Source organism: Gigantopelta aegis, chromosome 15 (genome assembly GCF_016097555.1).
Source record: "Gigantopelta aegis isolate Gae_Host chromosome 15, Gae_host_genome, whole genome shotgun sequence".
Classification (NCBI taxonomy): Eukaryota; Metazoa; Mollusca; class Gastropoda; order Neomphalida; family Peltospiridae; genus Gigantopelta; species Gigantopelta aegis.
In genome coordinates this window covers 39693094-39765182 of record NC_054713.1, presented here as the reverse complement: position 1 = coordinate 39765182, position 72089 = coordinate 39693094, and the positions used below count along the sequence as shown (strand labels likewise).

The following is a 72089-nucleotide window of genomic DNA, read 5'->3' as shown; positions in this document are numbered from 1 at the left end:
CACGTACTCTAACAAGAATCTTGGCAAAAGAAAACCGGCTCCGAGTACACAATTGCAATGCACCTAGGGGAAGCTGGACAAAAGAATACCGGCCTCCCCTAACCCAATCCCAAATACTTGCTGCTGGTGGACTACTACTTGGGCACTGGGTGACACCGAAGAGGAGGACACCTTCAAGACGACAAGACCAACAAAACCCCCGGGACAACATCACGGCGCCTTACCTACAGGTGTATATACACAAACTGCACGAGTCTCCCCTGGGTTGTCATGTCACGACCAGAAGCGGTCAGGCCCTCTGGCCAACCTAGGGAGACATTCCGGCATCAAATAGGTATAATTAACGAGCCACTCCCGACTCACTAAAATCAAAACCTATGTTAGCTCTTGATCTTTCTTTTTTGACCGACCACTCAAAATTGCGCCAAAATTCCTTAATCAAAATTGCGCACCTTTTCTCTTTGGCATTTTTTGCTTCTTCAAAATTCCATAGCACCACTACCCACCCACCCGCCTGTTACCGACCACGGTCGGGCTGCTGGTGCTCCCTTGCACCTGCCAGTGCAGGCGGTCCCTCCTCCTTCCCATCCCCACTTTTCCAATCCTGGACAGAGGAGCCGGCCAAGGCCGGCTCTTGTGCCCAGGATAGGCGTGCGCTTGCTCTGAATGTGTACGTAAAGCCCTATGACCTGACCTGACCTGACCTTCGACAAGCTGTTTTCAGTTGTTTTGGTTACAAAATGTTAACTTTATCTCAAATGGAAAATGTTTTTGCGTACGGCAACCTACTGCAATTTACCTATCAGAAACCAGCCATGTCGATTACAGCGTTTAACTATAGTATTCCATAAAAAAAAACCCTCCAATCTTGTTCTAAACATCACTTTAGTCTATCACACACGCAACTGGCTTAACAGAAGCGATGGTTATTCGAGTCAGCGTTACGGTATCGTGTCTAGCAATTGACAGGGTATAGAATGCATAATCCCTCCCCCGGCAGGGTATAGAATGCACAATCCCGCCCCCGGCAGGGTATAGAATGCATAATCCCGCCCCCGGCAGGGTATAGAATGCACAATCCCGCCCCCGGCAGGGTATAGAATGCACAATCCCGCCCCCGGCTGGGTATAGAATGCACAATCCTGCCCCCGGCAGGGTATAGAATGTACAATCCCGCACCCGGCAGGGTATAGAATGTACAATCCCGCACCCGGCAGGGTATAGAATGCACAATCCCGCACCCGGCAGGGTATAGAATGTACAATCCCGCACCCGGCAGGGTATAGAATGCACAATCCCTCCCCCGGCAGGGTATAGAATGTACAATCCCGCACCCGGCAGGGTATAGAATGCACAATCCCTCCCCCGGCAGGATATAGAATGCACAATCACAAACTTTTAGCGATCTGTACACTTTTCAGCTTCACAGTTATATAGGCATTTGATCCTCTTGAAAATAGATTTTTCTTGTTTAACGACACTACTAGAGCATATTTATTTATTAATTTATGATCGACTATTGGATGTCAAACATTTGGTCATTTTGACATATAGTCTTAGAGAGGAAACCCGCTAAATGTGTTTTCATTATTACTAATGGATCTAGTAGTATGCACTATCCCACAGACAGGATAGCACATACCACGGCCTTTGATATACCAGTTGTGGTGCACTGGTTGGAACGAGACATAGCCCAATGAGTCCACCGACAGGGATCGACCCTAGACCGACCGTGCATCAGGCGGGCACTTTAGCACTGGGCTACATCCCGCCTAGGGAAGGGTATAGAAAGAAATGTTTTATTTAACGACGCACTCAACACATTTTATTTACGGTTATATGGCGTCAGACATATGGTTAAGGACCACACAGATTTTGAGAGGAAACCCGCTGTAGCCACTACATGATTAGCAGCAAGGGATCTTTTATTTGCGCTTCCCACAGGCAGGATGGCACAAACCATGGCCTTTGTTGAACGAGTTATGGATCACTGGTCGGTGCAAGTGGTTTACACCTACCCATTGAGCCTTGCGAAGCACTCACTCAGGGGTTGGGGCAGGGTATAGAATGCACAATCACAAACTTTTACCGATCTTAACACTTTTCAGCCTCACAGTTATATAGGCATTTGGTCCTCTTTAAAATAGTTTTTTGTTTTTGTTTACCGACACTACTAGAGCACATTTATTTATTAATTTATGATCGGCTATTGGATGTCAAACATTTGGTAATTTTAACATATAGTCTCAGAGAGAAAACCCGCTACATTTTTGTATTAGTAGTAATGGATCTAGTAGTATGCACTATCCCATATACAGGATAGCACATACCACAGCCTTTGATATAACAGTTGTATTGCACTGACTTGGACGATAAATAGCCCATATGGGCCCACCGACGGGGATCGATCCCAGACCGACCTTGCATCAGTCTAGCGCTTTACCACAAGGCTACGTCCCGCCCTGTTTGTCCAAGTGAGCGAGTTATCGTATCTCGCAATTAGCAGATTATAGAAGGAAATGTTTTATTTATTTAACGACACATTTTATTTACGGCTATATGGCGTCGGACACATAGTTAAGGACCACATATATACTGAGAGAGGAAACCCGCTGTCGCCACTTCATGGGCAGCTCTTTTCGATTAGCAGCAAGGGATCTTTTATATGTACCATCCCACAGACAATATAGTACATACCACGGCCTTTGTTACACCAGTTGTGGAGCACTGGCTGGAACAAGTAATAGTCCAATGGGCCCACCGACGGGAATCGATCCTAGATCGATCGCGCATCAGGCGAGCGCTTTATCACTGAGCTACATGCCGCCTCAGGCCAAATTTGGAAGACAAATTTAGGGGGATGGGCAACGAAAATAACTATAACTGTGTAACAAAAGTCATAGCACAGTACACGACCCCCCAAATTGTTTGTATTAGATCACTCGGTGTAATGAAAAATGAAATAAGCATTGTGTAAATATGTTATTTAATTAGGTCAGCTGAGGTTAAATGGTCATGATAACTGAACAAATTTGAAAAGTTTCTTTTTACACAAATTTAGTTCAATTTCAGACAAGTAAATGCTTAATAGATAATTGTATTGCCATAGTTCTGTAAAAACTGAGTGGTAGAATACACTTATATGTTAAAAAAGGTTAAAGTTTGTTTTGTTTAACGACACCTCTAGAGTACATTGATTTATTAATCAGCGGCCATTTGGTATTTGTCAACCATTTGGTAATTTCTATGTGTTAAAATACGTCTTCAGAATTTTTGCAAATTAAAATAATGAAAGTGAAACATTAACATTGTTTGTAATAACATTATCAACACACCAAAATCATTAATTATATGCAAATTAATTCAAAGTGTGTAACAGTCTCACAGTATGACTATCAACCACCACGGTTTAAATAGAATGCAAACAGTTCTTACAAATAGAATCCACTTGGTGCAGTTACACTGTAGTGCATACCCTTTCTGGTATTTGTTGTAATGCAGTATACAACAGAGATTGGAACTAGTGCAGGATACCCCCCAGAAATGGAACTGCGATTTAATAAAAACATTAATTAGATCTCTTAAATGATATGTGACCACCATTTTCTTGAAGGTGGAATAAATGTGAGGTGTCACACCTTTTTGTATTGGTGTACTGCCTGGGTATGTTGATACGCTACTTATATCAGTTTTATTAGTAAACGTTAACGTTATCGGCAATAGGAATTGATTTGGTCTATTGGAAACTCAAAAGTATCGATACGATTTTCTGATAGTACTAAACCAAATAACATTCGGTGCAGCGAACCATTGATAGAGCAGTTAATACCACAAGTCCTGCCGTTGGTGATAAATATAACAGTGTTTGTTGTTTCCTCTGGGCAAATATTGTATACAATTTTATTTCGTCTAGTAGGCTTACCACTGTGTCAAGTAGCATTGTGCTTTAAACATGTATGAGGTACCTGTAAAAAGTAAAAAAAGAAGTACTACCATTTTTTTTAACCTAAGGGTTTTGTATTGAAAATGAGCCATGAAAGGTACCATTTTCGTTAGGTAATTCTTTGAAAGAGAGAGGTTGTGTTACTGATATTTATGGGTCATAGTTTGGTTGATATATTGCATATAGCAATTTCAGCCACAAACGTTAACATTGTCGCCTAAGCCAGTTTATTTGGTATAGTACAACCTCTTGGGACGGTGCGACCTTCTTCGCAATTCAGGTGACTGGGTGCCCTGTGTTTGTGACGTTAGCGTAATAGTTTATGTCTTGGACGTTTTTATATCCTGATATCGGCATTGTTTCAGTGGCTGCAATGTTATAAATGCTTTATTAACCTAGTTTTAAAACGAATATTTCTCATTACGGCATGTCAGAAATAGAAGATGATCAGCTTACATTTTAAAAATAAAAATTGATGAATGACGAAACTAGTCCACGTGTTATGTCAACCAGTCAACCAGAAATAGATGCACTCATATGACAGCTAGGCGTTTTCAAAATTGTTGTGTCATTTGACGTCACAATACAGATGAAAACATGACTAAAATATACTGTCGTGTGCACTAAGAACGTTGGAGCTTGCTTTATCTTCTTTGAAATTTAATGAATGCACGGAACACCATCTTATGCATTGACATCACTAATTATGTACAGGTTTCTAAAGCAAACTAGTTAATCGATGCTCATAAAGTATACACGCACTTGCTGAATGTCAATAAAGCTGTGGTGCTCATTCGTAAAAAAAAACCATAAGTGCACCAGCACAGCTAACATGTAATTTTAACACCATTGTGTTTATTTTATCACAACTTGCACGTGTCCCTGCCTGTGTGATATTGTATGATACACATGATCTCGTGTTTCTGTATCTCAGTTGTAATAAAATGGTGCATTATGTATTGTTGCAAGGGTAGAAACTTTTCTTGATACATACAGACAGATATACAGACATAGGGACAAACAGAAAGACATATATACAGACAGACAAACAAACAGACAGACAGACAACCAGAGACAGACAGAAGTTAATGGAGAAACCTCTGTCTCAACATGACCAACTCCTATAGATTTAAAGAAGTAACACTTACAATTTGTTTTCATTAGTAGCAAGTGATCTTTTACATGCACAATTCCACATACAGGATAGTACAACCTCTTGGGACGGTGCGACCTTCTTCGCAATTCAGGTGACTGGGTGCCCTGTGTTTGTGACGTTAGCGTAATAGTTTATGTCTTGGACGTTTTTATATCCTGATATCGGCATTGTTTCAGTGGCTGCAATGTTATAAATGCTTTATTAACCTAGTTTTAAAACGAATATTTCTCATTACGGTATGTCAGAAATAGCAGATGATCAGATTACATTTTAGAAATGAAAATTGATGAAAGAAGAAACTAGTCCATGTGTTATGCCCTATCAGTCAACCAGAAAGAGATGTACTCTGATGACAGTCAGTCGTTAAACGATAATGTCAAACGGATATACGATTTAATTGTGACATACGAGGGAATCATACGATAAACATGAACTCGTTTTGCTGCATCTCGTTTGTAATAAAATGGTACATTATGTATTGTTGCAGTGGTAGATAATTTTCTTGATACATACAGACAGAAATACAGACAAAGGGACAGACAGAGAGCCAGACATACAGACAGACAGACAGGCAGACGGGCAGACAGGCAGAAAGTGAGACAGTCAGACAGACAGATAGAGAAAGACAGAGGGTAGTGTAGTAACATCTGCCTCAACATGACCGACTCCTATAGATTTAAAGACGTAACACATTTTTTCATTAGTGTTTCTTTGACATGCACAATCCGGCAGACAGGATAGCACATACCACGGCATTTGATATACCAGTATTGGTGCACAGGTTGGAATGAGAAATAACCCAAATATAGAGAATAACTAGTTAAAGACGTAGGATAACGGCTTTATCCTGTGATGGTAACAATGGGAAATTACCTAATTATGGTCACTAATGGCCATCGTACAAGGTACCTGAAAACAGGTTTGTTTGTTTGATTTGTTTAATGACACCACTAGAGCACAGTGATTAATTAATCATCGGCTATTGGATGTCAGTTATGGTAATTATGACTCGTAGTAAATATTTAGGGCGGCAAGTAGTCAAAATAATCAAGTTAGAACCAAATGAATGAATGAAATTCTATTGGTTCATATATATAATTACACGCATCTTACAAACCACAGTATAGGTAAGTCTGTGGTCAAACATGTTATTCTTTTATTTTTGAGTCGATAAAAAATGTCAATTACATGAAGTATGTTTTCGTCATAAAATGTCGGACAAGATTATTTTCACCACGTATTGTGTTGTCCTGGAAATGGTACATATGTAATTTATAGTGACCGAGTTTATCATTCTGCATTCTCCATTTCATCCTGAACTCGGTATTATCTACAATTTTGTGCTATTACTAAGACGTTTTTCTATTGGCTGTATTTGCCAACAGCCGACCAATGAAAATGTTTTTAACAATCGAGTAAACTGAAGCCATGTATGAAACTTGTTATGTAGTTTATGTGTTCATTTTAAAGATATTCAAATATCAAATAGTAATTACTATGGGGCAGACATCGGTTCTATGGCGATGCATGCAACTTTGCGATCGTACGAAAACAAAAGAAATGGATTTACAATTATCTTCTTTCCATTTGCTTTCACATGCAACATTTTACTAAATAATATTTGGCTACCAGTAATCTATGATCCACCCATGACATTAATATATTTCTACCGATGTTGTTTTATTCAAGTAAGTTAAACTATAAACAATGTAAAATTTTACAAACCACACATTGTTGGATTTTGCTGCGATATTTTTCTTTACACCGGCACCCCAAAAGTGCTATTCTAATTGTAATATAAGCGTAATGCAGAACGATAGCCAGTCTTAATGTGGGTACCAGACGTTTCGTCCCCGATTCAGTTAACCACAAATTAGTTCGACCCCACTGATGGAATCTGTAGGTGGGCGTGAAACTGTACTGATTTTTGTTATGTTTGCTCTCTCTCTCTCTCTCTCTCTCTCTCTCTCTCTCTCTCTCTCTCTCTCTCTCTCTCTCTCTCTCTCTCTCTCTCAAGACCCTCTTATGCATTGGCATCACCAATTATGTAGAGGTTTCTAAAGCAAACTAGTTAATCGATGCACGTAGAGGTTCCATGCACTTAATGAAAGTCAGTACAACTTTGTTGCTCATTCGTAAAAAAAAACCCGTAAGTGCACCAGCACAGGTAAAATGTAAGTTTAACACCATTGTCTTTATTTGATCACAACTTGGGGGGGGGGGGGGGGGGGGGGGGGAAGGGGGGTGCTAATTGTGTATGTTTTATTTATTTAGTTAGTTTAGTTGTTTCCTTGCCTCATGTGATCTTCTTTGAGTTTATTACATATACAAGGGTAAGGAAAGCAATTTCTTATGTCGTCTACATTACATAGATGGCTTTTTCATAGTTTTATTCCACTTGATCAACGGTAACCATGTATCACGCCCTCCAAATCAACTCAGTGCGTTTTGATAATTGTTGTGTCATTCGTTTTGAAATCTTTTTATGATAGCTAATGACACCCATAATTTGTCTTCTCAATACAGATGGAAAAAGAGACTAAAAATATACCGTCGTGTGAATTAGGAACGTTGGACCGTTCTTTCTCTATCTTCTATAAAGCTTAATGAATGCATGAATGATCCTCTTATGCATCGACAGCACCTGTTTATTTGTTAATGATATCTAATAACACCCATAATTTGTAGTCACAATACAGATGAAAAACAAGACTAAAAATATACTCTTGTGTGAACTAGGAACGTTGGACCTTTCTTTCTCTTTCTACTTTAAAAATTAATAAATGCATGAATGACCCTCTTATGCATCGACAGCACTAATTATGTAGAGGTTTCTAAAGCAAACTAGTTAATCGATGCTCGTAAAGGTTGCATGCACTTACTGAAAGTCAATAAAACTGTGGTGCTCATTCGTGAAAAACACCACTGTATTTATTTTATTACAACTTTCTCTGTCTGCTTGCCTGTCTGTCTATCCGTCTGTCTGTCTCTTTCTGTATTCTCTAATTCTCAGTATGAGTTATCTGCCTGGCTGTCTCTTTCTGTATACTCTAATTCTCAGTATGAGTTATCTGTCTGTCTGTCTCTTTCTGTATTCTCTAATTCTCTATTTAATTTATCTGTCTATTTGTATGTCTGTCTGTCAGTCTGAATCTCTCTTTCTGTATTCTCTAATTCTATATATGAGTTATCTCTCTATTTGCTTGTCTGTATGTCTGTCCCTTTCTGTATTGTCTATTCTCTACATAAGTTATCTGTCTATCTTTTTGTATTCTCTAATTCTCTATTTGATTTATCTGTATGTGTGTGCCTGTCTGTCTGTCTGTCTGTATTCTCTAATTCACTATATGAGTTGTCTACCTGTCTGTCCTTCTCTTTCTGTATTCTCTAATTCTGTATAGGAGTTATCTGTCTGTGTGTCTGTCTCATTCTGAATTTTCTAATTATGTATGTGAGTTATCTCTCTTTTTGGTCTGTCTGTCCGTCTGTCTGTCTGTCTATTTGACCCTTTCTGTATTATCTGTATAATTTATCTGACTCTCTTTTTGTATTCGCTAATTCTCTATATGAGTTATGTGCCTGTTTGTCTGTCTGTCTCTTCTGTATTCTCTAATTCTCTATTTTAGTTATCTTTGTGTTTGTCTGTGTCTTTCTGTATTCTCTAATTCTGTATAGGAAGTATCTGTCTGTGTGTCTGTCTGTCTCAATCTGAATATTCTAATTATGTATATGAGTTATCTCTCTTTTGGTCTGTCTGTCTGTCTGTCTGTCTGTCTATTTGACCCTTTCTGTATTATCTATTATCTGTATAATTTATCTGACTCTCTTTTTGTATTCTCTAATTCTCTATATGAGTTATGTGACTGTGTGTCTGTCTGTCCCTTCTGTATTCTGAATTTTCTAATTCTGTATATGAGTTATCTCTCGTTTGGTCTGTATGTCTGTCTGTGTGTCTGTCTGTCTGTCCCTTTCTGTATTATCTATTCTCTGTTTACGTTATCTGACTCTCGTTCTGTATTCTCTAATTCTGTATATGAGTTATCTCTCTTTTGGTCTGTCTGTCTGTCTATTTGACCCTTTCTGTATTATCTATTCTCTATATAAGTTATCTGACTCTCTTTCTGTATTCTCTAATTCTGTATATGAGTTATCTCTCTTTTGGTCTGTCTGTCTGTCCGTCTGTCCCTTTCTATATTATCTATTCTCTGTATAATTTATCTGACTCTTTTTGTATTCTCTAATTCTCTATATGAGTAATCTGTCTGTGTGCCTGTCTGTCTCTTCTGTATTCTCTAATTCTCTTTACTACTCGTTACTGTTTTTAAAAAAAAACGTATTTCAGTTGAATGAAAATTATGCTACTAATGGAAAAATGTAGCGGGTTTTCTCTCTAAGATTATATGTCAAAATTACCAAATTTTTCACATCCAATAAATTAATGTGCTCTAGTGATGTCGTTAAACTAACCAAACTTTAGTTTTAACCTTGCTACGCAAAACTGTGGTAAAAGCATGTAACCTTCTTGGATACGTTTCGTATCTGTAATAATTAGCAATACATGCTTCTGCACTTCAGCAAGATAAGGACTCTTGAAGATGAAACTTTAAACAAGTCACTTGACGAATTTCGATCTGCAAAAAAACCCACCCAAAACAAAACATAACAAAACAAAACAAAAAATTATCTTCGCAGTGCAGGTGAATAACAAGAACAAAAAGATAGTGCGTGTGAACTAGGAACGACAGACCTTTGTTTCTTTATCTTGTTGAACACAATAAAATGTAATGAATGCGTGAATGAACCTCTTATGTAGTTAGTCGATGATTCTAAGGTTGACATGCATTTACTGAAAGGTAATAAAACTGTGTTGTACATTCGTGAGAAACAGAAGTGCACCAGCACAGGTAAAATCTAAAGCCTCCATCACACTGCATCGTACGTTTTATGGATCCTGCGATTGGTGGCAATTTGTTCGAGGTATGACCAATCGGGAATGTTTGCTACAATATCCATTTGCGATCGCATACTGCGATTGCTCTTAAAGGCCCAGTCACACCGGGCTTGCAACCAGGTTACGACCTAGCTGCGACCGAAAAATGTTGCAATCGTGGGCAAATCGTACAAAGAGCGTGCAACTGGTCGCAGAGGTCGTGGGTGATCGCCACAGCAAAATCAGTCGCAGCAAGGTCGATGGTTATGTTCAAAACTTCTGACCTGTGATTCCAAACCGTAAGAGGTTGCAGACAGGTCTTACATGGTCGTACCACCAGTCGTGCATGCTCGCACCACCAGTCGTGGATGATCGCGGGTCCACACAGTCGCACGATTGGTCGTGCAATTGTTCGTGCCACCTGACAATTGGTGGTGCCACCTGTGGTACGACCTCACGATCGGTAGTGCGACCAGTCACGACCTGTCCCAACTGGTTGCACGACCTTATGATTGGTGGTACCACCTGTCTTTAGCTGCCCGAGACCAGTATATATGGAGCACTTCTGGGGATTCAGGTCACTCTCCACTACGACGCCCGAAGAGGGAATATCGTTATGCCACCAGGAAGACTTGAACTTATGTCGGTCCGGCTCCAGATGGAACAGCAACAACAGCTGGGTGCTGTAGCCGCAGCTGTACCTCTCCGACGAAGAAACCAGCGCATAGAGAGACGTCGGCGCCAGTACTGGGTGCGTCCCTGGATCAGGAGGCGGTTATTGTACGGCAACTATGCCAACCTGATGAAGGAACTGGAGAGGGAATCACAAGGCGATTTCACTAACTATATGTGCATGGAACCGCGCATGTTCCACGAACTGCTTCACCGATTGTCGCCCCGTCTGACGAAGCAGGACACCAACTACCGACGTGCTCATGAACCAGGACTCAAGCTGGCCATCACCTTACGGTATATGGCCACTGGGGACAGTTACCACAGCTTGTCATACTCTTTCAGGGTGCCCCACAACACCATCACTGGCATTGTGAAGGAAGTGTCTGCTGCCATCGTGGCAGAATACGAAGACGAGGTATTTGACTTCCCAACTACTCCACAGAGGTGGCGTCAGGTAACTGATATTCTCTTGTGATTATATTTTGTTTCGAGCATTTAATTTAATTTTATTGTATTATAATATACAACTTTACTTGCATTTCTGTATCATGTTTTGCAGATCGCCGAGGGATTTGGGCAGTAATGGAAGTTCCATCATGCATGTGGGGCCCTGGACGGTAAACACATCGCGATCAAAGCCCCCAAAAACTCCGGCACCTTGTTCTACAACTACACGGGATTCTTCTCCATTATACTGTTAGGCCTGGTAGACTCACAGTACAAGTTCCTGTGGGCTGACATCGGCAGTAATGGCTCCTCTTCGGACAGTGTAATCTTCAACGCTTCCGCTCTCAAGGCATCCCTTGAAACTGGTGACATCGGATTCCCGCCAGTTGAACCACTACCTAACGATGACCGCCACATGCCATACATCTTCATCGGGGATGACGCATTTGCCCTACGGACCTGGATGATGAAGCCTTTTGGACATAGGAACATGACCGTCGAAGAGCGTATCTTGAACTACCGACTCTCCCGTGGCCGCAGGTTAGTGGAGAACGCTTTTGGAATACTCGCCCACCGCTGGAGGTGCCTCCTCACGACCATGCAACAGGAACAGGAGACTGTCAAGATTATCTCGAGTGCGTGCCTCTGTCTGCATAGCATGATGCGGATGCGGTACCCTGGACTGCAGAACCAGGGCATTGACCGTGAGGGGGATGACCACCAAATCATCCCTGGCGCTTGGAGGAATGGTGTAGTGCTTCAGGATATGCAGAACGTGCAAGGCGGGAATCGTGCTACACGGGAAGCCAAGGCTGTGCGCGTTTACCTTAAGCACTACTACAACAACGTCGGCAGCGTCCCATGGCAGAATAATATGATCTAGGAACTATTGAGTGAAAATGATGTGTGAATGATGGATTTTTGTTATATTTTGATATATGTGTATTAAAAAATCTAGTAAATAAATCTTAATTTTCAATGCATCTTCATTTTATTAACAAAACATGTAATGAAACATCTCATTCATCTGAAACATACACAACTATCAAAGAAATTACATTTGAAGACAGCAGAAAACACAAAAAAGTTCAGTAGTCCATCACTCGTCCAAGTGGTCATCTCCCTGTACGATCCGATTAATCTGAACTACCTGGGCTCCAGTGTTGGAGATATCCGACTGAGTGGTTGTCACATTCACAATACCGGTACCGTCACTTGGCACATGGCATATATATATATATAGAGAGAGAGAGAGAGAGAGAGAGAGAGAGAGAGAGAGAGAGAGAGAGATATATATATATATATATATATGTGTGTGTGTGTGTGTGTGTGTGTGTGTGTGTGTGTGTGTATGTATATGTATATGTATATGTATATGTATATGTATATGTGTATATATGTATATATATATATATATATATATATATATATATATATATATATATATATATATATATATATGTTTTTATAATAAAACACCTGCGTTCCTCTGAATGTATATACAGCGTTATCTGGGGTCTGAATTCAACTAAGAAACGCTTGACAATATCTCGTTTTGTCACAGGTGTGAAAGTCCACACACTTTCTTTTCTTTTGTTAGTGGTTACGACTGCAGACAGGCAGCCAGCCAATCGTATCAAGCTTCATTCCATGGGCAGTCATCCTCACTCTGTCGCAGATACAACCACAAATAACGTAACTAATTAAGGAAACAGCCAGTTGAAAGAAGTCTATCACGATAAACCTTGGTTATTTTCCTTTAAAATATCTTAAAATATTAATACGTCTCATAAAAATTCCTGAAAGCTGATTTTAATAGATGTTCTACGAAACGCGGCGCTTCTAATGATACCAAAATAAACACACCCAGACCAAGATACTTGTAATTTTCAACGATACAATTGGATCCTTATAATATGGCACAAAGCAAGCATGATTGCAAATCGATTCATTAATAATAGTCATTTTTAGAATGTCAACAATTAAATGCAATGAGCAACTTGAGCACATGTATATTTATGCAGATATCAATTTAATTATTTATTTACTTGTTTGTTCTTTTCTTTCGTTCTTTCGTTCTTCATTTATAGATTTAAAAAAAGATATATTTTATTTTATTTGTGGATGGTATTAAATGATATACGTTCTACAAACAATAAAAAAAAACCCAAGTAATAGTGATCAGACAGTTTGCATTGATACAATAATTATACCTATGGTTATGGGTACCTTTTCGTCAATAATCCAAATTTAAGAATAATAAATCTGGTTTTGGAAATTGATTCCCTCCCTGCAGTATACATACGTTTATAAATGTTTGAAATAATTTAATAAATATCCAGAATTATTCATTATGTCTTTCAATGAATGAAATCAGTATGGCTGTAAAATAAAGTGCATAACTTCATGGTGGTAACATCATTTCATTATTTGTGTAGATTTGTGGAAATGTAATCATGATTGTAATCATGATTGCTAGACAATGTATTCGCAAAATGTAGGGGTGCGGTCTTCTTGGCCACATTAGATCCGCCACTAAGATTTGTAAGTATTATTACACGTGAGAAAGACAAATCTCTTTTGTACCAGTAACCGATTTTTAATTTATTGTTACAGATACCAATGGTAAACCCCCGTGTACCAGTGTTACTGATTCGTGTGGCTCCGATGGCGGACTCTGCTATAACAATGGAGGAGATAAGGCCTGTCACTGTCCACCTGCCTCGTTCGGAACTCACTGTGAACACAAGCGATGTGAGTTTACACTTATCTCCCTTAAACTACACAGGCCGGTACTGGTCGTGAAGCCGGCCTCAGAGGTATCGTGGTTACGCCACTGGACATACGGTTGGTAGGTACAGGGTTCGCAGCCGGGTACCATCACCCACTCAGGGTGAGTTTTAACGACTCAGTGGGTAGGTGTAAGACCACTACACCCTTTTCTCTCTCACTAACAACTAACCCACAAACCAGATAGATTAGGTGTGAGGGTGATTGAACCTTAATTGGATATAAGCACAAACATAAGTTGAAATGAAATGGCTGTGAATTTAAGCAGCTCAGTGGCGAGTTCTGAGACAGGTTCACCGAAGTTTGCATATTTAAATACACATTTAAAAATAAAATTTAAGTCTATCTTCTCCGATAGGTTTGATTGGATAGTTCTGAAACTCTCTATAAATATTTTCAAGGGAGTCTTTACAATTTAACAGATATATTTTGGAAACTTTGAATGTGTGTGTTACCAAACTGACAGAGAGATATTTTTTGGAACTTTTAAATATAAATTTTACAATGAAAATTTAAAAGTCTATCTTCTCCTATATGTTTGACTGGATACTTCCGGCAATCTGTATAATTATTTTCAGGGGATTCTTTAAAAACTAACTAAGATATTGTTTGGAAATTTTGAATCAGTGAATTTTTATTATTGAATTTAAATGTTTTACTTGAAATTTAAAAGTATATCATCACGTATAGGTTTGATTGGATAGTTCTGAAAATCTATATAAATATTTTCAGGTGATTTTTCCCAAATTAATAGAGAGATATTTTGGAAACTTCGAATTTTAGAATTTTTGGATTCATTAAATTCAAGTTATAAATACAAATTTAAAAAAGAAAATTTGAAAGTCTGTCTTCTCCTACAGGTTTGATTGGATGGTTCTGAAACTCTCTATAAATAAAAAAATATTTAAAAAATAAAATATAAAAGAATATCTTCTCCTGTAGGTTTGATTGGATGGTTCTGAAACTCTCTACAAATAAACGTTTATTTAAAAAATAAAATATAAAAGTCTATCTTCTCTTGTAAGTTAGATTGGATGGTTCTGAAACTCTGTGTAATTACTTTTAGGGGAGTGTTCACAAACTAATAGAGAGATATTTAGGAATATTTTTATTATTAAATTTAAAAGTTTTAAATAACAATTTAAACCATTTAAATAAAAATCTAAAAATTTAAATTTAAAAGTCTATCTTCTATGTATTTGACTGACTAGTACTACAACTCTGTACACTTATTTTCAGTGGAGTCTTTACAAACTAAGATATATTTTGGAAATTTTGAATTTGTTAATTCTTCTTTTTTTTTTCTTTTTTTTTTTTATCCCACTGCCCCCTTTCCTTTCTCTCCTTTGAATTCCATCTCATTTCTTCCCGATCTGGCAACTCCTCCTATCTTCCAACTTCTTTCACTGTCCACCTCCACATCCCAGTCCTTGTCTCTCCAACCGCGACAGGTGTTTGTCTCTTGTGGCTATCTGTGCCACACACCTGCCATTCCCCATCAGCTTTTAGCTGTGGGCTTAGTCTGAGAATTTGTTAATTCTTTATATATATATTTTTTGTTAGAAATTTTAAAATGAAAACTTAAAGGTCTATCTTCTCCTAGAGATTTGATTGGATAAATTTGAAACTGTATAATTATGTTCACCCTTCACACATTATAGGGAAATATTTTGGAACTTTTGAATTTGTGAGATTTTTTTAAAATTAAAAATAAAAGTTTTAAATAGAAATTTAAAGATCAAAATTTAAAAGTCTACCTTCACCTATAGGTTTGAATGGTTGTAATACTGAGTATTGCTATTTTCATGGGCAAAGTAAATAGAAATATTTAGGATATTTTGAATATTTCTTATTATTTAATAAATTTAAATTAAATATTTGAAAGCCTCCTAGGATTTTGATTTGATAGTTCTAAAACTTGATATTATTATTTACTTCACCAGTATCCTTCAACTAATCGTGTGGTATTTCGAAGTTTAGAATTTAGTTTATTTTTAATTACATTTTCAATAATAAATTAAAAATTCAGCATTGAAAAATTGAACGTTTCTATGAATTTCTATCTACTAGTAACAAAATTGAAATATGAAAAACGGACCTTTTGTACGTCAATAGGATGTTAAGATCATACCTCGGATTTCATGCCCACAAGAAAATTACATCCAAATAATTTCATTTACTACTATTTCATTTTTTTAAAACTCCAATAAGAGTTACCGACCGGTTAACATGTGACGTCATAATCTGAATTTCCATATTGGCAGCACATTACAATTTTGATATTCTTCAGTTAATTGTGCAATATTGTGTGTTGAATTATATATTTTGTAAAATATAAATTAAATAGAAATCCCCAAACTAAATTGTGTGTTGCTTTTATAAGACCAATCTTAGAATATGGTAATATAATTTGAGATAATTGTACAGCAGAATAATCCAATACAATTGAGTCAGTGCAATTTGAGGCTGCCCGTATCATTACAGGACTTAGGAAAAGAACATCTCCTGACAAACTATATCATGAACTTGGTTGGGAACCATTATATAAATATCGCAAAAATAGTAAATTAATTCTAATGCATAAAATACTTAAAGGCGAAACACCTCAATATCTACTGGATGAAACATTACAATATGTTAATCCCAATAATCGTTTCACACTCAGAAATCAACGTTCATTTACTCCACCAACATGCCATACTAATTCATATAAAGCCAGCTTTATTCCTAATACCCCTGCGCGTGCTGTAACCTTACCGTGGTGCAGGGGTGTAACATTCTCTTTGAGAATGGCCAATACAGCACAAATTGAAGTTTAGAGTAAAATTCTATCCGTAAAATTCTGTGATATTTGTATTTGTATTTTTGCACAGTTCTTTACACTGTTTTTGTTTAAACCTTGAATTTTTATATTGATGTTGATCATCACTTTATTTATTTGTATTACCATAGTTTGACACCCAATAGCCGATGTATTTTTCGTGCTGGGGTGTCGTTAAACATTCATTGATTCATTGATTGATTCATTTATTCCTAATACTTTGAAGTCATGGAATGACCTTGAACCATGTCTGCGTACCTATGAAACATTAATAAAAAAGGGAAATCCCAATCCTTTATCTACTCTCTATCTTTATGGAAATCGTAAATGTAGCATGCTTCGTAACTGGGGGCGAGACGTAGCCCAGAGGTAAAGCGCTCGCTTGATGCGCGGTTGGTTTGGGATCGATCCCCGTCGGTGGGTCCATTGTGCTATTGCTCGTTCCAGCCAGTGCACCACGACTGGTATATCAAAGGCCGTGTTATGTACTACCCTGTCTGTGGGATGGTGCATATAAAAGATCCCTTGCTGTTAATCGAAAAGAGTAGCCCTTGGCGACAGCGGGTTTCCTCTCTCATGGTGGTCCTTCACCATATGTTTGACGCCATATAACCGTAAATAAAATGCGTTGAGTGCGTCGTTAAATAAAACATCTCTTTCTTTCTTTTGCTTCATAAACGCTATCAACCTAAGCTGTCATTTATGTATGTATGTATATCCACAAAAAACTGTCAAGTCAAATGTCGGAAATTAACGTGCTTATATCAAATGAATGTTCAAGCACGCTTGTTGTGGACACAATGTCGCTATCATTTATTTTCAAGCCATCTTCCTGGTCTCCCAGGCTGTGCATGTGGAGATAACTGTGAATATAATTTTCATTATTTTTATGTCTGCCCTCTGTTCATTCGACAAAGATATGATTTATTTGCATCTTTAAGGAATTACCTTGATATCTTAGACATTGATCTACTATTATACGGCTCAATAAACCTACCAACTGAAGAAAACTATTTAATTTTAAAGCAGTACATAAATATATAACTGAAAGTAAGAGATTCGAATTGAACTAACTTATTATTCTGATCTTTACTGTCCCATATAAGGTTTATCTCCAACAATAGGATCCTCACTATCCCATATCTACTCTCTACCTTTTGCTGCTATATATTAATAAATATTAATTGTGTTAAATGCTTTATGCCATTGGACATTATGTTATTATGTTGTATATATGATTATGAATATTAGAAGGGAAGAGAACTCTATTTACGTGCCCATATCCACAAGGGTTCAGCCACGCCCACCCCAGCGTTGGTCTCTGACATAGACAGTGGTCAACTCCGGGGCGGGAAGGGGGAGGGAAGGGGAGGTAATAGGTTGAAGGGGAAATTTTAGAAATTTTGAACAGTGGTCTAAATTCCGGGGGGGGGGGGGGGGGGGAATAACAAAATAATAAAGGGACTTAACATTACTTTGAGGCGCCAATTCAGTAAATTGAGAAATGGTATGGAATTAATACTAACTATATTTAGTAGGCGCATAGCTTTCGAGCGGGCTGATCTAAATAAAATATTTATTGATTAAACAAACATTTTAAAAATATATAATTTAAACTTAATGTTAAGCCCTGCAGTAAAAGGGTTCACAAAGGGTGGGGGTGGGAGCTTTGCGTTCAATCCGGTAAACGCAACAACCACCCAGTCTACACCCAAAAAAAGCTGGGCCGGATTTTCATGGCACAGACGCGCCGGGAGAAAGAGGCCTCCTACGCAAGCTCCTTACCATCCAATCACCTACGTCTATTGCAGCCAAAACTGCACCTATCGCGGCATTCCCATCCCATCCCGCACACCCCAAATTTATCCATATAGCAATACTTGTCGAGTTATTTAGGATGATGGTGAGGAGGTTGGTAAGGGTATGAATATTGATTATTATCTGATGTTCATCTTGTTTATGAGAGCACTTACATAGGCTCTGCCTGTTGTGCAATCCTTTTGACTTTTTTTCTGATCAATAAAATACAAAAATAATTTTGTAGTTATTTATTATAATTGCATATAAATATAGCAAACTATAGAACATAGCACTTTGACAATACACGTTTGAATGTTGTTGGGTTTTTTTGTCGTTTAGATATACCCATCGATAGATAGTTTTGAGGTGAGCGGGTCAACTCGCCGCCCCAAGACCAAGTCGCCCTCTACTAACTCGCCCCAGCGGTTGGTCAACTCGCCGCACACTGTTTAGTCAACTCATATCATTACCGTTTTATTAATTAAATATACCAATATTTTAAGCAATAATATGCATTAAATATTGTTGAATATGCACGCCAGTCGGAGTCCAAAAGCCTTCCCTGATCATTCTTATGAGGATATAACGGAGAAACTCACAAATGTATTTTAACAGTTCATTGTAAGTAATTATTGGATCTCCCCAGTATAAACCTATTTTAATAAATTGTCATAATAGCGGCGTTTTACTGTGATATTACATAAAATGACATAAACGTTGCAGACGTCCATTTTTAATTTCGTCACATTTATTTACGGACAGTATAGTTTGGGACGAGTTTTCCAAACACCGGATCGAGATGGTTTTTTGGCGAGTTGACCAGCATTCGTTTTGAGTTCCATTGTTTTATGTACCACTATATAATCGTGTGCCTTGATCACGTATTACGTTTTTTTCATTCAGATTTATGTATCACTATAAAATTACGTATTGATTGTAAATAAAATGGGTTGAGTGCATCGTTAAATAAAAACATCTCTTTCTTTCAGCTAATGTGTTTTAGGTAGAACTATAGGAATCTGTATTAATAGTACTAAGATAGTTTTCAGTTCACATGTTTTACGTAGCACTATAAAATTCTGTATATAATACATAGATAGTTTTCAGTTAATGTGTTTTATGTAGAACTATACAGGTCTGTATTAATAGTACTGAGGTAGTTTTCAGTTCACGTGTTTTATGTAGCACAATGATATACTGTATTAATAGTACACAAATAGTGTTGAGATCGCGTGTTTTGGGGGTAGCACTATGAGATACTGGATTAATTGTACAGAAATAGTTTTGAGATAGTGTGTTTAGGTAGCACTATGAGATACTTTATATGCTGTATTAATAGTACAGAAATAGTTTTGAGGCCGTGTGTTTCAGGTAGCACTATGAGATACTGTATTAATAGTACATAAATACTTTTGAGACCGTGTGTTTTATGTAGCAGTATGCAGGACTGTATTAGTAGTACAGAAATAGTTTTGAGATCGCTTGTTTTGGGTATCACTATAACATACTGTATTAATAGTACAGCAATACTTTTGGGTATCACTATAAGATACTGCAACACGGTGTGGTGAGAATCATATCTAACCATTTCCATACAATGCGATTAATTAATTTTCTTTCGTCATGTTCCTTGATAACAGAATGCACTTCGCCATGAAAATAATTTGAGCAATATATCTGTAAAATATGTCCAGTACCGTGTTTGAGATATCATTATATGAACACCCGTGTGCATATCCAATAATCCCAATAGCTGTGTTCACACTTAGACAAGTTAAACTGGTTTAACGTTACTGGTTTAGCTAAAACAATTTTGTTGTTGGAAATGAACATGTGATAGCTATACCAGTATAAGGCGGGCGGTGTTTTGATATCCGCCCTTTTGCAAGAGATCATACCAACAATAGACTACGAGCCTGTTTGGTCGCTGCTAGCTCGAGTCACCTCCATCTCTCCCCTTATTGATATTGATATGTAGGGGAAGACTAGAGGAAACTCTATTCAATGTTTTGGCAATCGTCAATAACCAAATGGTCGCAGGCTACTGTCTAAAATATACATAGTGTCCCAAATCTGATGTCACAGAGAATTAGTTTAATTACTCTGAAGTCCAGTCATGACAATAAACTTACTTGTTGTCAGCAAGTACCAACGCTACATGAAGAAATCTGATGTCCTTATACGTCACAACAAGAAAGTACAGCGCAGGTTCGTTTTGTATAGGGGCGTCGGGTTTCTGCGTGTAGCATTGGTACTGGTTAACAACATGTACGTTTAATGGCATGGCTGGATTCGTGAATAATCAAACTAAAGCTCTGTGGCATGATATTTGTGACATAATTGTATTTTAGACAATTTGGTTGCCGACGATTGCCAAAGCCTACATATCAATATCAATAAGGGGGGGGGGGGGGGGGGGGGGGGCTTGAGGTGACTCGAGCTAGGTCGTTACTAACGCACTTACTGCTTATTCTGACTGTGATGTCACTGTCACATCCGACTTATACTAGTTTAATTAGAACAGTTTGCGTTCACACTTACATATCAACTGGTTTAGTTATATTAGATTAACTAAACCACATACCGAAGTATAACAATTCACAAATTCAAAAGATCTGTTTCTTAGTTTGTGAAGATTTCTCCGATAATCGTTATACTTAGTGTTATTACAGTCGAATCAAAACTCTAGAAGAAATATTTTTAAATTAAAAAAAAAAAATCACAAATTGAAAATGGGCAATTCAACGGTAACACACGTGAAATTCAAACATGTCTATCAGCCTCTACTGAATAACTGTGTAACGTCAAGATATTCTTGTGTGCTGGCTGCTACACGTGTTACATATGCCCAACATATTAGTCATTGGTGAAGGGTTGGACAGAAAAGTTCCAAAAGGGTCGATAACACACGTGAAGTGAAATCGGACAAGGAGTTTTGAGAAGAAAAAAACGTTTTTCAAATAAGTTAAAGTTTGTTTTGTTTAACGACACCACTGAAGCACATTGATTAATTAATCATCGGCTATTGGATGTCAAACAGTTGGTAATTCTGACCCGTAGTCATCAGAGGAAACCCGCTACATTTTTACTAATGCAGCAAGGGATCTTTTATATGCAATTTCTCACAAACAGGATAGCACAATCCACGACCTTTGTCCAGTTATTCTGTATTGGTTGGAACGAGCAAAAAAAAATTAGCTGAATGGATCCACCGAGGAGGTTCGACCCTCAACCGACTGAGTTAAATCTCGCCCCTGACAAAGTTATGAAGTGTCCTGGATTTCATTTTAAAACTCTGTGAAGTGTTCACAGATAACAAAGTTGATGTCTACGTGTGTTCATAGAGGGAAAGATAGTCTACATCTACCACCTTAAAATAAATCATAGTTATTCATAGTCTCTCTTGAATCTAAGTCTGAGTTGATCGTAACACACGTGACATAAAGTAACACACGTGACAATGTCCTAAAATGTCATCGGTACCACTGGAAAATAAAAAGATATTCAAAGCAACCTTATACTATTTTTTATAAAATTTAAAACAATGGGTTTTTTTTAGGGAATTCGAGAACTTGCTATACAATTATAAACTGTTAATAAATAGTACATACTACTCAATTTTCAACTGATATTTGTCGCTAATGAAAGTTTTAAAAACAAAATGTTCCCTGGTTTAATTATTATATTTAAAGTTTAAAATGCATCAAATGGGGTGAGTGAAAAGTCAATATTTTAACAAGAAAAATATTAGTTAATGTATGATTGTTTAAGGGTGAATCCTTCAAGACTGGACTATTTAAAATGGAAATATATCTTATAGAGAAGACAAAAATAAATAAAAAATATCTCTTTTAAGAAAGACAATTTTTTGCAGATATTCTGACTAACATCCTTTAAACATGACCCCAACCCTTACGGGTATTTTTCAAGCAAAAAAAGTTAAAATTGTTTTCATGAATGTCACCACTATTGATTTATTAGTCCAACCTTATCCGTCCTTCTGTCTGTGTATGTCTGTCCGTCCGACATATAGTTTTCCAGATGTGTTTTTCTTCACAATGCCTCAAGCTTTTGAGCTACAAAGTTTTTTTTTTTAAATTGTACTGTAAAAGTAACACACGTAACATTTGTATCGCCAACCCTGAAAATAATAAGATAATAATAATAATAATAATAATAATAATAATAAAAATAATAATAGATATATAAAATTAAAATGCCACCCATGAAAAAGGCACGGTATGACTGAAATATGAAAATATAATGAACAGTTGTTTATACAGTTTTGGAGACTGATATTTAGTCCATTGTTGAACACCACGGATTTGGTTTAATTGCTAATAGTTGTTTTTATGTTTGTTGACAGAGCTACAGTTTTTGCAATGAGGCATTTTCATCGTCCACTCAAGATAATGGTAAGTAGTTGAAATAGTGGGTAACAAGTCACATATATGTATGATGTAGTACGGTTTAGTTATCTGTAGACTTTGGCCCTGCAAACTAACAAGAAACCACATTCAGAAAGTATGATTTGGATTGTCACCCTAACGTTGATGTGTTCGTGGAATTGCCAAAATGTTCGAATATATTTTAGTTTGTGTTGACTGCCACTGAGAATAAATGGACCTAATTTGATATCTATCGAATCAAAATTCCGAAATATCCCCCTGTTAAATATACAAACATTGAGAACAATTCATCAAAATACTAAAGATAGACTTTCAAATTGTCAATGTTATATTTCTAAAAATATTTTTTTAAATTTAATACATTGGGATTTTTTTTACAAATCGAAAATTCTAAAATTAATCTCCATTTGATTGTAGATATAATTGTCACAGAGTTATAAGTGTCATGAAACCAGGTTTCTGATCTAAATTTTAAATGTTAAATTACTAGTTAATTTTTTTAATATTTAATGACAATTCACAAATTCAAAATATCTGTTTCTTAGTTTGTGAAGACTTGCCCAAGAATCATTATGTTTAGTTTTAAAACAGTCCAATGAAAACTCTAGAAGAAAGACGTAAAATTTTCAATGTCAAATTTCTCTTTTAATTTTAAAATTTTAATTTAAACATATCACAAATTGAAAATGTCCGAAATATCTATTAGCTTGTGTAGACTGCCACTGACAATATATGCACCTAATTAGATACCTATCCTGTGAACTCTCTGGGCGAAAGCACACATTTAAATGTTCAATGTTAAATTTCTATAAAATTCTGAAATATCGTCCTGTTAGTTTGTGAAGACTGCTCCTGAGAATCACTATATTGTGTTTTAAAACTATTCAATTTCTGTTTTAAAGTTTTATATTTAATAACAATTCACTAATTCAAAATATATCACAGTCAGTTTTTGAAGACTTGTCCCTGAGAAATATAATAAAAAATCAGAAATTCAAATTTTCTACATATCTATTAGTTTATGGAGAAAGCATCAGTACCACGTTTCATGCCAAGTTTCATAACTATGCGATCATAAATCTATTAGAAGATAGACTCAAATTTTCGATAACGTTTTTTTCAAAATTCAAAAATCTAGAAAGTAGACTTTTAAATTTCTATGTACTTTTTCAAAATTAATAAAAATATTAAAGTTTATAAAATACCCCTTTATTAGTTTATGAAGACTGCCTCTTAGAATTGTAGTACAGTTTCAGGACAATCCAAAGAAAACTCTAGAAACAGATAACTTTCACATTTTCAATGTTATATTTCTATTTAAATTACAAAATTAACAACACCTAACATTTCAGAAATATTTCAGACTGCACCGAAGTATCATTGTACCAAGTTTCAAACCAATCCAATCAACACTTTAGGTGAAGATAGATTCAAATCATCAATGTTAAATTTGTATTTAATCAAAATTCTAAATTCCTGAATAGGCCTACCACTCTATTAGTTTCAGGCAACTGCCACAGTGGATCACTGTACCAAGTTTTAGAATAATCCAATGAACATTCTAGAAGAAAACATACTTCAAAGGCAACCTTGACGGACGGGCGAACGACGGACAAATCGGTTTTAGAAAAGCTCCGTTAACGATTGTCACAGTGGAGCTAAATCAAAGTGAAGTGTATTATAATTCAGAGAGAACAGAATAACACAAATTCCAAAAGCTGAACTTTAAAAATATATTTATTGCGTAATAAATTCTGGATTAATAACTATATAAAATACAATTGCTGTTATTTTAAAACCCTGTAAGTCACGATTTTCTCGATCGAAAATTAATTGAAATTTTTATCAGGTCCATGGCGTCGTAAGAAGCCAACGACTTGGGTGGGTGAGGGGTAGTTATATATTAATTTGATTTTCAAGTGAGGTGGGGTGAGACGATGTATTATCGACATACTGGGGGGGGGGGGGGGAGTAGTCAGCGCCCCCTCCCCTCGATTCCAACGCCTATGTATAGAGTAATTACGAAGATCTCATCATGTTATCTGTTTGTTTCGTATACTTGACAAACAGAAGTAAATGTTCACAATTACAATTGTTGTACTAATTGTTTATTCAAACCGTGCATGTCAACAATGCATGCTCATGCTTCATCCAACACTTTTCAAGAAATAAAGGTTAGGGCTTGTGTAATTTGTTAAACGCAAATTTATTAAACAAATAAATGGCTTCAGTATTAAATGGCTTCAATATTAATATCAGTTAAAGGTTCAACAGCTCCTCTCGTCTGTAGCTGTTTTTCTTTGAAGTTTTCAAACATCGTCATTTGATTCGGACTTGAGAGTTCTTGACCCAAATATATTTTTGTTATCTCTGTTAAAATAAGTTTGACTTACAAGGCTTTAAAAGCAGAAGACTGTTAAAGGAATGAAAAATAAATAAAATATTTAAGAAAATCATCCAAATACAATTAATATAAACTTAAACTAGCAATGTTCTCTCAGAGATCTTCTACAAGAATCAGACGCGTTTGTCATGTTCTCTGATTGGCTGATTAAATCGTCTGCTTGTTCACACCATCTTCCTGGAACTTCCGGTTCGACCTTCTCTTCTTGACAACCAACAAGACCACAATGCTGACGACAAGCAGCATAATGATCACCATGGCAACACCAGCCACAATCGGGGTTGTGACGTCATTCACAGAAACGGAGGATTTCTTCGAAGAGTCATGACCTATAAACAATTTTTTTTTTAAGTTGTGTTCAAATAGATTAATGTGAACAACCTGACTTGTTTCTAGTGACACATTGACATATTAATATTAATCTACCCACTTATGTTTAGAGGAAGACAATGAAATACTTTAATATTAACTTATTGCTAGAGGAACATGCCTAAACTGATTAATATAAAAATACTCATTAATTTATTTACTTATTTATTTTAATTTGAGGGGAGGCACCAAACAAAATAATCCGATATACATCTTCTCACTTATTTCCAGATGAACGTGCTACCAAAATAAAAACCTACTCACTTATTTAAATGCATACACAATAAAAACAACAGAGCGAGATCACCCTCTAATTTCTAGCGAGACATTCCTAAAAAAAACCCACATTTATGTGCCAACCTACTCAAACCACCCACTGTTGTCATAAATCTGAACGATAAGACCGTTATGCATGATCAAAACCATATGTCTGCACAAAACAAAGTCAAATGGGTATTTGGCAAAATAATGATTGATTCCTCGTATATGGGTGGAGAGCTACTCCCAAGGAGATTATACACTGGACAATACATCCTTCCTGCAAATCTCAAAGAGGACTGTCACTCGCAGACTAGTTACTAAATCAAACATATTATTGAAACACTAAATGAAAATCAAAGTACTCACTCTTCAACCTACTCATGTTTCCTACTGTTTTCTAGCGAGACATTCTAAAAGAAAAACAAACTACCTACTCACTTGTGAACTCGAGATTTGGATCCAGGATGATGAAGGTCTTTCTAACGGTTTCATCAGAGATTTCCGTCGATCTTCGTTTCCGATTAGGCTGGCTACTGCAGTTAAGCTAAAAGAAGACATTTTGCGTAAATAATTAATACAATGGATTTCCATATTTGAAACATATAGTCAGTCTAGTGTCTTTGTTAATTGATAGCTAAGTTATTGAACAACAACAAAAACATAAAAGGAATAAAACTTGGTAATATAGAATATTTTATTACAGTATGCTGATAAAACAACAGTGATATTGGATGGAACAGAAAAAAGAGTATCTACATCTCTTTAAACACCCTTGGATGTTTTGCTAGTTTTTCAGACCTTAAGTTAAATGTGGATAAAACTAAACAAATGTGGATGTGGTCGAAAAATCGTAGAAGATATAATATATGTAAAAACTGGACATTTGACTGACAGAACAATTTACTTGATTGGGGATTAACTTTGATATGGACTTGGAAAATATAATTGAAAGTAACTTCAAGGATAAATGCAAAGCTATTGAATCTCTTTTAAACATTTGGTCGTGTAGAACTCTTTCTTACACCTTTGGGAAGACAAATAGTATTAAAATATCTTGTTATTCAAAATATCAACTTATTAATTGTATACAAGAACTTCACCAAAGGCTTTTAATTTTCTTTGAAGGGAAAACCTGACAGAGTTAAACGTATACAAATGAATTATAATATTAGAGATGGAGGAATTAAATTACCAGATATTCAAACAGTTATTATGGAACAAAAAATTGCTTGGGTTGAAATGCTTGTATGTATTTATTCAAAATAGAGATAACTAATTCTTGGTGAAGTTAATACGTTAGAAAATATTATGGAATTCGAATCAAAATATATAGAGGAAATCTTTTTAGCAACATCTAAAAATATTTTGGGAGAGATATTATTTTACCTTAGTGCATCTATCTTACAAAATGCAAAAATAAAATATTATATGAAAATGATGCCCAGTCTCAATATATATGGTCTGACGATGAGAGTAAGGTAACAGATAATTGGTATAATAGTGAACTTTACACACGAAAATATAATGTTGGGCTTTAAGACAAGTAGTAATGATCCTATTAATGCTATTACATTACTAACTAAACAGTTAATATTTAAAAGTCATTTTGAAGGATTGTATCCCAGATATTACATGGATACAAAATGAGTGGAATCTATATTATAATATAAGAAAATGAGTGGCATTATATTGTTGCAATTATGATGACTTTGTGAAATTCTGGTCTGCATGTCACGATTTATTTAAGAATTAATTATATATGCAGCTAAACGTCGTTATCTCGATGCTGAAAGGACCGAACCAAACGACTCGAGATTACAATGGATTGAGTTAAACATAGTAGGGTTTTATCAAGGAAAATAATGTCATGGGACCATTTCCCGACCTCGAGATTTCATGGTCTAACGAGATAACAGGTCGGGATAACGAAGTTTGAATGTATATATCTTTTTAATTTATAATGTCTATATTTAGGACTTTCTTTCTGTATGCTGAACACTGTTTTTTAAGATTTTTTTAAAGCTACGATTAGCATTGATATTGTTATTGGTAATTTCTGTATAAATTTCAAATTTATATATCAATTTGAGATTATTGGATCTGTTGTGTAAATTTATTGTATTACTCTTTGATTATGAATTGAAAAAAACAGTTAAATAAAATAATAATTATTATTATTACAAACTACACCTACATTATAATCTTTACCGTCAGGTTTAAATATACCAAACAATAGACACAAAACAGTCTTTACCATTGCATGTAAACTAAACCTATCAGTACAACACACCCACGCACATACAAACACACACACAAACACACACACACACACACACACACACACACACACACACACACACACACCACACACACACACACACACACACACACACACATACAGACAGACAGACACACACAGACACACACACAGATACTACCTCTAAATGCGACTTCACATGATATGAGTGCCTTGTAAGAATCGGCTATTCTCGTGACTATTATCGTACGAGAAACTCGTCTCGTGTGCCGTCGCCTTAACATCTTGAACAGTTCAACGACTATTGTGTGTGGATCTAGGATTTGTTTTAGATAAGGGGTCGTAACATTAATGGAATGCAGTTCTGATGTTGTTAAACACAGCTCCTCACATTACACAAAAGCAAACTTAAAGCAAGGTTTGTTTTTTCCCTCTAACAAATGAAAAAAACAATTGGTAGGCTAAAATCATGTTAATTATTAGTCCTACAACATGTATTTCATAACAAAATGAAACAATAATATTTAGTGTCGATCAATAATTAATTAGACCAAGACTAGGAGAAACAGGACCCTAAAGGGATCTGACTAACACTGAACCCGGTTGGCTACTCTTAAAGGTTAGCAGCAAGGAATCTTTTATTTGCACTTTACCGAACTTACTGCTTCACACTGCTAGGCAAAAGGTTAGCAGCAAAGGCTCTATTATATGCACGTTACTGAACTTACTGCTTCACACTCCGCGGCAGTTCCCGCGGGGCACACTTTGACCGTGCAGGTTACTGTGATGGCGTTGACCTTATTGAACTTGAATGGGTGCAGTTTGAATGTAACTGTGTTGTCAGTCACTTTGGTTGGAGCTTCTTCCATCAATTTTCCCACCTCACCCGAAGGGCAGCTGGCAAGAACGCAAAGGAAAAGAACTGGTTAGGTGTTTTTTTAACGATACCACTAGAACTAAAGTATGTGTAGTAGCACTTGTTTCACCTTATCTACTATTTGTGTCTTGTTTAGAACAACTGTATGTACGGTAATGATTTAAGGCTCCACAACGTTAACAATGATTAACTACGGAAATGAAGATAACAAAGCGAATAATATAAAAAAAGCAACCCCCAAAAAACGACAAAAAAAAAACAACAACCAAACAATTAAAACAGAAACAAACGAACGAACGAAAAACAAAACAAACAAACAATCTGTATCACTAGAGCACACTAATTAGTTATAAACTACAATATGTCAGAGATTAAACATTGTGACATGTAGTCTTCAGTTGAAGTTTGTTTTGTTTAATGGCACTATTAAAGCTCTCTGATAATGATCATAAACCACTGGAATTCAAACATTCTGTGTCTGTGTCTGTGCGTGTTACCAACCTGTCTTCAATGATGTTCAGAGTCTCCTGATCTTGACCCGATTGACCGTTAGATGCCGTACATGACTCTACTCTGATTGCATAACCTGTAATAGTGTCATTCAAATAATAACAATACGTTACTTAATCAATCACTAACACTTACCGTGTGTTTATTACGTTACATACAAACAATCCCTTTTATATACTGTGTCGGGTGTCCACTCCCCGTGACGCAAGCACCTCAGGCGAGTGCTCAACGGACTAAGCTGAATCCCGCCCCCTCCAAAAACACGTCATTCAAGCAGATACATACTCGTCACATTCTAAATGTTCAACCTCTGCGGCACTTTATAACCGTAATTAAAATGTGCTGAGTGCGTCGTTAAATAAAACATCCCTTCCTTCTATCCTTCCTTTCAACCTCCCCTGCGCGTGCTGTAACCTCACCGTGGTGCAGGGGTGTAACATTCTCTTTGAGAATAGCTAATACAGCACAAAATAGAAATTTTGAGTAAAAGTCAGTATCTATCTGTGATATTTGTGATTTGCACAGTTCTTTACACTATGTTTTTGTTTACATCTTGAATTTTTATATTGATGTTGATCATCACTTTATTTGTTAGCATTACCATAGTTTGACGCCCAATAGCCGATGTATTTTTCGTGCTGGGGTGTCGTTAAACATTCATTCATTCATTCATTCTTGTCACTATTTTCAATTCTGACAATGCACTGAGGTACTGTTGGGCGTAAGATCGAATCCCCTTTGTGAAACCATTCTGTGTTTGTTTTGTTTTCAGACTGTTTAGATCAAAACGTATCTCTGCATAATGAAGAATGGTTGATTCCATGTATATCTATCTAGTGTGTCGTCTATAGGAGAACAGCCATTCCCGAGTAGATCCTTTACAAGATATTACATCCTTCCTGAACAGCTCAAAGTTCACAGGACACAATTCACTGGAAGAAATATAACTGTGATGACATGTACTCACCAATCACTGTCATAACAGTGATGGTATCAGGTGTTCGTTAAAGTTGGGCACATCCTGCCCCAAAGGGGCACCCGTCATGAGTACTGCCACCACAGCTGTCAAGCATTTTATGTTCGTTTAGCTATCGGTATTTTCTAAATTGACAGTTTATAAATACTCTATCTTCACATATAAACCGAAAAGGACCAGACATCACGACTGGTATATCAAAGGATGGAGTATGTCCTATCCTGTCTGTTAGATGGTGCATATAAGAGATCCCTTGCTACTAATGAAAAAACAATGTAGCGGGTTTCCTCTCTAAGGCTATATGTCAGAATTACCAAATGTTTTACATCCAATAGCCGATGATTAATAAATCAGTTTGCTGTAGTGTGTCATTAAAAAAACAAAGTTTAAAATATGGCCATTTGGCAACATAGTGGTGGATTCCATGTATCTCTGTCTAGTGCTTCGTCTAGAGGAGGACAGCTACTCCCAAGTAAATCCTTTATGGGACATTACATCCTTCCTGCACAGCTCAAAGAGGACTGCTACTCACATACCAGTTTACTAAATTAAACCTAACACAGGACAGGACAGAGTTATAAATACTCTATGTTCACATGAAAACCGAAAAGGGCCAGACACCACGACTGGTATATCAAACGCCGTAGTATGTGCTATCCTGTCTGTTAGATGGTGCACATAAAAGATCTCTTGCTGTTAATGGAACAAAATATATAGCGGGTTTCCTCTCTAAGACTGTAATACCCAAACCATTGGGTAAGTCTGGTAGGTACTGGGTCCGCATTCCGGTACCAGCTCCCACCGAGAGTATCTTTTAATGACGCAGTGGGCGGGTGGTGCATGGCCACCACACGAACGTCTCATTCGGTAACCACTAACAACTAAATACAACAACTAACCCACCGTCCTGGACACAGAAATCACAGCCTAAGTTCAGCCAGCAGTTTGTTTATTTTTGGTGCTAAATACGAATGAATAAATAAATAAATGAATGAATGAGTGAATGAGTGAGTGAATGAGTGAGTGAATGAGTGAATGAATGAGTGAATGTGAGTGTGAATGAGTGAGTGAGTGAGTGAGTGAGTGAGTGAGTGAGTGAGTGAGTGAGTGAGTGAATGAATGAATGAATGAATGAATGAGTGAATGAGTGAATGAATGAATGAATGAATGAATGAATGAATATTTAACAACACCACAGCACAAAAAATACATCGGTTATTGGGTGTCAAACTAAGGAGGGGACACACGAGCTAACTTACCTAAATACTCTTTCATATACAAGTAGTGCTTCATATAGGTGTCAAGCGAGCCGTCAAGATCTCGTCTCGTGTATTTAAAGCAGATTAATAGTTTCTGACATGGGTCCTTTTGTAGATGGTTCTTTTGACACGAGTCTCTAGAAAGGAAATCCTTGTAGCGTGCTCCAAAGATTGATTTTCTTGAGACGAGTGTCAGAAGACCAATTTACAAAGGAACGAGTGCCAGTAATACATTTTCGTTCAGTCATACATAAATAATTTTAGTATAGCTGTTATAAAATTCACTGCATTTTGTTTTTGTAGTGTGACGTCATGACCATGATCATAGCTGATACGTCATTAGAAGGAATGCATGAAGTGGCACATATTATGTGACGTCACGTACTACCTCTGGTTGTGAAATGACTTAATCAATAGATAGCAACGGCTGTCTACCTCCTAAACGACGACGTTGATTAACCAGTGAAAAGGGCGTATTGTCGTCTAGGGGACGTGAGCTAGACGGTTTTCTACCACGACTTTCTGGCACCTTTCTACTGCTTGATTGTACTGGAATACAAACTCAGAGCTTCTGTCAAACTAAGCAGAGGACACACAAGCTAACTTACCCGAACACTGTTTCGTATAATGGTTGACAATGACGTCAGTCAAGACGTTAACAACTCGTTTGGTGTATCTGTAACATGTGATAATATTATCTACTTTGCTGAAGTCAATTGCAGTGCAGCTGGTTTCATTCTCACACATGGTCTTGCATTCAGTCACATCATGCACGGGATTCTCTAATTCGTCATAGGGACCTTTTTTGCCAGGATACTCTATGAACGAGCATGAGTTACTTCCTGGAAACAAAAATAATAATGGAATCACAGATATTGGCAGAACTTAGAAATTTCCTGGATCTCGTACTGTGGACCTTCTTTTCCCGGATACTCTAAGTACGAGTATGATTTACCTCCTCGAGACAAAAAAAAAACAATAATGACACTGACAGAACTTGTAAACTTCTAGATCTCATCATCGGTACCTTCTGTACAAGGATACTTTATATGCGTGCATGTTCTACTTCCTGGAAACAAAAACAATAATGGAATGACTGACACTGGCAGGACGTGGACTTGAAAATGACAGAAAAAAATATTTCATTATGGCGCTATGGAATTGACTTTTTAGAATGCATGTGCTGAATGCAACCGCAGTCGACGTTGTGGGGGGGGGGGGGGGGGGGGGGGGGGCTCCCCCATAACGAAAATGGTTAGGTTTAGTGTTAGGGTTAAGAAAATTATTCAGTAATGATAAAAGTAATTAATTTCGAGAACAGGATAACTTAAACAAATAAAATCTGCAAACCATTTTGGGTAAGGCGCCATACCCAAATACTATTTGGGGGGGGGGGGGGCATTTCATCTGTTTTACCCTCTGGCAGACTCTATTTGATTATTCGTTTTTTAATCTGGCTGTGCTAGTTGGAGATCCGTTTTATTTGTATGTAGGATAAAAAACAACACATTCAAAAGGTGACAAACCCAAACAAGCAAACAAACAAACTAAAAAAAAGAAATATCATTCCAAACTCTTTTGTACAGACAACATTTGATTTGCACCAATCAATCAACTTTCAGTTGTTCGATCGGCTAGAACTATGTAAACCTGAGAAGGATTTGAAAGCGATAGACCCTACAAATCGATAATTGTACTTTTAACACCAATTTACTATACGTTTCATTTATGTACACATGACAACAACGCCTACTTAAACATATTTACATCAATTCCATCGTCTAAACTGTGAGAACAATTACAGTGGACATTTTCGCGACAGTTGATTATCAATGTTTATAATCGATCACCGCATCGGTAGATCTCAAATGATAATTTGTTTCAATTATAATTGACCATTGGAAAATCATCAAGAAATTCTCAGATACCACATAGTTATCCCCTAATTAATAAATAAATGCAATATACCAACTATTTACCGGTAAGCGACGTCACTGACACTTTACACATATATCATAATTATGCTTAGATTGATAAAAAGGAGAGATTTAACTCATGAAACTTTCAAATGTAGTCAAAATGTTATCATTTGATATTTCTTTATAAAATCAGTTCTTTGTAATAATGTGCATGGCATTTGACAGTTCTTTTTCAACGTCGACTAGCATTAAAGTCGCAGACACTAGTTTCAAACCTTTTAAATGAACCCTAAATTTGGTTAATCCACTAACCTGTAACGTATTTTAATAAAGTTACAATATTGTGATACAAGAGTCTGGGACATATCCTTAATAAACAGATAAGAGATCGTAACCGTTACTTCTAAGAGGTAGGTGGGGTTTTTTAAAGAACAAAATATGAGATAATATATTTTGTAATACGAGAAACACAAGGAACAAAATTTAATTAATGTCTGATTTCAATTGTCAAAAATGGCTCTAATAGTGAAAGGTGGTCCTTAACCATATCTCCAGCGCCATATAACCGTAAATGCAATGTGTTGAGTGCGACGTTAAATAAAACATTTCCTTCTAATAGTGAAAAATGCGCCATAGTGTTTAGAAACAACCTAGGTTCTGCAATTTTAAACAGTTATACAGTTCTCACAGGGCTGTACTAACCTGAACTACAATCTTTTTCATAATGGTCATTAAAAGTGTCGATGAGTCTGTCAACAACCGATTCGTTGTACTTAAAGCATCCCATCATGCCATTCATCACTACGAAGTCAAAGGAGACACAGGTGGGATCACTGGTACAGACTGCCTCGCACGATGCTAGATCTGTGACGACAGTTGTTACGTAAAGCCCTGTCCTGCTGCCGGTCTTTTTCGGGTACTTTCTGTAGGTGCACGTTTGTTTCCCTGTGAAAAAAAAAATGACAAAGAGATCACATACACTGCACCAACAAACTCAAACAGTTTAGCTCAGTATTGTGTTTTATCAACACACTCAAACATGTAGGGCACATTATTGTGTTTTATCAACAAACTCAAACAGTAGGGCACATTAGTGTGTTTTACCAACAAACTCAAACAGTAGGTCACATTATTGTGTTTTACCAACAAACTCAAACAATAGGGCACATTATTGTGTTTTACTAACAAACTCAAAGGTGAGCCGATTACTGTGCTTTACTAACAAACGCAAAACTGAACCCATTATTGTGGTTTACCAACAAACTTAAAGGGTTTAGCCCATTATTGTGTTTTACCAACAAACTTAAACAGTTTGGCCCATTACTGTGCTTTACTAACAAACGCAAAGGTGCGTCCATAAACATAGTTTGGACCATTAATGTGTTAAACTAAAACAGTCAAACAATTTATCCCATTATTGTGCTTTACTCAAAGGTGAGCCATTACTGTGTTTTACTCAACGAAAAGCCCATTATTGTGTTTTACCAACAAGTTAGTGTGTTTTACCAACAAACTCAAAGGCCAGCGTATTATTGTATTTTACTAAAATGTGAGCCCATTATTGTGTTTTACTCAAAGGTGGGCCAATTATTGTGTTTACTCAAGGGTTAGCCCATAATTGTATTTTACACAAATGTGAACCCATGATTGTATTTTACTCAACGGTTATCCCATTATTGTGGTTTACTCATAGGTGGACCAATTATTGTGTTTTACTCAAAGGTGAGTCCATTATTGTTTTACTCAAATGTTAGCCCATTACTGTGTTTGACTCAAAAGTGAGCCCATTATTGTTTTAGTCAAATGTGAGTCCATTATTGTGTTTTACTCAAAGGTGAGCCCATATTTGTGTTTTATCAACAAACTCAAAGATAAGCCCATTATTGTGTTTTACCAACAAATTATTGTGGTTTACCAACAAACTCAAAGGTGAGCCCATTATTGTGTTTTACCGACAACCTCAAAGGTGAGCCCATTATTGTATTTTACTCAAAGGTAAGCCCATTATTGTATTTTACTCAAAGGTGAGCCCATTATTGTGTGTTTACCGACAAACTCAAAGGTGAGCCCATTATTGAGTTTTACTCAAAGATTAGCCCATTGTTGTGTTTAACTGACAAACTCAAAGGTGAGTCCATTATTGTGTTTACCGACAAACTCAAAGGTGAGCCCATTATTATGTTTTACCGACAAACTCAAAGGTGAGCCCATTATTGTGTTTTACTCAAAGGTGAGCCCATTATTGTGTTTTACTGACAAACTGAAAGGTGAGCCCATTATTGTGTGTTTACCGACAAACTCAAAGGTGAGCCCATTATTGTGTTTTACCGACAAACTCAAAGGTGAATCCATTATTGTGTTTTACTCAAAGGTTAGCCCATTGTTGTGTTTTACCGACAAACTCAAAGGTGAGCCCATTATTATGTTTTACCGACAAACTCAAAAGTGAGCCCATTATTGTGTTTTACTCAAAGGTGAGCCCATTATTGTGTTTTACTGACAAACTCAAAGGTGACCCCATTATTGTGTGTTTAACGACAAACTCAAAGGTGAGCCCATTATTGTGTTTTACCGACAAACTCAAAGGTGAGCCCATTATTGTGTTTTACTCAAAGGTTAGCCCATTGTTGTGTTTTACCGACAAACTCAAAGGTGAATCCATTATTGTGTTTTACTCAAAGGTTAGCCCATTGTTGTGTTTTACCGACAAACTCAAAGGTGAGCCCATTATTATGTTTTACCGACAAACTCAAAAGTGAGCCCATTATTGTGTTTTACTCAAAGGTGAGCCCATTATTGTGTTTTACTGACAAACTCAAAGGTGACCCCATTATTGTGTGTTTAACGACAAACTCAAAGGTGAGCCCATTATTGTGTTTTACCGACAAACTCAAAGGTGAGCCCATTATTGTGTTTTACTCAAAGTTTAGCCCATTGTTGTGTTTTACCGACAAACTCAGAGGTGAATCCATTATTGTGTTTTACTCAAAGGTTAGCCCATTGTTGTGTTTTACCGACAAACTCAAAGGCGAGCTGGTTATCTAAAGACACAGCGGCGGAGCTGGAGACAGGGGTCCCGTCCTTCTGCTTGATTTCAAATTCTACAGCTGATGAGTCGATGTCAACGCTACTGTTGATATTCTGTTCATGGATGTTTCTGAAATACAGCAATACAGGCAGTCTTATATATGTATATATAGTGTAACTGCAAAACAAAAGTTATTTACATTGTAATGGTAAGACTATAAGACTCCATCATATGCTGTCATGAGGGATAGAAAACGTACAATACAGATCAAACTATGACCTCACCCTCTAGTGCATTTGAATGAAATTTCAGTGCTAACGAATAAATTAGTGACTGAAATTGATATAAAGTTTGTAGAAAAACAATTATTTTTGATACCAAAATGGTCTTTAAAAGGAGATAAACACAATGTCATAATATTTAATATATTAATTTGGAAAAAGGAAATGGTTTATTTAACGACGCACTCAACACATTTTATTTACGGTTATATGGCGTCGGACATGTGGTTAAGGACCACACAGATATTGAGGGAGGAAACCCGCTGTCGCCACTTCATGGGCTACTCTTTTCGATTAGCAGCAAGGGATCTTTTATATGCAATATCCCATAGACAGGATAGCACAAACTACGGCCTTTGATGTACCAGTCGTGGTGCACTGGCTGGAGCGAGATATAGCCCAATGGGCCCACTGACGGGGATCGATCCCAAACCGACCGCGCATCAAGCGAGCGCTTTATCACTGAGCAACGTCTCGCGGAGATATCGCAGGAGATATCGCAAATTATAGTGCCAGCGATATCTGCTACAAAAGCCTTTAATGGATGATAAACTATTATTTTACATAAACAGATAAAGATGGCTGAAAAAGTTATTTTTTATTTGACCATTTTATCATAAATAAACTACATTATCGTATTTGCCGTGTTTGTTTCATATGTTAAATATAATTTAAAAATATAATTTAACACAACAAATTAACATGATAGATTTTATAATGAAGGTTTTAACAACAAAATATTGATTTAATATCGTTGTCTGATGACCTCACATCACCATCTCGCATTAATATGATGTGTATCCCTCGTGAGACAGACATTTCTTACATAGCTTTCTTTCATGAGATAGCTCTGTCCCATATACCCGAGGATAAGAGAAAATAGTTATATTATTATTAGTCAGTGGGGTAAAACACAAATGTGCACCTTGGCTGGTTACATTTGTGTTACGTTTTTTTCTTTATAGGTCTATTCTGTTTTATATTTTCATCTGCTGTCACCTTACTCTAAACTACCTGGTAAGAAGGAAGGAAATGTTTTATTTAACGACGCACTCAACACATTTTATTTACGGTTATATGGCGTCGGACATATGGTTAAAGACCACACAGATATTGAGGGAGGAAACCCGCTGTCGCCACTTCATGGGCTACTCCTTTCGATTAGCAGCAAGGGTCTTTTATATGCACCATCCCACAGACAGGATAGCACATACCACAGCCTTTGATGTACCACTCGTGCGTGGTGCACTGGCTGGAGCTAGAAATAGCCCAATGGGCCCACCGACGGGGATCGATCCCAGACCGACCGCGCATCGAGCAAGCGCCTGAACTACCTGGTGTGTCAATTGCGTCTCTAATGTGGGGAAATTAATTACATCTAAAACGTTTGTTGTAAAACACAGTTTTTGGATAATAAATAAATTATCATATTTGCGTAAGTGTCACATGAATTTTATGGAACTCAGTTTAAAATTGTTTTAATGTTATTCATATTTCTAATAGTATCATTTATTACTGGAATTTTTGTTTTAGAATATAATGTACCGGCTCCCATCCAGAGCGAGTTTTAACGACTCAATGGGTAGGTGAATGACCACTACATCCTCTTCTCTCTCACTAGTTTAAACACTGGCCATCAACCACTAACATATATACATGCATGCATACATACATACATACATACATACATATATACATGCATGCATACATACATACATACATACATATATTAACGGAAAATAGTAACTGTGCATCATTAATAGTGGTGTATTTTTTAGTTTAGAAAATAGCAACATGATATTTGGTATTTGGCATGAATAGTTAATTCACTGAGTCAGTATCGTGTGTGACCACCATTAGTGTTGATACAGACTTGGCAACGGCGACGCAAAAACGCGTTGTATTAAGCTTGAGATTATATGTTAAAGAGATTATTACCCTCGTGTGTTTCGGCATTGTTAGTATCATATATTAGGATATATATATATATATATATATATATATATATATATATATATATAATATATATCTGTGTGTGTGTGTGTGTGTGTGTGTGTGTGTGTGTGTGTGTGTATGTATGTATGTATGTATTGATGTATGAATATCTATATATTGTATGTATGTCAAGGTTGATTGTTACATACATAGATATTAACGCACTGGCGCAGAGGATAATTAAATCCTTTCTGGCCTCACAAATTGTCCCGTGCCGTTGCTGGGACTCGAACCTATGACATAAATCGCCCGCAACTTTGCAGACTTGCCACGATATGTTTTGAGCTATTGAGGCATCCATAAAACGGATGCTCTTTAAGTCAACCACATGCATGGGGTCTACAAGTTACGCGGCCGATGTATGTATGTATGTATTGAGGTAGGTTTGTATGTTTGTATGTATGTACGTCACTGGTAGATAAATATACGTCAATCACCCATCAATGTTTTTGCTGGAGAAGGTCTGCGTCACCTCGACTGTGCCTTATTCATTTCGACACGTGACTGTCACCTTGGTGTCCAGGTTGGTGACGTATTTACTGTTGTACTGCACGATCACGACTCGAGACCGGGCACCGGTATTCTGTTAGTGAGAGAACAAACAAAACAAAAACCTTCCTCACACGACACTCTTCACCCGCGGAACAAGGTATGTGTGCGTGGGGGGGGGGGGGGGGGGGGGGGGGGGGGAGTTGGGGGGGGGGGCCTACTTGTTTCTGTTATTTTATTCTATAGACTAGGAATCCGTATTTGAAGATAGAGGAGGTGGGGGTGGACTGCGGTTAGCTACTTCAGTATTACATTAGTAGATTGGGGAAATTTAACAAAATATATACTACGAGCAATTTTGGCATCAAATGTATAGACAAAGCCAAATTTATCCTATAACTTACCCATACTATCCATGTCATCAACCTATTTGATATTTACCATTATTAAGTCGGTTAATAATGTTTTGCTGTCAATGGGTCATTTGTTTACAGCCAACGAGACTTGTATACCTGAGCGTAACATTTTGATGAGATTTAGTTGAAGTGGGTGATCTCATACTACATTTGTGCTAATCGCGATCACTCATATTATCAGTGAGGCGACTTCTGAACATTTATTAACTGAATATCGAATTAAAATGTTATTTTATCATTTTTATAGGATAAATAGTATTCGCTACGCGTAACCTCGTCTAGTTAATGGTTTCTCTCGGCAGAGCCTCAACAAATACCGATTAGCATAGACTCAGTTGACATTGATATTTTCCATATTAAAAACCACTCGTAACGAATCCTCTATATATGTATTTTCTGATTTTTATATTCTAGTGTTGACAATGCAATGACACTAATTCGCCAATAATGTAATATTTTAATTAACTGAATATATGTCACCACACTTTTATGTAAGCCAGTTTTATCTTTCGTGAAAAAAACCCCGAAAAGAAGAATTAAAATTTTAATGTCTATATCATCGTCGTTGTGTAGGGGTGGGACATTGTCCAGTGGCAAAGCGCTCGCCTGGTGCGCGTTCGATCTAGACTGGATCGCCGTATTTGGCCCATTGGGCTACTTTTCATTCTAGCTAGTGCGCTACGACTGGTATATCAAAGCTGAATACGGTTGTCATGTCTTCTACATTGTGTACGGAAGAAGACTTTGCATACGATGTCCATGTAGATATTTTCCATGGTGTTGTGTTGTGAAGTGCGAATTACTGGATCGAGATATATTATTTCCTGTAAGGATGTTGCACATTTCTTTTTGCATGGGAATGGATGCCACTGCGAAACTGCTAAAGTGGCAGACCGTATTTTTACAAACACTACGACGTACATGTATTTATTTTTACTGTTAATGCTGTTTTTGATCATTTAAATTAAATTTAAATTAAAAGAGCTTACACTTTATTATTTACAATATTATTTGTCATACACCTCAAGTAGTTCTGGTGATCCAGGTTTTTTGCAAGACCCCAAAATGCATTTTTTCATAATTCTAAAAACGCACGTTCGTTTTAGAAGTAATGGTTATCGAGTAAAGCTCTGGTTATTTTTGACGGTATTTCCCTGTTGAAACATCACACACTTTAGCTTCTGTCTGTTATAACCTTATTCAAATGTGTGTAGCAGGTTTGTAGATCTATTATAATTAGTGTCCATGTTCACGGGCTGAAACTAGGGCCTGCGCCTTTAATTGTTTAAGTAGCAAACAAAGCGCCCACTTTGTTTAAGTATCGTTAAGAACATTCTCCGTAACTGTCTGGTATCAATTGTAGCGTTTTATCGCGAAACGTAGTTCCGGTTGTTTGTATTCGGGACTTTATTCCCATGATAGGATATAATGGATATATAATAACATGTATTGCCCTGCAACCACTGCTTCTGGCACTACCAACAGTGACGGACAGGACTTCATCAAAGGCTATCTCTGTCAATAGACAGTAGTGACCGTGTTGGAGATGACTGCACAACACGATGTCCCTATTTATAGACTACTGACCATGTCGAGGATTGCAATCACAAGTTATCCCAGTTTATGTACCATACTGACCGTTTCGGAGGTGATTCTCCCACAGACTGTCCCAATCTATAGACAGTATTGGCCGTGATGAAGGTGACTACACCACATGTTCAGGCTATTTCTTTGATTGACAGTGGTGACCGTTTTTGGAGTGACAATATTACAGTCTATCCCTGTCTATAAACAGTATTGACAGTGATGGACGTGATTCTACCACATGGTACTAGTATTTGTTTTTAGACAGTACTGACCGTGTCGAAGCTGACGTCCCCATAGGCTATCATTGTTCATACGGCACTGACCATGTTGGAGGTGACTCCATCACAAGTTATATGTTTGTAGACAGTATTGGGAGTGATGGAGGTGACTCCTCCATAGGCTATCCTCATTTATTGACAGTACTAACTGTATCGAAGGAAACTTCACCACAGGTTACCTGTTTATAGACAGTACTGACTGTGTAGGAGGTGACCCCCATAGGATACCCCTATTCATAGACAGTACTGACCGTGTCGGAGGTGACTTCACCACAAGATGAGTCCTGTAAGTCCAGTTCCAGATATCCCGATGCACTCGTCTCTGTGGTTTTACAGCCTGCCGTGTCCCTTTGACCATTAACGTAGACGACGCCACTGAATGTTCCAGCTGGAAGCAACTTGATCTTCATGGAGGACGCCAAACAGTGCACGTCATCTGGAAGAGAAGAAACCGTGACTTTCTTGTGTGGGGGAAATAATTCAAATCTAAAGATGGACTGAGACAGCACACTAAATAGGTTCACGAAAAGAAAGGTCCTTACAGATGCATTCAGTGCAACAGTGTACTTATCAAGAGTACAATAGTATGCCGTATGAACAAGCATAACAGAAACAAGACAGAAAAGTGTCCCAACTGCAGACGCTTGTCAGACAGACCATTTATTCAGTATGAAGGTCGTATGCCCATAGTAAAATCACAAACTGTTATACATTTTTGCGCATATGCGTAGCTAACGTTAGTATACATTTACATATTTAAGTATTTCTAATTTTTGGCACATTATAAAGATAAAAATATAGATTAAATAATACATCCAAATTTTCTGATGCCATATTATCTATGTAGGTTTACAATTAATTATTGTTTATCATCATAACTCTTACATACAAGCAAACCATGGAGTTCATTGTCGATACAGCGCAATCCATGATCAAGACAATATGGACAGTCTTTCAGTGTAGGCTATGTTAATATTATATCTTCCTTGGTCAACAGCAAATCTAAAGTTACTACATCGAAAGCTTGTATATATTACTCTACGATACACAGGAATGAATGAATGAATGAATGAATGAATGACACCCCAGCACGAAAAAATACTTCGGCTATTGCGTGTCAAACTATGGTAAATGCAAACCTTAAACAGGGTGTACATGTTACATACATATTGTTAGTGATGCGGGGACAAACATGACATATGGACATATGGACAAAGAAGCACAATGCCTTGCACTTGTAAACAGTCGCAAGTGAATGAAGTAAAATACTGTAATATATTCATTGATCATATGTTTAATTGTTATTTAAATTTGTTAATTAGTGACATACCTGACCGTAGTAAAAAATTTTTAAATAAGGGACCATAATCAAATTTAAAATTAAATTAAAAGTAAATGTTCATCTCACTCACTCTGTATATATGATTCTGCATCTCTCTCTCTCTCTCTCTCTCTCTCTCTCTCTCTCTCTCTCTCTCTCTCTCTCTCTCTCTCTCTCTCTCTCTCTCTCTCTCTCTCTCTCTCTCTCTCTCTCTCTCTCTCTCTCTTTTACCCATTTAATTTAATCATGAATAATTGTCGTAACTACAACTATTTAAGCAAATAACCTAATATGCTATAAATACCGCAAATATACAAAGGAATCGTAAATACGTTCAGCTTTCATTGTCATTAAAACAAATTCGACATCATAACTATAGTTTTCCTTCATTATCTCGGCTTTAAAAAAAATTAATTTTGATGCACTCACGTCCTTCTGGCTCTTACGCGACTATATATCTCTCCTCTATCTCTCTGTCTGTCTCTCTGCCTGTCTCTCTCTCTCTCTCTCTCTCTCTCTCTCTCTCTCTCTCTCTCTCTCTCTCTCTCTCTCTAGTAGTATAAATAAGCTATAAAGGAGCTCTACCTCATTCACCTAAAGTCATAACATTACTGGTGTTTTCCTAATTAAAAAACAAACAAACAAAAACATTTAAACATTTTAATCTGGACATCTTCAATAATTATATAGTAACATATACCCCATTCTTCTGAACCATAACATAAAACTGGAGTTACCATAGCATCAAATATCTTAATTAGATCTTTACAAGGACTATCACCACATTTATTTTGATATCTCTATCAGGGCTCGACCTTAGCTATAGTTCGGGGTGTTTTGGCTACCAATTTCTCACTCGGACTACCAGTTGTCTAAATCCGGTAGTCCGCTGGGCTACTAAATGTTTTGGCATGTTCAATCACTCCACAATCAACAAGACGTTTAATTAATCGGTGTCTGAAATTCCACCTTTCAAGTGCGTGCTCTCTGCTGCCAAAAAACGCTGTGACTGTTAATTGCTCTCCTTGTCCGACCCACAGGTGGCGATTGCGCGATATGATTTAGTGAAATGAAGAAGTATATTTGTCAGCAGTAGGATTTATTAACATAGCGGACTGATACAAATAAGTGTATGTACTTCAGTGACCAGATATACTGGCTTCATACGGGTCATGGGAATCTTGGAAATTTATGGAATTTTCATTTGGATAGAGGAAACCCGCTGTCGCCACTTTATGGGCTACTCTTTTCGATTAGCAGCAAGGGATCTTTTATATGCACCATCCCATAGACAGGACAGCACATACCACGGTCTTTGGTGTACCAGTCGTGGTGCACTGGCTCAAGCAAAAAATAGCCCAATGGGCCCACTGACGGGGATCGATCCCAAACCGACCGCGCATCTCGCCCCCAGCTAACGCCTGGGATGATCAAAACTATTTGCCACCAACTGAAGTCTAAACTAAAAAATAGGTCAGCCGGTTCCTCCGTCCAGGACAGGAAAGGGGTGAGGAGGGTGAAGTGTGTGTGTGTGTGGGGGGGGGGGGGGGACCAGCAGTCCGACCGTGATCGGTAACAGGCGGAGGGGTGGTTTGGTTCTATGGAATTTTGAGTCCCGAAGGATGAGTCCAAAGAGAAATAGTGCGCATTTATGAGAAGGAAATTAGGCGCATTTTTGAACGGTCCGCCTAAATAGTAACGAAGGGAGCTACGTATATAGTTTTGGAATTTAGTAAGCCGAGAGTTGCTCGTTAAGGGTACCTAGATGGCGTTGAAATGTCTCCCTAGGTTGTCCATAGGGCCCTTAAAAGGGCCTGAACTGTTCAGCTCGTGGCATGACAACCCAACTAAACCATAACTCAGTCGCGGTTTATATCCTTCTAGGCTACCTATGCCAATTGTCAGATTATTGTTTACAAAATTAATATCTATATATTATTATGTTAAAGAAGTGTATAAATTGACGAATATTTTCAATGTTAAAAATATTAATCTTTCTTAAAAATATAAATATATTTAATTTAAATTTCTCTCTTCGTTTACTATAGCTTTGCGCGATCCCTCGCTCAAAATGACATCTGACCTTATCACAGACGTGGCGATTGATCCCCTGTCTGGGATAATTGGCTTACGGCATTTACAAGTCTGTTGTCATCAATAAAAACCGCTATTGTTGTGGAATAAAGTCACGTTTTGGTAAGATTCTTCAAAATGACACCTATGGAAGATTGTTACAACCATTTTAAGTATTAAAATATGCGATATCGATCTTCAGACTCGTACGATTAGCAGACAGTTCTACACGTGAAAACGGTGTCAATAATATTTTGTAAGACACCATTACGAGATTAGGCCTAAAAATAATAATAATAATTAAAAAAAATACTATTGTGTGTTTCTGAAATCGTACCAAACAAGTTACTGTAAGTAGAATAGGACGGTTTTTTCATACCATATTTACCCTTCCTTTGAGGCAATCCTTAAAAATATTTAGTTTTGTCCATTTCCGACCTGTAGTTTCAAATATGGGTACGTAGATAGGGTTTTTTTTTTTTTTTTTTTTTTTTTTGGGGGGTTTTTTCTTCTTTTTTTGTTTTGCTTTTTGCTCCATACATAATTTGGCAAGAATAAAATAAATCATTTTTCATATGCCACATATCAAACACTTCGTGCTGTCACATATTAATGTTGTAGTTTTGAATATTTCTGGATATTACTTTTTTATCAGGTTTTAACTCTATCCAAACATTATTAATCAGTTATAGAAAAAAGTAGAACTTTTCACTAGTCCACCGGACAAGTACATTTAAAAACATACTTATAAATGATAAATTGGCAATACCCCCAGATTCTGTTTAGATTTAAACAAAATACTTTTATTGTTCATTAAGATTCAAAACACGCGATCTCAAAACTATTTCTGTACTATTAATCCAGTGTCTCATAGTGCTATCAAAACAAAAACGTGAACTGAAAACTACTTTCGTACTGTTAATACAGACTTATAGTTTTACCTTAAAACGTGACTTAAAAGCTACATCTGTTCCATTAATACAGAATTTATAGATCACCCTTATTCGATTTTTTTTTTATTACCCCCAGATCATAGGCAATGTCAAGGTTGGGGAGCCTTGAACCATTGTCTTACAGTATCACATAAAAGTTATATACAAATAGTATGACATACAAAATTATAAAAATATATATTATATGAGATGTTTAAGATTTTTTGTTTACAAATATGAATCTATATAGGCTTTCTCGTACAATTAAATTGATAATATATGTGAAGTTTTAGAACTATCCAATCAAACCTAAAGAAGAAGAGACGCCTTTAAATATTCATTTTGAAACTTCAATTACAATTTTTTAATTAAGAAAGGACAAATTTACAATTTCCAAAATATATCTCAGATTTTTTTGTAAAAACTCCCCCAAAAATAAGTATACACAGTTTCAGAACTATCCAATGAAACCTATAGAAAAAGATAGACTTTTAAATTTGCATTGTTAAATTTATATTTAAAAGTTTTAAATTAAAAAAAATATTTTAAATTCACAAATTAAAAATTCACAAAATATCTCTCTAGTATTTGTGAAGGATGCCCCTGGAAATAATTGTAAGTTTCCTCGAGAACAAGATATACTTTAAAATTTTCATTTAGGTTTGATTGGATAGTTCTAAAACTTCACAAAGTAATAGAGAGATATTTTGGACATTTTTAATATTTCGTATTATTTGTTTTTAATTTACATTGAATGTTAGTAAGACTCTTCGCGTTTTAATTTGGTAGATCTGAAACGTGGTATTGTGAATCACTTCAGCACTATCTACCAACTAATCCTGTGATACCTTGGAGTTTAGAATTTTTGAATTCGTATTTAATTTTAAATATTTAATAAACAATTGAGTATTGAAAAATTGAACGTTTTTATTATTTATCATCTTCTATTGAGAAAATTGAAAAATAAATGCATGCATTGCACTGAATATGAAACGTAAAGATAATACATTTTGTTCTTCGAATTACATGCCCACAAAACATTAGATCCAAATAGTTTCATTTACTAATATATTATCAATTTAATTGTATGAGGAAGCCTATATAGATTCATATTTGTAAACAGAAAATCTTGAATAATTCGGGAAAAATCCCTTGAAACTATTTATACAGATTTTCAAAACTATTTAATCAAACCTATACATGATGATATACTTTTAAATTTCAAGTAAAACATTTAAATTTAATAATAAAAATGATTATTTGGTGGATACTGGTTAAGTAAATAATATTACCAAGTTTCAGAACTATCAAATGAAAACCTTAGGAGGCTTTCAAATATTTAATTTAAATTTAAAAAATAATAAGAAATATTCAAAATATCTCTTATTTTGCCCATGAAAATAACAATACTGAGTTTTAGAACCATAGAACGATCCATTCAAACCTATAGGTGAAGGTAGACTTTTAAATTTTCATTATTGAATTTTTATTTAAAACCTTTATTTTAAAAAGTTTTCAAAATTCACAAATTGAAAAGTTCCAAAATATCTCCTTATAATTTGTGAAGGGTGAACATAATTATACAGTTTCAGATCTATCCAATCAAATCTATAGGAGGAGTTAGACTTTCAACTTTTCATTTTAAAATTTCTAACAAAAATTAAAATAAAAAGAATTAACAAATTCACAATTTTCAAAATATATCTTAGTTGGTTTGTAAAGGCTCCATTGAAAATAATTATACAGAGTTTTAGTACTATTCAGTCAAACATATAGGAGAAGATAGACTTTTAAATTTTCATTTTTAAATTTCTATTTAAAACTTTTAAATTTAATAATAAAAATATTCCTAAATATCTCTCTATTAGTTTGTGAACACTCCCCTAAAAGTAATTACACAGAGTTTCAAAACCATCCAATCTAACTTACAAGAGAAGATATACTTTTATATTTTATTTTTTAAATGTCTATTTATAACTTGTATTTAATAATTCAAAAATTAATTTTTTTTAAAGTTTCCAAAATATCTATCTATTAATTTGGGAAAAATCCCTTGAAACTATTTATACAGATTTTCAGAACTATTTAATCAAACCTATACGTGATGATATACTTTTAAATTTCAAGTAAAACATTTAACTTTAATAATAAAAATGATTATTTGGTGGATACTGGTGAAGTAAATAATAATACCAAGTTTCAGAACTATCAAATGAAAACCCTAGGAGCCTTTAAAATATTAAATTTAAATTAAAAAAATAATAAGAAATATTCAAAATATCTTGCATATTTATCTCTTATTTTGCCCATGAAAATAACAATACTGAGTTTTAGAACCATAGAACCATCTAATCAAACCTATAGATGAAGGTAGACTTTTAAATTTTCATTATTGAATTTCTATTTAAAACTTTTATTTTAAAAAGTTTTTAAAATTCACAAATTCAAAAGTTCGAAAATATATCCATATAATTTTTATGAAGGTTATACAATTTCAGATCTATCCAATCAAATCTATTGGAGGAGTTAGACTTTTAACTTTTCATTTTAAAATGTCTAACAAAAATTAAAATAAAAAGAATTAACAAATTCACAATTTTCCAAAAATATCTTAGTTGGTTTGTAAAGGCTCCATTGAAAATAATTATACAGAGTCTTAGTACTATTCAGTCAAACATATAGGAGAAGATAGACTTTTAAATTTTTATTTTTATATTTCTATTTAAAACTTTTAAATTTCTATTTAAAACTTTTAAATATAATAATAACAATATTTCTAAAAATCTCTCTATTAGTTTCAGAACAGTAATTACACAGAGTTTCAGAACCATCCAATCTAACTTACAAGAGAAGATATACTTTTATATTTTATTCAAAGTTTCCCCTGAAAATATTTATACAGATTTTCAGAACCATCCAATGAAACCTATCCGTAATGATATACTTTTAAATTTCAAGTAAAACATTTAAATTTAATAATAAAAAATCACTGATTCAGAATTTCCAAGCAATATCTCAGTTAGTTTGTAAAGAATGCCCTGAAAATAATTATACAAATTGTCAGAAGTATCCAATCAAACATATAGGAGAAGATAGACTTGTAAATTTTCATTGTAAAATTTATATTTAAAACTTTTAAATTTAATAATAGAAAATTCACAAATTTAAAATTTTCAAAAATAGCTTTCTATTAATTTTGTAACACTCATATTCAAAGTTTTCAAAATATATCTGTTAAATTGCAAAGACTTCTTTGAAAATTATTATAGAGAGTTTTAGAACTATCCAATCAAACCTATAGGAGAAGATAGACTTATATTTTCTTTTTAAAATGTGTATTTTAAATTTTAATTTTAATAATAAAAAATGTAAACATCGGTGAACCTTTCTCAGAACTCGCCAGTGAGCTGCTTAAATTCACAACCATTTCATTTCATTTCAACTTATGTTCGTGCTAATATACAATTAAGGTTCAATCACCCTGTCCTTCTGGGCACACACACACACATCTCAGATATCTGGGTTGTCTGTCCAGGACAATGGATTAGTGTTAGTGGTTAGGTGTTATTGAGAGAGAAGAGGGTGTAGTGGTCTTACACCTACCCATTGAGTCGTTGAGTCCTGTACCTACCAGCCTTATGTCCGATGGCTTAACCATGACACTACCGAGGCCGGTCCCTCACAACCGGTACCGGGCTGTGTAGTTTAAGGGAGATAAGAGTAAACTTACATCGCTTGTATTCGCACTGGGCTCCAACCGAGGCAGGTGGACAGTAACAGGTCTTATTTCCTCCCTTGTTATAGCAGAGTCCGCCATCGGAGCCACACGAATCAGTTATACTGGTACACGGGGCTGCACTCTTGTCATCTGTAATAATAAATTATAAAAGAGATTTGTCTTTCTCACGTGTAATGGCACTTACAAATATCAGTGGCAAATCTAAAGGGGCCACGAATCCTGCACCCTTAAATTTTGCGATATATATACATACATATATATATATATATATATACATACATATATATATATATACTAAATTTTTAGTATTCACTAATAACTCATTACTCGGAGTTTCAGGCTCCTCGCCTTCATCAGATGAGTGTTTATAATTGTGACAGTTAAGGTGACGTCACGCTGTGTGTACGCGGCGGTGCGCTCCTGACGTCATGGCACGTCAGTCGTGAGACTCTCGGCTTGTTGCTGTGGCGGCATTTTGATATGAGTTCTGTCCTTTTGTTGAGTAGCTTGTCTCCTTTTTCAAATAGTATTGAGAGCTTCTCCTCGATGCACAGGTTGCATTGTCCCGAGCTGCGTTTCCGTGTGTCCGATTTCCTGACGATTTCCCAATTGATGTGATAGGCGGTTTTTTTTCGTTTGAGCTCCCAGATGTATTTTGACAGTTCTGTCTCTTTTTCATAGCGTTCATATTTGAAAGATTTAGTGTGGTTGTTAAACCTCTCCTTGAATGTACCTCCAGCAAGACCTATGTATGATCTGACAGTCTTACCAGATGCCACGTTTGCCCGGTATACGAGGGAGCTAGTTTGGCAGTTGCCGTTCAGGGGGCATTCGTTCTTCTGTCTGCAGTTACAAGGCTTTTTTTGTGCGGGATCGGTTGAGCTCTGGGTGATTTTCGTGTTGTGGCTTTTGATTATTGCTCCGAAGTTTTTCATGCAGCTGTAGCTGATTTTCAGGTTGTTTCTGTTGAACAATGTGTGGTACTTGTGATTACTTGGGAAATGCTTGGATATCAATTTGATGAACACGCTACCGACGTTTGTCTTCACATTCTTGCTGAATGGGGGGTTGAACCATGTGATTTTTCTGGGTCTTTTCCTTTTCTTTGTGTCTGGTTGTTCTCTATGTTTAGGCGGGTCGTATTGGATGTTTACTGTGTAGCCACTTGTCCTCAGCGCTTTGTTGTACCCTAGTGCAGCTTCCGCGAAGTAGTCTTCATGGGAAGACAGAAGGGAAATTCGTTTGCCGATTGATTTTGGTATTTGCTTCGTGATTGCGGGTGGGTGGTTTGAGCTGACGTTGATGTAAACGGGTTCGTTGTTGGGTTTCCTGTAGGGTTTGTGGGAGTCAGTTTCAAGGTTCAGGGTGATGTCCAGATAGTTGACTATTTTCAGGTTGGTCTGGATGGTGATCTTTAGGCCAAGATCTTTGAATATTTTGATGAGCATTTTCCTCATTCTGTCTGCTTGGCTTCCTGAACTTCTGCGTAGAACTGCTAGACCGTCATCTCTGTACAGTCCGACGTTCATGTCGGAGGTATTTGTTTGAATTGTGTGTAGGATGAGGAGTCCTACTAGTTCGCACACTTCCGCTCCATCATATCCGCCCATGGTGACGTCGAATGCATTGGGAGTGTAATTTTTCACCCATGGCTGTTCTTTGTTGTCAAAAAGTAGTGATTTTCTTGCATGCATGATAGTTGTGTATTCTATATCTGGGATGACTGTATATTTCTTCGCCCATTTCAATGCCTTGTCGAGTAGTTCAGGTGTTATGGAAGGGTAGAAGTCCACAATGTCGAATACGAGGAAGGATAGTTCTTTTTTATCATGCAGAGCTGAGAACTATTCAAGTACAGCGGAAGTGTTTCTCCATTGGTTCATTTGCGTCTTGAGTCGTGTTTCACTGTTTATTCGGTCTAACATAATTTTGCTGATCCTACCGATTTCGCTTTTTGCTGGATTGATGAGTCTGCAACTTGGATTAGTGGCAAAATTGTCCTTATGATCTTTCAAGGTGATGAATGCTCGGGTCTCTGCCATCTTGTCTATTCTGTCACGTATTCCTAGGGCATTGCTGACGTACTCGAACTCTGTGTTGATATCTTCGATTGTTTGGTCGTCTGCATGTTTGTACTTCGTTGTAATGTTTTCTGTTAGCATTTTGTCATAAGTGTCCACTTCTAACTTGTAGAAGTTTCTAGTCTTGTCTGCAGGTACAAACACTTTTTTGGAGTTGTTTATATGCCTTATGTCCTCTTTCATGGTGTTCTGGAACTGGTCATATGCATTCTTGAACTGTATGGTCTCAACCATGTGTAGCATGTCCTTTTCGAAGGGTGCTAAACCTTCTATTTGTGGGGGTGTTTTCCTGGAGTTAAGTCCGAATTTGCTATCTTTGTTCGGTGTTGGGTCGTCATGGTTGCGTTTATCATCGTTGTTCTTTTCAAAGAAGAAAGCTTTCCATCTCATACGCTTTATTACACTTTCCACTTTCTCAAGCAGTCTCTTTAAGTATTCCTTTCGTGTTGGTAAAGGAATGTTTTTTGTGGAATAGTCGAAACGGATATGGTCCATGGTGATTGAAGAAAAGTGCTCAACTTATACAAGGAGCATTACAGTAATATATTTGTTATCACTATTGGACATAAAGTGCTCAACACAATGTTAGTGGAGCAGGTACACTAAATTTTTAGTATTCACTAATAACTCATTACTCGGAGTTTCAGGCTCCTCGCCTTCATCAGATGAGTGTTTATAATTGTGACAGTTAAGGTGACGTCACGCTGTGTGTACGCGGCGGTGCGCTCCTGACGTCATGGCACGTCAGTCGTGAGACTCTCGGCTTGTTGCTGTGGCGGCATTTTGATATGAGTTCTGTCCTTTTGTTGAGTAGCTTGTCTCCTTTTTCAAATAGTATTGAGAGCTTCTCCTCGATGCACAGGTTGCATTGTCCCGAGCTGCGTTTCCGTGTGTCCGATTTCCTGACGATTTCCCAATTGATGTGATAGGCGGGTTTTTTTCGTTTGAGCTCCCAGATGTATTTTGACAGTTCTGTCTCTTTTTCATAGCGTTCATATTTGAAAGATTTAGTGTGGTTGTTAAACCTCTCCTTGAATGTACCTCCAGCAAGACCTATGTATGATCTGACAGTCTTACCAGATGCCACGTTTGCCCGGTATACGAGGGAGCTAGTTTGGCAGTTGCCGTTCAGGGGGCATTCGTTCTTCTGTCTGCAGTTACAAGGCTTTTTTTGTGCGGGATCGGTTGAGCTCTGGGTGATTTTCGTGTTGTGGCTTTTGATTATTGCTCCGAAGTTTTTCATGCAGCTGTAGCTGATTTTCAGGTTGTTTCTGTTGAACAATGTGTGGTACTTGTGATTACTTGGGAAATGCTTGGATATCAATTTGATGAACACGCTACCGACGTTTGTCTTCACATTCTTGCTGAATGGGGGGTTGAACCATGTGATTTTTCTGGGTCTTTTCCTTTTCTTTGTGTCTGGTTGTTCTCTATGTTTAGGCGGGTCGTATTGGATGTTTACTGTGTAGCCACTTGTCCTCAGCGCTTTGTTGTACCCTAGTGCAGCTTCCGCGAAGTAGTCTTCATGGGAAGACAGAAGGGAAATTCGTTTGCCGATTGATTTTGGTATTTGCTTCGTGATTGCGGGTGGGTGGTTTGAGCTGACGTTGATGTAAACGGGTTCGTTGTTGGGTTTCCTGTAGGGTTTGTGGGAGTCAGTTTCAAGGTTCAGGGTGATGTCCAGATAGTTGACTATTTTCAGGTTGGTCTGGATGGTGATCTTTAGGCCAAGATCTTTGAATATTTTGATGAGCATTTTCCTCATTCTGTCTGCTTGGCTTCCTGAACTTCTGCGTAGAACTGCTAGACCGTCATCTCTGTACAGTCCGACGTTCATGTCGGAGGTATTTGTTTGAATTGTGTGTAGGATGAGGAGTCCTACTAGTTCGCACACTTCCGCTCCATCATATCCGCCCATGGTGACGTCGAATGCATTGGGAGTGTAATTTTTCACCCATGGCTGTTCTTTGTTGTCAAAAAGTAGTGATTTTCTTGCATGCATGATAGTTGTGTATTCTATATCTGGGATGACTGTATATTTCTTCGCCCATTTCAATGCCTTGTCGAGTAGTTCAGGTGTTATGGAAGGGTAGAAGTCCACAATGTCGAATACGAGGAAGGATAGTTCTTTTTTATCATGCAGAGCTGAGAACCATTCAAGTACAGCGGAAGTGTTTCTCCATTGGTTCATTTGCGTCTTGAGTCGTGTTTCACTGTTTATTCGGTCTAACATAATTTTGCTGATCCTACCGATTTCGCTTTTTGCTGGATTGATGAGTCTGCAACTTGGATTAGTGGCAAAATTGTCCTTATGATCTTTCAAGGTGATGAATGCTCGGGTCTCTGCCATCTTGTCTATTCTGTCACGTATTCCTAGGGCATTGCTGACGTACTCGAACTCTGTGTTGATATCTTCGATTGTTTGGTCGTCTGCATGTTTGTACTTCGTTGTAATGTTTTCTGTTAGCATTTTGTCATAAGTGTCCACTTCTAACTTGTAGAAGTTTCTAGTCTTGTCTGCAGGTACAAACACTTTTTTGGAGTTGTTTATATGCCTTATGTCCTCTTTCATGGTGTTCTGGAACTGGTCATATGCATTCTTGAACTGTATGGTCTCAACCATGTGTAGCATGTCCTTTTCGAAGGGTGCTAAACCTTCTATTTGTGGGGGTGTTTTCCTGGAGTTAAGTCCGAATTTGCTATCTTTGTTCGGTGTTGGGTCGTCATGGTTGCGTTTATCATCGTTGTTCTTTTCAAAGAAGAAAGCTTTCCATCTCATACGCTTTATTACACTTTCCACTTTCTCAAGCAGTCTCTTTAAGTATTCCTTTCGTGTTGGTAAAGGAATGTTTTTTGTGGAATAGTCGAAACGGATATGGTCCATGGTGATTGAAGAAAAGTGCTCAACTTATACAAGGAGCATTACAGTAATATATTTGTTATCACTATTGGACATAAAGTGCTCAACACAATGTTAGTGGAGCAGGTACACTAAATTTTTAGTATTCACTAATAACTCATTACTCGGAGTTTCAGGCTCCTCACCTTCATCAGATGAGTGTTTATAATTGTGACAGTTAAGGTGACGTCACGCTGTGTGTACGCGGCGGTGCGCTCCTGACGTCATGGCACGTCAGTCGTGAGACTCTCGGCTTGTTGCTGTGGCGGCATTTTGATATGAGTTCTGTCCTTTTGTTGAGTAGCTTGTCTCCTTTTTCAAATAGTATTGAGAGCTTCTCCTCGATGCACAGGTTGCATTGTCCCGAGCTGCGTTTCCGTGTGTCCGATTTCCTGACGATTTCCCAATTGATGTGATAGGCGGTTTTTTTTCGTTTGAGCTCCCAGATGTATTTTGACAGTTCTGTCTCTTTTTCATAGCGTTCATATTTGAAAGATTTAGTGTGGTTGTTAAACCTCTCCTTGAATGTACCTCCAGCAAGACCTATGTATGATCTGACAGTCTTACCAGATGCCACGTTTGCCCGGTATACGAGGGAGCTAGTTTGGCAGTTGCCGTTCAGGGGGCATTCGTTCTTCTGTCTGCAGTTACAAGGCTTTTTTTGTGCGGGATCGGTTGAGCTCTGGGTGATTTTCGTGTTGTGGCTTTTGATTATTGCTCCGAAGTTTTTCATGCAGCTGTAGCTGATTTTCAGGTTGTTTCTGTTGAACAATGTGTGGTACTTGTGATTACTTGGGAAATGCTTGGATATCAATTTGATGAACACGCTACCGACGTTTGTCTTCACATTCTTGCTGAATGGGGGGTTGAACCATGTGATTTTTCTGGGTCTTTTCCTTTTCTTTGTGTCTGGTTGTTCTCTATGTTTAGGCGGGTCGTATTGGATGTTTACTGTGTAGCCACTTGTCCTCAGCGCTTTGTTGTACCCTAGTGCAGCTTCCGCGAAGTAGTCTTCATGGGAAGACAGAAGGGAAATTCGTTTGCCGATTGATTTTGGTATTTGCTTCGTGATTGCGGGTGGGTGGTTTGAGCTGACGTTGATGTAAACGGGTTCGTTGTTGGGTTTCCTGTAGGGTTTGTGGGAGTCAGTTTCAAGGTTCAGGGTGATGTCCAGATAGTTGACTATTTTCAGGTTGGTCTGGATGGTGATCTTTAGGCCAAGATCTTTGAATATTTTGATGAGCATTTTCCTCATTCTGTCTGCTTGGCTTCCTGAACTTCTGCGTAGAACTGCTAGACCGTCATCTCTGTACAGTCCGACGTTCATGTCGGAGGTATTTGTTTGAATTGTGTGTAGGATGAGGAGTCCTACTAGTTCGCACACTTCCGCTCCATCATATCCGCCCATGGTGACGTCGAATGCATTGGGAGTGTAATTTTTCACCCATGGCTGTTCTTTGTTGTCAAAAAGTAGTGATTTTCTTGCATGCATGATAGTTGTGTATTCTATATCTGGGATGACTGTATATTTCTTCGCCCATTTCAATGCCTTGTCGAGTAGTTCAGGTGTTATGGAAGGGTAGAAGTCCACAATGTCGAATACGAGGAAGGATAGTTCTTTTTTATCATGCAGAGCTGAGAACCATTCAAGTACAGCGGAAGTGTTTCTCCATTGGTTCATTTGCGTCTTGAGTCGTGTTTCACTGTTTATTCGGTCTAACATAATTTTGCTGATCCTACCGATTTCGCTTTTTGCTGGATTGATGAGTCTGCAACTTGGATTAGTGGCAAAATTGTCCTTATGATCTTTCAAGGTGATGAATGCTCGGGTCTCTGCCATCTTGTCTATTCTGTCACGTATTCCTAGGGCATTGCTGACGTACTCGAACTCTGTGTTGATATCTTCGATTGTTTGGTCGTCTGCATGTTTGTACTTCGTTGTAATGTTTTCTGTTAGCATTTTGTCATAAGTGTCCACTTCTAACTTGTAGAAGTTTCTAGTCTTGTCTGCAGGTACAAACACTTTTTTGGAGTTGTTTATATGCCTTATGTCCTCTTTCATGGTGTTCTGGAACTGGTCATATGCATTCTTGAACTGTATGGTCTCAACCATGTGTAGCATGTCCTTTTCGAAGGGTGCTAAACCTTCTATTTGTGGGGGTGTTTTCCTGGAGTTAAGTCCGAATTTGCTATCTTTGTTCGGTGTTGGGTCGTCATGGTTGCGTTTATCATCGTTGTTCTTTTCAAAGAAGAAAGCTTTCCATCTCATACGCTTTATTACACTTTCCACTTTCTCAAGCAGTCTCTTTAAGTATTCCTTTCGTGTTGGTAAAGGAATGTTTTTTGTGGAATAGTCGAAACGGATATGGTCCATGGTGATTGAAGAAAAGTGCTCAACTTATACAAGGAGCATTACAGTAATATATTTGTTATCACTATTGGACATAAAGTGCTCAACACAATGTTAGTGGAGCAGGTACACTAAATTTTTAGTATTCACTAATAACTCATTACTCGGAGTTTCAGGCTCCTCGCCTTCATCAGATGAGTGTTTATAATTGTGACAGTTAAGGTGACGTCACGCTGTGTGTACGCGGCGGTGCGCTCCTGACGTCATGGCACGTCAGTCGTGAGACTCTCGGCTTGTTGCTGTGGCGGCATTTTGATATGAGTTCTGTCCTTTTGTTGAGTAGCTTGTCTCCTTTTTCAAATAGTATTGAGAGCTTCTCCTCGATGCACAGGTTGCATTGTCCCGAGCTGCGTTTCCGTGTGTCCGATTTCCTGACGATTTCCCAATTGATGTGATAGGCGGTTTTTTTTCGTTTGAGCTCCCAGATGTATTTTGACAGTTCTGTCTCTTTTTCATAGCGTTCATATTTGAAAGATTTAGTGTGGTTGTTAAACCTCTCCTTGAATGTACCTCCAGCAAGACCTATATACTATATATATATATATATATATATTTAATTTATTAAAGTTGGAGAATCCGAGGTATCACTTTGGGAACGTTTGTGGCATCTAAATGGATTTTTTCGATCAGCCACTGGGAGTCACCACTATAGTAAAACATTTAGCTATCTCATCAGTTTAGACAATTACAATGCCAATGCCACTGGTACCCAGAGATGTGCCTTTCTCACCTGCAAACAGTGTCACTGGTACGCGGAAGGTGACGGATACAAGATAGACAGTCAGACACACAGACAGACACATCGACAAACATACACACATACAGACAGGCAGGCAGGCAGGCAGACAGATAGACAGACAGACAGACAGACAGACAGACAGACAGACAGATAGATAGACAAACAGAAATACAGACAGACAGATACTAGTAGATAGATAAATGGATTCATAGATATATGCTAGTAGAGATATATACAGACAGATAGACAGACAGACATACATACAATCATACATACATACGTACATACATACATACATACATACATACATACATACATACATATACATGTATATATACATATGAAGAGTTCAGACGCAAAACGCGATATATCCATTTTTCATTTTCAGTAAAAGTGATTTTTTTAATTGGCGTATATCGCGTTTTGATGAAAAAAAACACCCCGGGATTTACCCAATACAATTTCATAAGGATCAATCGCGTTTTGCGGCAATTCAGCGGGCCTACGATTAGCACGTGTGTTGTGTGTGTGTGTGTGTATATATATATATATATATATATGTATATATATATACTCTTCAAAAAAAGTAGGGGAACTCTAATAAGAATTTACAATTGCCAAAATTGTAAGGTATATTAGCTGTGGGGAATGGTTTTATGATAATAGTCTTGTGGGACGATTGGGGTCAGAAGTGAAATTTGAAAGCTGACGTTTTTCTATCAGTAAATCGCAAATTCAAATAATAAAAATGACAAAACCAAAACAATAACAACTGTATGATCAACAGAATGAAAAAGATTGACAGAAATTATGTTCCACAGTGATTAATGGACCTTCTTTGTCAAAATCGAGAATGACACCCCACGCACGTATACGGGGCAACTTCATGATGCATGTGTAAACTATGGTTCCCCTACTTTTTAAAGAGAATATATATTCTTCCATAAAATATAAATAATGACAGGAAACTATTATCTATGTTAACCAGAACTGCACTTACCATCCTGCAGTTTACAGTCGTGGCCGCTGTACGGAGTCTTGCAGTCGCACCTGCCGTCAGCCTGACACGTCTGACCGTTAGCGTAGTCCTGACCTTGTCGACCGCAGTCGAAGTAGTCCCCGCCTGTAATCATACAAATCAATACGCGTATTATAGTTCCCGCCTGTAAACATACAAATCAATACGCGTTTTTATAGTCCCCGCCTGTAATCATACAAATCAATACGCGTTTTTATAATCCCCGCCTGTAATTATACAAATCAATACGCGAATTATAGTCTCCGCCTGTAATCAAAGAAATCAATACGTGGTTTACATTCCCCGACTGTAATCATACAAGTCAATACGCGTATTATAGTCCCTGTCTGTAATCATACAAATCAATGCGCGAATTATAGTCTCCGCCTGTAATCAAACAAATCAATATCCGTTTTTATAGTCCCCGCCGGTAATCATACAAATCAATACGCGGTTTTATAATCCCAGCCTGTAATCATAAAAATCAGTACGCGTTTTTATAGTCCCCGCCTGTAATGATAGTAATCAACCGGCCTCGGTGGCGTCGTGGTTAGGCCATCGGTCTACAGGCTGGTAGGTACTGGGTTCGGATCCCAGTCGAGGCATGGGATTTTTAATCCAGAACAGAACAGAACTTTATTCACTCAGAACACCAAACGGTGTTACACTGAGGTGTTTACAAACATATATATATATACACAATACAATGGCGGCTGCTGATTAAAACATACATACATATAATTATATCTATCTATATCTATCTATCTATCTATCTAACTATCTATCTATATACATATACACAAACGATAAAATATATTAGTTGAATAAATCTATGACAAAGGCGTGTCTTTTAATACACTATTAATGACATTAAGAAACGTACATAGTTTCTTTATAATAGATAATTGTTTTTGTGTTAAAGAGCTTGTGTAATTTAAAAGTGTTTGGTCTGTTGAAGTAATATTTATTTAAGTAGGTTGATCTTTCGTTAGTAAAGTGTGGACATTGAAATAGGTAATGAAATTCATCACCTATTGTGATTTTGCAAAGAGGGCAAATTCTATTTTTTCTTTCAATATTTTGCCATCTGCCAGTTTCAATTGGAAGATAGTGATTGCTGGTTCTAAATCGACTGTAAATAATGCGTATTTTTTCAGGTAAGTATAGAAGGTAATTTTCACAAACATGTGCCGATTTAAATATTCTATAAGTAATACATTTGGGATAAGTATTAATATTTTCGTTCCAGGTTTGTCTGAATTGATCTTTTAAACGTTGAGTAACTAACTTAATAAATGAGTTCTTATTTGACGTAACCAATAATTTCCCAGTCCTAATTTATTTAATATATCGTTTACATTACTTAACCATTTAAATTTTAACCCATTTTTTGTGCTTTCACTAATCATTGTTTTGTACAGTATATATGATATTTTAGAGGCCTTTCCTGTTACCAACGAGGCCCAAAAACTTAGTATTTTAATGTGTATCTTAATATCTAATGGAAATACGCCTAATTCTCCATAAATCATGGGCAGTGGGGTACTTCTTCTTAGCCTTAATAAGTCTCTTAGAAAATTTAGCTGTATTCTTTCTATATTTTGATTATTACCAAAACCCCAAATTTCCGAGGAATATAACAGAATAGGGACAATGGTACTATCAAACAAGTGTAAATGGCAATCTATTGGTAAATTAAGATTTCTAATTCTCATTTTGAGTAAGGTCATACCTTTATTAGCCTGTGCTATTAAAGATTTTTTAGCTTGGATAAACGATCCTGTTCTAGTAAATATAATGTCTAAGTATTTATAGTTATCAACAATGTCTAATTTAATGTCCTTAATGTAGAATGATTTATTTTTGGGAGGTTTTGTACCAAATACTAATATTTTAGACTTATCTATATTTACTTTTAATTTCCAAATTTCACAATATTCCGAGAAAACGTTTAAAGACTTTTGTAGGTCTTCTGGTGCTTCTGCCAAAATCACAGTGTCGTCAGCATAAAGTAGCAGGGTAATTATAAACAGTAGGTCAGTATTGTTGTTTTCATATTCTATTCTTATACCATTACATTGTTTCTCTTTTAGTGTATTTTCTAGGTCATTTAAGTATATAGCGAATAATATGGGGGACAGATTTTCGCCCTGACGTACTCCATTTTGACATAGGAAATAAGCCGAATATTCATCATTGTGGCTTATACATGATTTGATAACTTGGTACATAATATAAACAATTCTAAGAAATTTACCATTTACATCTAAATTATTATTTTTTTGCCATAAACCTGTTCGCCAGACAGTATCAAATGCTTTCGAGAAATCTATAAAGGCACAGTAAAATTTCTTTTTTCTTTGTTTGATAATTTCACATAGGGCATGCAAAGAAAAAATATGATCATTAGTACTATAACCTTTGCGAAAGCCCGCTTGACTTTCGTTTAGTTGTTCTGTGGATTCGAGGAAGTCATTTATTCTCTTATTCAAAATTGATGTAAATAGCTTTCCAAAACAACTTACTATTATAATGGGTCTGTAAGATTCGGGATCATTTGGGCTACCTTTCTTTTTATAAATTGGCTTAATAATTCCATTTAGCCAATCATCTGGTAGTATGCCTGTGTTGAAAATAATATTAAATAGTTTTACTAAGATTGGGGCGAGTTTGCTTTCTCCATATTTAAGGTATTCATTTGAAATTTCATCTGTACCCATCGCTTTATTGTTTCGGAGACATCTAATGGCTTTCCGTACTTCATCAATAGTGATTTCATTATTTAGGATACTGTTTTCAAACGAGATATCTATGTTGATGCTTTCAACACCATTAGGGTCTGTTTCATTTATTTATTTGAAATATTCAAAGAAATTATCCATTTCTATATCAGTGGGTGTTTTTTTTTAATCATTTATTGAATTTAATAGTTTCCAAAATTCCTTGGGTTTGTTTGTTTGCATTTTGCGTATTTTTTGTTCGGATGATTTATCGTGTTTACGTTTGTAAAATTTTACAGTTTTTCTATATTGCTGTGTGGTCCTTAACCATATGTCTGACGCCATATAAATGTAAATAAAATGTGTTGAGTGCGTCGTTGAATAAAATATTTCTTTCTTTCATACTAATCAATACGTTTTTTTATAATCCCCGCCTGTAATCATACAAATCAATAAGCATTTTTATAATCCCCGCCTATAATCATACAAATCAATACGCGTTTTTATAGTGTGTGTGTGTGTGTGTGTGTGTGTGTGTGTGTGCGTCTTATATGCAATAAGATGTTTTAGAGATTAAATTTTTAGAAAAACGAGTCAGTAATGCCCGACAGTAATCATACAGATTAAAACAAATCAGTACACGTTTACTAGTCCCCGTCTGTAATCATATAAATCAACACACATTTAGTTGTCTCCGCATGTAATCATATAAATCAACACACGTTTAGTTGTCTCCGCCTGTAATCGTATAAATCAATACACGTTTAGTAGTCCCCGCCTCTATTCATATAAATCAATACACGTTTAGTAGTCCACGTATGTAATCATATAAATCAATACACGTTTAATAGTCCCCACCTGTAATCATATAAATCAATAAACATTTAGTAGTCCACTCCTGTAATGATATAAATCAATACGCGTTTAGTAGTCCTCGCCTGTAACGATATAAATCAATACGCGTTTAATAGTCCCCTCCTGTAATCATATAAATCAATACACATTAAATCAATACACGTTTAGTTGTCCCCACCTGTAATCATATAAATCCATACGCGTTTAGTCGTCCCCGCCGGTAATCATATAAATCAATAAACATTTAGTAGTTCACTCCTGTAATGATATAAATCAATATAACACGTTTGGTAGTCACCGCTTGTAATTATATAAATCAATACACAATTTTTTTTTTAGTAGTCCCCGCCTGTAATCATATAAATCAATAAACGATTAGTAGTCCCCGCCTGTAATCATATAAATCAATACACGTTTAGTAGTCTGTAATAATATAAATCAATAAACGCTTAGTAGTCTCCATCTGTAAACATATAAATCAATACAGGTTTAGTAGTCCCCGCTTGTAATCATATAAATCAATACACGTTTAATAGTCCCGCCTGTAATCATGTAAATTAATAAACGTTTAGTAGTTCCTGCCTGTAATCATATAAATCAATACACGCTTAGTAGTCCCTGTCTCTAATAATATAAATCAATACGCGTTTAGTAGTCCCCATTTGTAATGATATACATCAATACACGTTTGGTAGTCCCGCCTATAATCATATAAATCAATAGACGTTTAGTAGTCCCCGCCTGTAATCATATAAATCAATACACGTTAAGTAATCCCCTTCTGTAAAATATAAATCAATACGCGTTTAGTGGTACCCGTCTGTAATCATATAAATCAATTCGCGTTTAGTAGTCCCCGCCTGTAATCATATAAATTAATAAACGTTTAGTAGTCCCCGCCTGTAATCATATACATCAATAAACGTTTAGTAGTCCCCTCCTTTGATCATACAAACCAATATGCTTAATATGCATATATTACGACAGCAATGTAAAGACAGCATTGTGGCTCATTATTTATTGACACTCGTAGTCCCCGTTTGTCATGATATAAATCAATACACGTTTGGTAGTCCACATCTGTAATCATATAAATCAATACACGTTAAATCAATAAACGTTTAGTAGTACCTGCCTGTAATCATATAAATCAATACGCGTTTAGTGGTACCCGTCTGTAATCATATAAATCAATACACGCTTAGTAGTCCCCGCCTGTAATCATATAAATGAATTCGCGTTTAGTAGTCCCTGCCTGTAATCATATAAATCAATACGCCTTTAGTAGTTCCCGCCTGTAATCATATAAATGAATTCGCGTTTAGTAGTCCCCGCCTGTAATCATATAAATCAATACGCGTTTAGTAGTCCCCTTCTGTAATCATATAAATTAATACGCGTTTAGTAGTGCCCGTCTGTAATCATATAAATCAATTCGCGTTTAGTAGTCTCCGCCTGTAATCATATAAATCAATTCGCGTTTAGTAGTCCCCGTCTGTAATCATATAAATCAATACGCGTTTAGTAGTGCCCGTCTGTAATCATATAAATCAATTCGCGTTTAGTAGTTCCAGCCTGTAATCATATAAATCAATACGCGTTTAGTAGTCCCCGTCTGTAATCATATAAATCAATACGCATTTAGTAGTCCCCGTCTGTAATCATATAAATCAATACGCGTTTAGTAGTGCCCGTTTGTAATCATATAAATCAATACGCCTTTAGTAGTCCCCGCCTGTAATCATATAAATCAATTCGCGTTTAGTAGTCCCCGCCTGTAATCATATAAATCAATACGCGTTTAGTAGTCTCCGTCTGTAATCATATAAATCAATACGCGTTTAGTAGTTTCCGCCTGTAATCATATAAATCAATACGCGTTTAGTTGTCTCCGCCTGTAAACATATAAATCAATACGCGTTTAGTAGTCCCCGCCTGTTATCATATATAGGAAATAACTGGTTACTGTCTTAAGATATGGGCTTTATCCTGCGAAGGTTAGAATGGCGAATGCAGCGACCTGAGCAGGATACAGCCGATATCTTAAGACAGTAGCCAGTTATTTCTTTTATCCTGCAATCTTACAGGAATAGTCGAAAAATCATTATTTATTCCTCTTTTTTTTTGTGTAAGCCAATCGAGTATCGTCAAACTAGTAAGGCATTTGCCGTATGACGTCATACAAGATACATGAAAATTAGTTGAAATGAAAATAAATGAAAATGTCTCGATAATGAACAATTAAAGACGCATTTCCTTAAACCTTACCTTGAACACCAAGACAAAACAAAGTGATCACCAATAACACGTTTCCCTGCATCTCGAAGGAATTCTGAAGAATATAAAAGACGGGTGAAAACAAAAATATACGAGGCTTTGACAGTATCATCATATGTATTTTCCAGAAATAAATACTACGTAAGGTAGATTAAATGTTCGATCATGTACAATTGTTGTGTCCAATTCTACATGAACAACTTTATTTTAGGTCTATAAATTAACAGTATTAATGCGGGTGTCACACAGTCACGATTTTGCTCCACGATCACCTGACGATGCGAAAAGTGAAAAAATCATGAGTCCCTCGTGAAAGGTCTTGGAGCACTTGACGGGCTCTGATATAGGACTTAAGTGGTCTTCGGTGTGTCTTGAAGGACGTGAGAAGTCGGCAAACTCTCACGAACTTTTGACAATGCTCAAAACAATCGTGAGAGTCAGCCGATCTACCTTCGTAGGGTAGCGGACGTAAATCCGTCGTCAACTGCTCTTAAATGGTCGTGACGGTCGGGAGTCGCTCGTTACATCATCTTGAAGTGGACTTAATGGTCGGACATGGTCGCAGGTGTTTTTATACTCGCGGTGTACACGGTTGTACCACGTGATGCACTATTCTTGCGCACGAGCAGCTCGTGAGCCGCTCTAGAGCTGCTCTGATTGGTCGCCAATCCCACTGATAGGTCGCCAACAGATCGCAAGTAGGACGCGAATGAACGTGGATTGCTCTGATACGGTACGTCAGTTGACCGTGTATAGCTCGTTTGTAGCTCGTGCATAGCTCTTGACAAACGTGAGTTGGACTTCACCTCGTGGCATTTTTTATTTTGGCGCCACATTTCCTACGTTCTCCCCGCGATTTTTTTTTTTTTTAGATCGTCAAGGTCGTGAGCTGATCGTGAGTTTAGGTCTCGAATGTGTGACACTGCCTTAAGCTCCAGTCACACAGGGCCTGCGACCAGGTTACGACCTAACTGCGACCGAAATGTTTTTTAGAATCGCGGGCAAATTGTAGAAAGAGCGCGACTGGTCGCAGAGGTCGTGGGAGATCGCCAGAGCAAAATCAGTCGCAGCAAGATCGCTGGTCCTGTTCAAAACGTCTGACCTGCGATTCCAAATCGTAAGAGGTCGCAAACAGGTCTTACATGGTCGTACCAACAGTCGCACACGGATGCACCACCAGTGGTGCATGATCGTGGGTCAAGTTGTCGCACGATTGGTCGTGCTACTGGTCACGCCACCTGACAATAGGTTGTGCCACCTGTCGTACGCTGACACACGATCGCGAGCCTTTATATCTGATTGAGCGACCCATCTTACGACTGGCTGCGATCGAGCGTGCGAGCGGTCGCAGGTCGCCACGATTGGTCGTACGATCAGTCGCTGATCCTCACCACTAGTCGCACGATTACCTACGATTGATCTTCAGATCGACTTCACGACCATGCGTACCACCAATCGTACGATGACCTACCACCAGTCATGCGATCGCAAATGAAGATCGTAGCTAACATTGCCGATTGGTTGTACCGTGACCAAATTGCCACCAATCGTACGATCCAGGAAACGTTCGATCCAGTGTGACTGAGGCTTTACATGTTACCTGTGCTGGTGCACTTCTGTTTCTCACGAATGTGCAACACAGTTTTATTGCCTTTCAGTAAGCGCATCCAAACCGTACAAGCATCGACAACTAACTACATGAGAGGTTCATTCACGCATTCATTACATTTTATTGTATTCGACAAGATAAAGAAAGGAAGGTATGTCGTTCCTAGTTCACACGCACTATCTTTTTGTTCTTGTGTTTCACCTGCACTGCGAAGAGAAATTGTTTTGTTTTGCTGTTTTTGTCTAGGTGTTTTGGTTTTTTACAGATCAAAATACGTCAAGTGACTTGTTTAAAGTTTCATCTTCAAGAGTCCTTATCTTGCTGAAGTGCAGAAGCGTGTTAATTATTACAGGTCGAGTCAGCTATTAAAAAAGCGACATGCATACTTTAAAGTGCTGTGCCAGACCATACACTAAAATTTCAAATTCCACAATTAAATGCTTTCTTAATTCATTGCAATAATATTTTACACCCATATGTAAATCAATAATTACGAAAATGCTCCATAAAAGTATTAAAACATCACTCCCGTAGAACACTGCCGGAAACGACCGAGTAAAATTCTCGGTAAAATCATTTGCCTGTAAATAGCCGTGACGTCACGAAGGTAACGCGCTTCACAGAAACCTACCACGAGATGACTTCCAGCGCAAGCGAAAGTAGGACCGACAGCGACTGCCAAGCTCATTCATCATGCGATTCTTCTTTCGATGATGAATAGTGTAGTAATGACGACTGGACTAATATTTGTGCAACACAACAAATAATGCCTTATCAGTTTGAACCTGGAACATCTTCCGACGAACCACCGGCCTGACAGATGACGATGAAAATGGTCGTGGAGACAGCTTACCACTAATTTACAACTTTTACTCTTGTTTTGTTCTTTAGCTTTTCGTGCGAATTATTTTGCTACACTGTATGTTCTAATACTTGTGATGTAGTAGAAAAGACGATAAATAACTCTTGAATTCTACGAGTCAAGTGGACCCGATATCGGTAATTTTAAGAAATAAACAAAAACGACTTTTAGCCCGTCCCATCCCTCTATGAAGATGTTTTTTTGTGTGAATAATTTCAGTTTAGTTGACGTAAAAAAAAAAGTAAAAGTGTTTTGGAAATAACAAAACAATACTATTTTTGTGTGCAGTTGTGAAAACAGTCTGCTCAGAAATAAATAACTTATTTTAATTTTAAGAAATAAACAAAAACGACTTTTAGTCCGTCCCATCCATCTATGAAGATGGGTTTTTTTGTGTGAATAATTACGGTTTAGTCTGACGTAAAAAAAAAGAAAAAAAGTAAAAGTGTTTTGGAAATAACAAAACAATACTATTTTTTTGTGTGCAGTTGTGAAAACAGTCTGCACAGAAATAAATAACTTATAGCACATTCCATAGTATCAAAAAAGGTTTTCTCTGTGGGAGGATATAGTAAAATTAATTTAATGTATTTATAGTCTGTTTTACAGTGAATGCCTTTTTTCATACTATGGAATTTACAAGTCATTTATTTCTGAGCCGATTGTTTTCTAAGATGCATACAAAATTAGCTTTTTTTTTTCTTTTTTACAAAAAAACCCTACATTTTTGTAGGATGGGACGGACTAGGCTATAGATACTTACTTGTCTGTGCTTTATTGTTTTAATGTTCTCGAACTGTAAAGAAAAATCTCACAAATGAACGAGATGCAAACGACAACAAATCGGATCTCGATGATTGCACGAACCGTGCATGAGAAAACAAACTGACCTGAGTTGAAAGCATAACGCAATTTGGGACATTGACGATATGCACCCCAAGGTCGTTTCGGTGTGGATGGCGTCGGCTTGTTGTCATTTGTTTTGTGTCGCAGAAAAATTGTTGGTACGGCATCTTTTTTTAAAAGCCATAACACATGGTATTCCCATATCTCGCTTAAGCCGACAAGCCAGTTAAGACGTATCGAAACTAAAGTGTCTGCTGTCGCAACGGTCTCCGGCATTTTCTTCCTGTCCAGTATTTCCACGTTGTTTTAAACAAATTCACACATAGCTTTCTCACTGCAACATTACTAGGAAATGCGTGAAGACTAAATTTATTGGCTTTTGTATTGCTACAGCCGCCAACAGCACGCCGTTTAACCATAATAAACACACAAGAAGAAATGACCAATGGCGCTGACTATCGAAAGAAGTTCCCTTCGTGACGTCACGGAACAAATCTTACGGAAAATCCCGAAACGAATTCAGCTGGTTCTGTTTTTCAGGAGAATATTTTTAAATGGAAAATATACCGGTATATAATTTTTTTACATTTTTTAATTTTATTTTCTAATCATATTAAATAATATCCTGATTGATATAGCTCAATACATCATACATCTGGAACAGCACTTTAAGCGAACGTATCTAAGAAGGGTACATGCTTTTATTGCAGTTTTGCGTAGCAAACTTAAATTTAAAGTTTGTTTAGTTTAAGACATCACTAAAGAACACTGATTTATTGGATGTGAAACATTTGGTAATTTTGACATAGTTTTAGAGAGGAAACCCGCTACACATTTACTTTAGTGCATAATTTTCATTCAACTGAAATAATTTTCGTGAAAAACAGTAATGAGTTGTAAGGAGAATTAGAGAATACAGAAGAGACAGACAGGCAGACACAGACAGATAACTAAAATAGAGAATTAGAGAATAGAAAAAGAGTCAGATAGCTTATATAGAGAATAGATAATACAGAAAGGGACAAATAGATAGACAGACAGACAGACCAAAATAGAGATAACTCATATACAGAATTAGAAAATTCAGAATAAGACAGACAGGCACACAGACAGATAATTGCTATACAGAATTAGAGAATACAGAAAGACACAGACAAACACACAGATAACTAAAATAGAGAATTAGAGAATACAGAAAGACACAGACAAACACACAGATAACTAAAATAGAGAATTAGAGAATACAGAAAGAGACAGACAGACACACAGATAACTAAAATAGAGAATTAGAGAATACAGAAAGACAAACACACAGATAACTAAAATAGAGAATTAGATAATACAGAAAGAGAAAGACAGATAGGCAAACAGACAGATAACTCATATAGAGAAATAGAGAATACAAAAAGAGACATACAGATGGACAAACACAGACAGGCAGACACAGACAGATAACTCATATAGAGAATTAGAGAATACAAAAAGATAGACAGATAACTTATGTAGAGAATATATAATACAGAAAGGGACAGACATACAGACAGGCAAACAGACAGATAACTCGTATATAGAATTATAGAATACAGAAAGATAGATACAGACTGACAGACAGCAGATCAATCAAATAGAGAATTAGAGAATACAGAAAGAGACAGACAGACACACATGCAGATAACGTATATAGAGAATTAGAGAATACAGAAAGAGACAGACAGACAGATAACTGAAATAGAGACAGACAGGCAAACAGACAGATAACTCGTATATAGAATTATAGAATACAGAAAGAGAGATACAGACACGCATGCAGATAACGTATATAGAGAATTAGAGAGTATAGAAAAAGAGAGACAGACAGACTAATAGACAGATAAGTCATATATAGAAATAAAGAATACAGAAAGAGACAGCCAGACAGACAACTCACACTGAGAATTAGAGAATACAGGAAGAGACAGACAGATGGATAGACAGACAGTTAGGCAGACAGACAGGCACACAGGCAAGCAGACAGACACAGTGGTGTTAAACTTACATGTCACCTGCACTGGTGCACTTCTGTTTTTCACGACTGAGCACCACGGTTTTATTGAGTTTCAGTAAGTGCATGCAAACAATACAAACACCGATTAACTAGTTTGCTTTAGAAATCTCCACATAATTAGTGCTGTCGATGCATAAGAGAGTCTTGTTGTACATCTGCACTGTGAAGACAAATTATGGGCGTTAATAGATGTCATAAACATATTTCAAACTGAATGACAAAACGCACTGTTGACTTGGAGAGCGTCATACATGGTTACTGTTGATCAAAAGGATGAAAAAGCCATCTATGTAATATAGACGACATAAGAAATTGCTTTTCCTTACCCTTTTATATGTAATATACTCAAAGAAGATCACATGAGGCAAAGAAAAAACTAAACTAAATAAATAAAACATACAAAATAAGCAAACAAACACAACAACCCTCACGCCCCCCCCCCACCCCACCCCAAAAACAAACAAACAACCAACAAAAAACAAACAACAAACAAAACAAACAACAACACCAAAACAACAACCCCCCCCAAAAAAAAAAAACCCCGAACAACAACAACAAAAACCCCAACAAACAAACCAAACATTTACCAAACAAACAAAAGGAACGCCTCACACTAAAAAAACCCACAAACAAAAACAAACAAAAAACAACAACAAAAAACAACAAATGAAAACAAAAACAAACAAAAACAACAAATAAAAACAACAAAAAAGTCAAAATGTTTTAACAGATTAACTTCAATGAACTTTTCAACTGAAACGTATCGAATGTTTTTTAAAACCTGTCAATTTATCAACATTATAAATGTCAACCTTTCTTCTTAAACATCTATTCTAATTAGCGTCATCTTCTGCTACTTGTTTTAGTTATATATTTACTTAGTTACTACTGTTGCAGTGCCTTTTTAACAGTTTCACATTGTTTTGACAACTTGTCAAAGGCCATGGTATGTGCTATCCTGTCTGTAGTGGAAACATGTAGCGGGTTTCCTCTATTGACTACGAGTCAGAAGTACCAAATGTTTGATATCCAAAAGCCGATGATTACTATATATCCGTAGCTCTAGTGGTATCGTTAAACAAAACAAACTTTGTTTTTTACTTTTAATCTGCACTGCCGACTTCCGTCTCTCATTGTGCAAAGATCTTCTTGAGGTTCAGTCGATTACCGTAAACACGTTAGAGGCCACCATCTTTGTTACAATATTTTAACAATATAATATTAATAGCACTTACATTTAGTTGTTCAGCTTGAGATATACTCATTTGACATTTCACTTCCCAAAGACTAAATACAATAAACGTTATTCCACCCGATGTTTCTGTTGTAACAACTATTGTAATCCACGTTATTCTTTAACTTTCTTCAAGCACGAGAAATTACCTTTCTAAGACTGTAAAACAACATTTTATGGCATGGAAATAATTATCTTTTCTTCCACATATAAAAGCAATAATTGCAATAGATTTTTAAAATGTACTACATTAGTTGCCCTTTTCAATTCATTACTGTTCACAAAATGCATTTCAGTCAATGAAAATTATGTTTTAAGTTGATTAAACCACATTTTGGGTGGTGGAAATAATAGTTTTTCGACTTGTTACAAAAGAGTTCATTACAATATGCGTAGCAAATGCATTGCGACTACAACCCCTACTGTAAACAACGTTTTCATCCATTTCGTTTTTCAAAACATTTCACTACAAATTACATTTGTAACATTTCCTTGACAACACAATACGTGGCGAAAATATTCCTCTTCGACATTTTATGACGAGAAAATACTT

At 36.7% G+C, this 72089-nt stretch overlaps 1 protein-coding gene across 1 annotated transcript; it reads right to left on the bottom strand.

Annotated features, from left to right (window-relative positions):
* Positions 1–24690: 24690 nt before the first annotated feature.
* Positions 24691–50071, bottom strand: LOC121389909. Its single transcript, XM_041521567.1, has 9 exons — positions 49934–50071; positions 42129–42313; positions 36818–36960; positions 34506–34748; positions 32493–32726; positions 29641–29725; positions 28991–29159; positions 26444–26549; positions 24691–25704 (listed from the first exon to the last, which is right to left on the bottom strand). The coding sequence occupies exons 2-9, from the start codon at positions 42233–42235 to the stop codon at positions 25523–25525; spliced, it is 1269 nt and encodes a 422-aa protein (XP_041377501.1). The 5' UTR covers positions 42236–42313; positions 49934–50071; the 3' UTR covers positions 24691–25522.
* Between the last annotated feature and the right edge of the window lie 22018 nt (positions 50072–72089).

Bases quoted from the DNA above. Each gene is read 5' to 3' on its own strand.
- LOC121389909 (XM_041521567.1), bottom strand. From the start codon at position 42,235: ATGGTCAAAGGGACACGGCAGGCTGTAAAACCACAGAGACGAGTGCAT. The intron at 34,749-36,817 runs GTAAAACACAAC...TTTTTTTCACAG, and splicing joins GCTCGCCTTTGAGTTTGTCG to GGAAACAAACGTGCACCTAC. The intron at 29,726-32,492 runs GTAAGTTAGCTT...ACACTATTACAG, and splicing joins TTATACGAAACAGTGTTCGG to GTTATGCAATCAGAGTAGAG.